Source organism: Neovison vison, chromosome 13 (genome assembly GCF_020171115.1).
Source record: "Neovison vison isolate M4711 chromosome 13, ASM_NN_V1, whole genome shotgun sequence".
NCBI classification, from domain to species: Eukaryota; Metazoa; Chordata; class Mammalia; order Carnivora; family Mustelidae; genus Neogale; species Neogale vison.
Genome location: NC_058103.1, coordinates 122,652,315 through 122,724,403, shown reverse-complemented (window position 1 = coordinate 122,724,403; position 72,089 = coordinate 122,652,315).

Sequence of the window (72,089 nt, the reverse complement as noted above, 5' to 3'; positions counted from 1 at the left end):
TTGAGCAGAGGTAGACTCTGTGGACTATCAAGGGTGTTGCCCGTCTAGTATGTGTCTGAGAGGCGCAAGAGCATTACCCTGCCCTTCCCTCATAGTATGCAACCTGCCCTCTGTCCATCCTTTTTCTATCTGCTTTCCTCCACTGGAAAGACACTGTCAGATATGAGGATCCGCCTGATGCAGTTTGCCTGAAACAGAAGGTCCTAGAGTCAAGGCGATGGACGTCTGATACTAGAGCCCTATAAGCGACTATTCCTGTTTCCCACAATGCAGTCCCAGCAGCTTCTTTCTTGGACAGACTGAACACTGCCACGAATCCCTCCTCAAGCACACTTGTCTCCCAATGTGTGAAGCTTTTTTGACAAGAAAGACAGTACGGATGACAACCGGTCGTGAACATCCTTATGTGTTTGGGATGCCTACTCACCATAGGCTGCACTTCACTCACAGTACCCAAAGAGCCCATAGTCCGTCTCTGTTCTATCTTCATTCCTCCAAGGAGAAGACACTGTTATGAATGAGTATCCACCTGAAGTCGTTTTCCCAAACAGATATTTTCCTATGAATCACCTGTAAGGGCCCTGTGTGCAACACTTAATCATTTCAACACAGACAGTTCCCAGAGCTACCCACTTTCCAGAGATTCGTCCCTGTCATGAGTACGTCCTAGAACGCCGTTCCTCGTGACATTAGAAGTGTTTTGAGCAGAGGTGGACACTGGGGAATCGACACAGAAACAGAGTGTGGATGACCATATGTCGTGCACATTCCTTATTGGTTTTGGATGCCTACACGCTATAGCCTGCACTTCATTCACAGTATCTGAAGTGCCCATAGTCCGTCCTTGTTCTACCTTCATTCCTTCATGGAGAAGACACTGTTATGAGTGAGTATCCAACTGAACTAGTTTCCCTGAATAGCACTTTACTATGAACACAGGTAAGAGCCCTATATGGAACACAGCATGATCTCACCACAGACACGTAGCACAGTTTCCAGCTTTGCACAGACGCATCCCTGTAATGAGTACGTCCCATGGCACTGTTTTCTCAGAACATTTGAAGTGTTTTGAGCAGAGCTAGACTCTGCGGAATATCAAGGGTGCTGCACGTCGAGTATGTGTCTGTGAGGCCAAGTGCATTACCCTGCCCTTCACTCACAGTATGCAACCTGCCCTCTCTCCGTCCTTTTTCTATCTGCTTTCCTCCACTGGAAAGACACTGTCAGAAAGGAGAATGCGCCTCAAGGAGTTTGCCTCAAACAGAATGTCCTATGCTCGAGGGGATGGCCATCTGACACTAGAGCCGTATACGCGCCTATTCCTGTTTAGCACACAGGCAGTCCTAACAGCTTCTTTCATGAAACATTCAACAAGGCCTCGAAACCCACCTAAAACAGACTTCCCTCCAAAGGTTTGAAGCCTTTTCCACAGAGAAACAGAGTGAGGATAACCACAGGTATTGAACATCCACTATGTGTTTGGGATGCCTAAGCGCCTTAGGCTGCACTTCACTCAGTGTACCTGCGGTGCCCATAGTCCGTCCCTGTTCTACCTTATTTCGTAAAAGGAGAACACACTGGTTGGATTGAGTATCCACCAGGACTCGTTTCTCTGCATAGGTACCTTCCTCGGAACACAGGTAAGTGCCTTGTAGGGAACACATCATGATTTCAACAAAGACAGGTACCACTGTATTCAGTTTTGCACAGAGGCTTCCTTGTCATGAGTACGTGCCATATCACAGTTGTCTCGCAAAATTGAAGTGTTTGGAGCAGAGGTAGACTCTGTGAACTCTCAAGGGTTCAATACACTGCCAGTATGTGTCTTAGAGGCCTAAGTGCATTTCCCTGCCCTTCACACACAGTATGCAACCTGCCCTCTGTCCGGCCTTGTTCTATCATCTTTCCTCCACTGGAAAGAGACTGTCAGATATGAGGATCCGCCTGAAGCAGTTTGCCTGAAACAGAATGTCCTAGGGTCAAGGGGATGGACGTCTGATACTAGAGCCCTATTCGCGACTATTCCTGTTTGCCACAATGCAGTCCCAGCAGCTTCTTTCTTGGACAGACTGAACACTGCCACGAATCCCTCCTCAAGCACACTTGTCTCCCAATGTGTGAAGCTTTCTTGACACGAAAGACAGTACGGATGACAACTGGTCGTGAACATCCATTATGTGTTTGGGATGCCTACGCACCATAGGCTGCACTTCACTCACAGTACCCAAAGTGCCCATAGTCCGTCTCTGTTCTATCTTCATTCCTCCAAGGAGAAGACACTGTTATGAATGAGTATCCACCTGAAGTCGTTTCCCCAAACAGATATTTTCCTATGAATCACCTGTCAGGGCCCTGTGTGCAACACTTAATCATTTCAACACAGACAGGTCCCAGAGCTACGCACTTTCCACAGATTCGTCCCTGTGATGAGTACGTCCTAGAACGCCGTTCGTCGTGACATTAGAAGTGTTTTGAGCAGAGGTAGACACTGGGGAATCGACACGGAAACACAGTGCGGATGACCACATGTCGTGCACATTCCTTATTGGTTTTGGATGCCTACACGTTATAGCCTGCACTTCATTCACAGTATCTGAAGTGCCCACAGTCCGTCCTTGTTCTACCTTCATTCCTTAAAGGAGAAGACACTGTTATGAGTGAGTATCCAACTGAACTAGCTTCCCTGAATAGACACTTTACTATGTACACAGGTAAGCGCCCTGTATGGAACACATCATGACCTCACCACAGACAGGTACCACAGTTTCCAGCTTTACACAGACGCATCCCTGTCATGAGTACGTCCCATGGCACAGTTATCTCAGGACATTTGAAGTGTTTTGAGCAGAGGTAGACTCTGTGGACTATCAAGGGTGTTGCCCGTCTAGTATGTGTCTGAGAGGCGCAAGAGCATTACCCTGCCCTTCCCTCATAGTATGCAACCTGCCCTCTGTCCGTCCTTTTTCTATCTGCTTTCCTCCACTGGAAAGACACTGTCAGATATGAGGATCCGCCTGATGCAGTTTGCCTGAAACAGAAGGTCCTAGAGTCAAGGCGATGGACGTCTGATACTAGAGCCCTATAAGCGACTATTCCTGTTTCCCACAATGCAGTCCCAGCAGCTTCTTTCTTGGACAGACTGAACACTGCCACGAATCCCTCCTCAAGCACACTTGTCTCCCAATGTGTGAAGCTTTTTTGACAAGAAAGACAGTACGGATGACAACCGGTCGTGAACATCCATATGTGTTTGGGATGCCTACTCACCATAGGCTGCACTTCACTCACAGTACCCAAAGTGCCCATAGTCCGTCTCTGTTCTATCTTCATTCCTCCAAGGAGAAGACACTGTTATGAATGAGTATCCACCTGAAGTCGTTTTCCCAAACAGATATTTTCCTATGAATCACCTGTAAGGGCCCTGTGTGCAACACTTAATCATTTCAACACAGACAGTTCCCAGAGCTACCCACTTTCCAGAGATTCGTCCCTGTCATGAGTACGTCCTAGAACGCCGTTCCTCGTGACATTAGAAGTGTTTTGAGCAGAGGTGGACACTGGGGAATCGACACAGAAACAGAGTGTGGATGACCATATGTCGTGCACATTCCTTATTGGTTTTGGATGCCTACACGCTATAGCCTGCACTTCATTCACAGTATCTGAAGTGCCCATAGTCCGTCCTTGTTCTACCTTCATTCCTTCATGGAGAAGACACTGTTATGAGTGAGTATCCAACTGAACTAGTTTCCCTGAATAGCACTTTACTATGAACACAGGTAAGAGCCCTATATGGAACACATCATGATCTCACCACAGACACGTACCACAGTTTCCAGCTTTGCACAGACGCATCCCTGTAATGAGTACGTCCCATGGCACTGTTTTCTCAGAACATTTGAAGTGTTTTGAGCAGAGCTAGACTCTGCGGAATATCAAGGGTGCTGCACGTCGAGTATGTGTCTGTGAGGCCAAGTGCATTACCCTGCCCTTCACTCACAGTATGCAACCTGCCCTCTCTCCGTCCTTTTTCTATCTGCTTTCCTCCACTGGAAAGACACTGTCAGAAAGGAGAATGCGCCTCAAGGAGTTTGCCTCAAACAGAATGTCCTATGCTCGAGGGGATGGCCATCTGACACTAGAGCCCTATACGCGCCTATTCCTGTTTAGCACACAGGCAGTCCTAACAGCTTCTTTCATGAAACATTCAACAAGGCCTCGAAACCCACCTAAAACAGACTTCCCTCCAAAGGTTTGAAGCCTTTTCGACAGAGAAACAGAGTGAGGATAAGCACAGGTATTGAACATCCACTATGTGTTTGGGATGCCTAAGCGCCTTAGGCTGCACTTCACTCAGTGTACCTGCGGTGCCCATAGTCCGTCCCTGTTCTACCTTATTTCGTAAAAGGAGAACACACTGGTTGGATTGAGTATCCACCAGGACTCGTTTCTCTGCATAGGTACCTTCCTCGGAACACAGGTAAGTGCCTTGTAGGGAACACATCATGATTTCAACAAAGACAGGTACCACTGTATTCAGTTTTGCACAGAGGCTTCCTTGTCATGAGTACGTGCCATATCACAGTTGTCTCGCAAAATTGAAGTGTTTGGAGCAGAGGTAGACTCTGTGAACTCTCAAGGGTTCAATACACTGCCAGTATGTGTCTTAGAGGCCTAAGTGCATTTCCCTGCCCTTCACACACAGTATGCAACCTGCCCTCTGTCCGGCCTTGTTCTATCATCTTTCCTCCACTGGAAAGAGACTGTCAGATATGAGGATCCGCCTGAAGCAGTTTGCCTGAAACAGAATGTCCTAGGGTCAAGGGGATGGACGTCTGATACTAGAGCCCTATTCGCGACTATTCCTGTTTGCCACAATGCAGTCCCAGCAGCTTCTTTCTTGGACAGACTGAACACTGCCACGAATCCCTCCTCAAGCACACTTGTCTCCCAATGTGTGAAGCTTTCTTGACACGAAAGACAGTACGGATGACAACTGGTCGTGAACATCCATTATGTGTTTGGGATGCCTACGCACCATAGGCTGCACTTCACTCACAGTACCCAAAGTGCCCATAGTCCGTCTCTGTTCTATCTTCATTCCTCCAAGGAGAAGACACTGTTATGAATGAGTATCCACCTGAAGTCGTTTCCCCAAACAGATATTTTCCTATGAATCACCTGTCAGGGCCCTGTGTGCAACACTTAATCATTTCAACACAGACAGGTCCCAGAGCTACGCACTTTCCACAGATTCGTCCCTGTGATGAGTACGTCCTAGAACGCCGTTCGTCGTGACATTAGAAGTGTTTTGAGCAGAGGTAGACACTGGGGAATCGACACGGAAACAGAGTGCGGATGACCACATGTCGTGCACATTCCTTATTGGTTTTGGATGCCTACACGTTATAGCCTGCACTTCATTCACAGTATCTGAAGTGCCCACAGTCCGTCCTTGTTCTACCTTCATTCCTTAAAGGAGAAGACACTGTTATGAGTGAGTATCCAACTGAACTAGCTTCCCTGAATAGACACTTTACTATGTACACAGGTAAGCGCCCTGTATGGAAAACATCATGACCTCACCACAGACAGGTACCACAGTTTCCAGCTTTACACAGACGCATCCCTGTCATGAGTACGTCCCATGGCACAGTTATCTCAGGACATTTGAAGTGTTTTGAGCAGAGGTAGACTCTGTGGACTATCAAGGGTGTTGCCCGTCTAGTATGTGTCTGAGAGGCGCAAGAGCATTACCCTGCCCTTCCCTCATAGTATGCAACCTGCCCTCTGTCCGTCCTTTTTCTATCTGCTTTCCTCCACTGGAAAGACACTGTCAGATATGAGGATCCGCCTGATGCAGTTTGCCTGAAACAGAAGGTCCTAGAGTCAAGGCGATGGACGTCTGATACTAGAGCCCTATAAGCGACTATTCCTGTTTCCCACAATGCAGTCCCAGCAGCTTCTTTCTTGGACAGACTGAACACTGCCACGAATCCCTCCTCAAGCACACTTGTCTCCCAATGTGTGAAGCTTTTTTGACAAGAAAGACAGTACGGATGACAACCGGTCGTGAACATCCATATGTGTTTGGGATGCCTACTCACCATAGGCTGCACTTCACTCACAGTACCCAAAGTGCCCATAGTCCGTCTCTGTTCTATCTTCATTCCTCCAAGGAGAAGACACTGTTATGAATGAGTATCCACCTGAAGTCGTTTTCCCAAACAGATATTTTCCTATGAATCACCTGTAAGGGCCCTGTGTGCAACACTTAATCATTTCAACACAGACAGTTCCCAGAGCTACCCACTTTCCAGAGATTCGTCCCTGTCATGAGTACGTCCTAGAACGCCGTTCCTCGTGACATTAGAAGTGTTTTGAGCAGAGGTGGACACTGGGGAATCGACACAGAAACAGAGTGTGGATGACCATATGTCGTGCACATTCCTTATTGGTTTTGGATGCCTACACGCTATAGCCTGCACTTCATTCACAGTATCTGAAGTGCCCATAGTCCGTCCTTGTTCTACCTTCATTCCTTCATGGAGAAGACACTGTTATGAGTGAGTATCCAACTGAACTAGTTTCCCTGAATAGCACTTTACTATGAACACAGGTAAGAGCCCTATATGGAACACATCATGATCTCACCACAGACACGTACCACAGTTTCCAGCTTTGCACAGACGCATCCCTGTAATGAGTACGTCCCATGGCACTGTTTTCTCAGAACATTTGAAGTGTTTTGAGCAGAGCTAGACTCTGCGGAATATCAAGGGTGCTGCACGTCGAGTATGTGTCTGTGAGCTCAAGTGCATTACCCTGCCCTTCACTCACAGTATGCAACCTGCCCTCTCTCCGTCCTTTTTCTATCTGCTTTCCTCCACTGGAAAGACACTGTCAGAAAGGAGAATGCGCCTCAAGGAGTTTGCCTCAAACAGAATGTCCTATGCTCGAGGGGATGGCCATCTGACACTAGAGCCCTATACGCGCCTATTCCTGTTTAGCACACAGGCAGTCCTAACAGCTTCTTTCATGAAACATTCAACAAGGCCTCGAAACCCACCTAAAACAGACTTCCCTCCAAAGGTTTGAAGCCTTTTCGACAGAGAAACAGAGTGAGGATAACCACAGGTATTGAACATCCACTATGTGTTTGGGATGCCTAAGCGCCTTAGGCTGCACTTCACTCAGTGTACCTGCGGTGCCCATAGTCCGTCCCTGTTCTACCTTATTTCGTAAAAGGAGAACACACTGGTTGGATTGAGTATCCACCAGGACTCGTTTCTCTGCATAGGTACCTTCCTCGGAACACAGGTAAGTGCCTTGTAGGGAACACATCATGATTTCAACAAAGACAGGTACCACTGTATTCAGTTTTGCACAGAGGCTTCCTTGTCATGAGTACGTGCCATATCACAGTTGTCTCGCAAAATTGAAGTGTTTGGAGCAGAGGTAGACTCTGTGAACTCTCAAGGGTTCAATACATTGCCAGTATGTGTCTTAGAGGCCTAAGTGCATTTCCCTGCCCTTCACACACAGTATGCAACCTGCCCTCTGTCCGGCCTTGTTCTATCATCTTTCCTCCACTGGAAAGAGACTGTCAGATATGAGGATCCGCCTGAAGCAGTTTGCCTGAAACAGAATGTCCTAGGGTCAAGGGGATGGACGTCTGATACTAGAGCCCTATTCGCGACTATTCCTGTTTGCCACAATGCAGTCCCAGCAGCTTCTTTCTTGGACAGACTGAACACTGCCACGAATCCCTCCTCAAGCACACTTGTCTCCCAATGTGTGAAGCTTTCTAGACACGAAAGACAGTACGGATGACAACTGGTCGTGAACATCCATTATGTGTTTGGGATGCCTACGCACCATAGGCTGCACTTCACTCACAGTACCCAAAGTGCCCATAGTCCGTCTCTGTTCTATCTTCATTCCTCCAAGGAGAAGACACTGTTATGAATGAGTATCCACCTGAAGTCGTTTCCCCAAACAGATATTTTCCTATGAATCACCTGTCAGGGCCCTGTGTGCAACACTTAATCATTTCAACACAGACAGGTCCCAGAGCTACGCACTTTCCACAGATTCGTCCCTGTGATGAGTACGTCCTAGAACGCCGTTCGTCGTGACATTAGAAGTGTTTTGAGCAGAGGTAGACACTGGGGAATCGACACGGAAACAGAGTGCGGATGACCACATGTCGTGCACATTCCTTATTGGTTTTGGATGCCTACACGTTATAGCCTGCACTTCATTCACAGTATCTGAAGTGCCCACAGTCCGTCCTTGTTCTACCTTCATTCCTTAAAGGAGAAGACACTGTTATGAGTGAGTATCCAACTGAACTAGCTTCCCTGAATAGACACTTTACTATGTACACAGGTAAGCGCCCTGTATGGAAAACATCATGACCTCACCACAGACAGGTACCACAGTTTCCAGCTTTACACAGACGCATCCCTGTCATGAGTACGTCCCATGGCACAGTTATCTCAGGACATTTGAAGTGTTTTGAGCAGAGGTAGACTCTGTGGACTATCAAGGGTGTTGCCCGTCTAGTATGTGTCTGAGAGGCGCAAGAGCATTACCCTGCCCTTCCCTCATAGTATGCAACCTGCCCTCTGTCCGTCCTTTTTCTATCTGCTTTCCTCCACTGGAAAGACACTGTCAGATATGAGGATCCGCCTGATGCAGTTTGCCTGAAACAGAAGGTCCTAGAGTCAAGGCGATGGACGTCTGATACTAGAGCCCTATAAGCGACTATTCCTGTTTCCCACAATGCAGTCCCAGCAGCTTCTTTCTTGGACAGACTGAACACTGCCACGAATCCCTCCTCAAGCACACTTGTCTCCCAATGTGTGAAGCGTTTTTGACAAGAAAGACAGTACGGATGACAACCGGTCGTGAACATCCATATGTGTTTGGGATGCCTACTCACCATAGGCTGCACTTCACTCACAGTACCCAAAGTGCCCATAGTCCGTCTCTGTTCTATCTTCATTCCTCCAAGGAGAAGACACTGTTATGAATGAGTATCCACCTGAAGTCGTTTTCCCAAACAGATATTTTCCTATGAATCACCTGTAAGGGCCCTGTGTGCAACACTTAATCATTTCAACACAGACAGTTCCCAGAGCTACCCACTTTCCAGAGATTCGTCCCTGTCATGAGTACGTCCTAGAACGCCGTTCCTCGTGACATTAGAAGTGTTTTGAGCAGAGGTGGACACTGGGGAATCGACACAGAAACAGAGTGTGGATGACCATATGTCGTGCACATTCCTTATTGGTTTTGGATGCCTACACGCTATAGCCTGCACTTCATTCACAGTATCTGAAGTGCCCATAGTCCGTCCTTGTTCTACCTTCATTCCTTCATGGAGAAGACACTGTTATGAGTGAGTATCCAACTGAACTAGTTTCCCTGAATAGCACTTTACTATGAACACAGGTAAGAGCCCTATATGGAACACATCATGATCTCACCACAGACACGTACCACAGTTTCCAGCTTTGCACAGACGCATCCCTGTAATGAGTACGTCCCATGGCACTGTTTTCTCAGAACATTTGAAGTGTTTTGAGCAGAGCTAGACTCTGCGGAATATCAAGGGTGCTGCACGTCAAGTATGTGTCTGTGAGCTCAAGTGCATTACCCTGCCCTTCACTCACAGTATGCAACCTGCCCTCTCTCCGTCCTTTTTCTATCTGCTTTCCTCCACTGGAAAGACACTGTCAGAAAGGAGAATGCGCCTCAAGGAGTTTGCCTCAAACAGAATGTCCTATGCTCGAGGGGATGGCCATCTGACACTAGAGCCGTATACGCGCCTATTCCTGTTTAGCACACAGGCAGTCCTAACAGCTTCTTTCATGAAACATTCAACAAGGCCTGAAACCCACCTAAAACAGACTTCCCTCCAAAGGTTTGAAGCCTTTACGACAGAGAAACAGAGTGAGGATAACCACAGGTATTGAACATCCACTATGTGTTTGGGATGCCTAAGCGCCTTAGGCTGCACTTCACTCAGTGTACCTGCGGTGCCCATAGTCCGTCCCTGTTCTACCTTATTTCGTAAAAGGAGAACACACTGGTTGGATTGAGTATCCACCAGGACTCGTTTCTCTGCATAGGTACCTTCCTCGGAACACAGGTAAGTGCCTTGTAGGGAACACATCATGATTTCAACAAAGACAGGTACCACTGTATTCAGTTTTGCACAGAGGCTTCCTTGTCATGAGTACGTGCCATATCACAGTTGTCTCGCAAAATTGAAGTGTTTGGAGCAGAGGTAGACTCTGTGAACTCTCAAGGGTTTTCCACTGCCAGTATGTGTCTTAGAGGCCTAAGTGCATTTCCCTGCCCTTCACACACAGTATGCAACCTGCCTTCTGTCCGGCCTTGTTCTATCATCTTTCCTCCACTGGAAAGAGACTGTCAGATATGAGGATCCGCCTGGAGCAGTTTGCCTGAAACAGAATGTCCTAGGGTCAAGGGGATGGACGTCTGATACTAGAGCCCTATTCGCGACTATTCCTGTTTGCCACAATGCAGTCCCAGCAGCTTCTTTCTTGGACAGACTGAACACTGCCACGAATCCCTCCTCAAGCACACTTGTCTCCCAATGTGTGAAGCTTTCTTGACACGAAAGACAGTACGGATGACAACTGGTCGTGAACATCCATTATGTGTTTGGGATGCCTACGCACCATAGGCTGCACTTCACTCACAGTACCCAAAGTGCCCATAGTCCGTCTCTGTTCTATCTTCATTCCTCCAAGGAGAAGACACTGTTATGAATGAGTATCCACCTGAAGTCGTTTCCCCAAACAGATATTTTCCTATGAATCACCTGTCAGGGCCCTGTGTGCAACACTTAATCATTTCAACACAGACAGGTCCCAGAGCTACGCACTTTCCACAGATTCGTCCCTGTGATGAGTACGTCCTAGAACGCCGTTCGTCGTGACATTAGAAGTGTTTTGAGCAGAGGTAGACACTGGGGAATCGACACGGAAACAGAGTGCGGATGACCACATGTCGTGCACATTCCTTATTGGTTTTGGATGCCTACACGTTATAGCCTGCACTTCATTCACAGTATCTGAAGTGCCCACAGTCCGTCCTTGTTCTACCTTCATTCCTTAAAGGAGAAGACACTGTTATGAGTGAGTATCCAACTGAACTAGCTTCCCTGAATAGACACTTTACTATGTACACAGGTAAGCGCCCTGTATGGAACACATCATGACCTCACCACAGACAGGTACCACAGTTTCCAGCTTTACACAGACGCATCCCTGTCATGAGTACGTCCCATGGCACAGTTATCTCAGGACATTTGAAGTGTTTTGAGCAGAGGTAGACTCTGTGGACTATCAAGGGTGTTGCCCGTCTAGTATGTGTCTGAGAGGCGCAAGAGCATTACCCTGCCCTTCCCTCATAGTATGCAACCTGCCCTCTGTCCGTCCTTTTTCTATCTGCTTTCCTCCACTGGAAAGACACTGTCAGATATGAGGATCCGCCTGATGCAGTTTGCCTGTAACAGAAGGTCCTAGAGTCAAGGCGATGGACGTCTGGTACTAGAGCCCTATAAGCGACTATTCCTGTTTCCCACAATGCAGTCCCAGCAGTTTCTTTCTTGGACAGACTGAACACTGCCACGAATCCCTCCTCAAGCACACTTGTCTCCCAATGTGTGAAGCTTTTTTGACAAGAAAGACAGTACGGATGACAACCGGTCGTGAACATCCATATGTGTTTGGGATGCCTACTCACCATAGGCTGCACTTCACTCACAGTACCCAAAGTGCCCATAGTCCGTCTCTGTTCTATCTTCATTCCTCCAAGGAGAAGACACTGTTATGAATGAGTATCCACCTGAAGTCGTTTTCCCAAACAGATATTTTCCTATGAATCACCTGTAAGGGCCCTGTGTGCAACACTTAATCATTTCAACACAGACAGTTCCCAGAGCTACCCACTTCCCAGAGATTCGTCCCTGTCATGAGTACGTCCTAGAACGCCGTTCCTCGTGACATTAGAAGTGTTTTGAGCAGAGGTGGACACTGGGGAATCGACACAGAAACAGAGTGTGGATGACCATATGTCGTGCACATTCCTTATTGGTTTTGGATGCCTACACGCTATAGCCTGCACTTCATTCACAGTATCTGAAGTGCCCATATGCCGTCCTTGTTCTACCTTCATTCCTTAATGGAGAAGACACTGTTATGAGTGAGTATCCAACTGAACTAGTTTCCCTGAATAGCACTTTACTATGAACACAGGTAAGAGCCCTATATGGAACACATCATGATCTCACCACAGACACGTACCACAGTTTCCAGCTTTGCACAGACGCATCCCTGTAATGAGTACGTCCCATGGCACTGTTTTCTCAGAACATTTGAAGTGTTTTGAGCAGAGCTAGACTCTGCGGAATATCAAGGGTGCTGCACGTCGAGTATGTGTCTGTGAGCTCAAGTGCATTACCCTGCCCTTCACTCACAGTATGCAACCTGCCCTCTCTCCGTCCTTTTTCTATCTGCTTTCCTCCACTGGAAAGACACTGTCAGAAAGGAGAATGCGCCTCAAGGAGTTTGCCTCAAACAGAATGTCCTATGCTCGAGGGGATGGCCATCTGACACTAGAGCCCTATACGCGCCTATTCCTGTTTAGCACACAGGCAGTCCTAACAGCTTCTTTCATGAAACATTCAACAAGGCCTCGAAACCCACCTAAAACAGACTTCCCTCCAAAGGTTTGAAGCCTTTTCCACAGAGAAACAGAGTGAGGATAACCACAGGTATTGAACATCCACTATGTGTTTGGGATGCCTAAGCGCCTTAGGCTGCACTTCACTCAGTGTACCTGCGGTGCCCATAGTCCGTCCCTGTTCTACCTTATTTCGTAAAAGGAGAACACACTGGTTGGATTGAGTATCCACCAGGACTCGTTTCTCTGCATAGGTACCTTCCTCGGAACACAGGTAAGTGCCTTGTAGGGAACACATCATGATTTCAACAAAGACAGGTACCACTGTATTCAGTTTTGCACAGAGGCTTCCTTGTCATGAGTACGTGCCATATCACAGTTGTCTCGCAAAATTGAAGTGTTTGGAGCAGAGGTAGACTCTGTGAACTCTCAAGGGTTTTCCACTGCCAGTATGTGTCTTAGAGGCCTAAGTGCATTTCCCTGCCCTTCACACACAGTATGCAACCTGCCCTCTGTCCGGCCTTGTTCTATCATCTTTCCTCCACTGGAAAGAGACTGTCAGATATGAGGATCCGCCTGAAGCAGTTTGCCTGAAACAGAATGTCCTAGGGTCAAGGGGATGGACGTCTGATACTAGAGCCCTATTCGCGACTATTCCTGTTTGCCACAATGCAGTCCCAGCAGCTTCTTTCTTGGACAGACTGAACACTGCCACGAATCCCTCCTCAAGCACACTTGTCTCCCAATGTGTGAAGCTTTCTTGACACGAAAGACAGTACGGATGACAACTGGTCGTGAACATCCATTATGTGTTTGGGATGCCTACGCACCATAGGCTGCACTTCACTCACAGTACCCAAAGTGCCCATAGTCCGTCTCTGTTCTATCTTCATTCCTCCAAGGAGAAGACACTGTTATGAATGAGTATCCACCTGAAGTCGTTTCCCCAAACAGATATTTTCCTATGAATCACCTGTCAGGGCCCTGTGTGCAACACTTAATCATTTCAACACAGACAGGTCCCAGAGCTACGCACTTTCCACAGATTCGTCCCTGTGATGAGTACGTCCTAGAACGCCGTTCGTCGTGACATTAGAAGTGTTTTGAGCAGAGGTAGACACTGGGGAATCGACACGGAAACAGAGTGCGGATGACCACATGTCGTGCACATTCCTTATTGGTTTTGGATGCCTACACGTTATAGCCTGCACTTCATTCACAGTATCTGAAGTGCCCACAGTCCGTCCTTGTTCTACCTTCATTCCTTAAAGGAGAAGACACTGTTATGAGTGAGTATCCAACTGAACTAGCTTCCCTGAATAGACACTTTACTATGTACACAGGTAAGCGCCCTGTATGGAAAACATCATGACCTCACCACAGACAGGTACCACAGTTTCCAGCTTTACACAGACGCATCCCTGTCATGAGTACGTCCCATGGCACAGTTATCTCAGGACATTTGAAGTGTTTTGAGCAGAGGTAGACTCTGTGGACTATCAAGGGTGTTGCCCGTCTAGTATGTGTCTGAGAGGCGCAAGAGCATTACCCTGCCCTTCCCTCATAGTATGCAACCTGCCCTCTGTCCGTCCTTTTTCTATCTGCTTTCCTCCACTGGAAAGACACTGTCAGATATGAGGATCCGCCTGATGCAGTTTGCCTGAAACAGAAGGTCCTAGAGTCAAGGCGATGGACGTCTGATACTAGAGCCCTATAAGCGACTATTCCTGTTTCCCACAATGCAGTCCCAGCAGCTTCTTTCTTGGACAGACTGAACACTGCCACGAATCCCTCCTCAAGCACACTTGTCTCCCAATGTGTGAAGCGTTTTTGACAAGAAAGACAGTACGGATGACAACCGGTCGTGAACATCCATATGTGTTTGGGATGCCTACTCACCATAGGCTGCACTTCACTCACAGTACCCAAAGTGCCCATAGTCCGTCTCTGTTCTATCTTCATTCCTCCAAGGAGAAGACACTGTTATGAATGAGTATCCACCTGAAGTCGTTTTCCCAAACAGATATTTTCCTATGAATCACCTGTAAGGGCCCTGTGTGCAACACTTAATCATTTCAACACAGACAGTTCCCAGAGCTACCCACTTTCCAGAGATTCGTCCCTGTCATGAGTACGTCCTAGAACGCCGTTCCTCGTGACATTAGAAGTGTTTTGAGCAGAGGTGGACACTGGGGAATCGACACAGAAACAGAGTGTGGATGACCATATGTCGTGCACATTCCTTATTGGTTTTGGATGCCTACACGCTATAGCCTGCACTTCATTCACAGTATCTGAAGTGCCCATAGTCCGTCCTTGTTCTACCTTCATTCCTTCATGGAGAAGACACTGTTATGAGTGAGTATCCAACTGAACTAGTTTCCCTGAATAGCACTTTACTATGAACACAGGTAAGAGCCCTATATGGAACACATCATGATCTCACCACAGACACGTACCACAGTTTCCAGCTTTGCACAGACGCATCCCTGTAATGAGTACGTCCCATGGCACTGTTTTCTCAGAACATTTGAAGTGTTTTGAGCAGAGCTAGACTCTGCGGAATATCAAGGGTGCTGCACGTCAAGTATGTGTCTGTGAGCTCAAGTGCATTACCCTGCCCTTCACTCACAGTATGCAACCTGCCCTCTCTCCGTCCTTTTTCTATCTGCTTTCCTCCACTGGAAAGACACTGTCAGAAAGGAGAATGCGCCTCAAGGAGTTTGCCTCAAACAGAATGTCCTATGCTCGAGGGGATGGCCATCTGACACTAGAGCCGTATACGCGCCTATTCCTGTTTAGCACACAGGCAGTCCTAACAGCTTCTTTCATGAAACATTCAACAAGGCCTGAAACCCACCTAAAACAGACTTCCCTCCAAAGGTTTGAAGCCTTTACGACAGAGAAACAGAGTGAGGATAACCACAGGTATTGAACATCCACTATGTGTTTGGGATGCCTAAGCGCCTTAGGCTGCACTTCACTCAGTGTACCTGCGGTGCCCATAGTCCGTCCCTGTTCTACCTTATTTCGTAAAAGGAGAACACACTGGTTGGATTGAGTATCCACCAGGACTCGTTTCTCTGCATAGGTACCTTCCTCGGAACACAGGTAAGTGCCTTGTAGGGAACACATCATGATTTCAACAAAGACAGGTACCACTGTATTCAGTTTTGCACAGAGGCTTCCTTGTCATGAGTACGTGCCATATCACAGTTGTCTCGCAAAATTGAAGTGTTTGGAGCAGAGGTAGACTCTGTGAACTCTCAAGGGTTTTCCACTGCCAGTATGTGTCTTAGAGGCCTAAGTGCATTTCCCTGCCCTTCACACACAGTATGCAACCTGCCTTCTGTCCGGCCTTGTTCTATCATCTTTCCTCCACTGGAAAGAGACTGTCAGATATGAGGATCCGCCTGGAGCAGTTTGCCTGAAACAGAATGTCCTAGGGTCAAGGGGATGGACGTCTGATACTAGAGCCCTATTCGCGACTATTCCTGTTTGCCACAATGCAGTCCCAGCAGCTTCTTTCTTGGACAGACTGAACACTGCCACGAATCCCTCCTCAAGCACACTTGTCTCCCAATGTGTGAAGCTTTCTTGACACGAAAGACAGTACGGATGACAACTGGTCGTGAACATCCATTATGTGTTTGGGATGCCTACGCACCATAGGCTGCACTTCACTCACAGTACCCAAAGTGCCCATAGTCCGTCTCTGTTCTATCTTCATTCCTCCAAGGAGAAGACACTGTTATGAATGAGTATCCACCTGAAGTCGTTTCCCCAAACAGATATTTTCCTATGAATCACCTGTCAGGGCCCTGTGTGCAACACTTAATCATTTCAACACAGACAGGTCCCAGAGCTACGCACTTTCCACAGATTCGTCCCTGTGATGAGTACGTCCTAGAACGCCGTTCGTCGTGACATTAGAAGTGTTTTGAGCAGAGGTAGACACTGGGGAATCGACACGGAAACAGAGTGCGGATGACCACATGTCGTGCACATTCCTTATTGGTTTTGGATGCCTACACGTTATAGCCTGCACTTCATTCACAGTATCTGAAGTGCCCACAGTCCGTCCTTGTTCTACCTTCATTCCTTAAAGGAGAAGACACTGTTATGAGTGAGTATCCAACTGAACTAGCTTCCCTGAATAGACACTTTACTATGTACACAGGTAAGCGCCCTGTATGGAACACATCATGACCTCACCACAGACAGGTACCACAGTTTCCAGCTTTACACAGACGCATCCCTGTCATGAGTACGTCCCATGGCACAGTTATCTCAGGACATTTGAAGTGTTTTGAGCAGAGGTAGACTCTGTGGACTATCAAGGGTGTTGCCCGTCTAGTATGTGTCTGAGAGGCGCAAGAGCATTACCCTGCCCTTCCCTCATAGTATGCAACCTGCCCTCTGTCCGTCCTTTTTCTATCTGCTTTCCTCCACTGGAAAGACACTGTCAGATATGAGGATCCGCCTGATGCAGTTTGCCTGAAACAGAAGGTCCTAGAGTCAAGGCGATGGACGTCTGATACTAGAGCCCTATAAGCGACTATTCCTGTTTCCCACAATGCAGTCCCAGCAGTTTCTTTCTTGGACAGACTGAACACTGCCACGAATCCCTCCTCAAGCACACTTGTCTCCCAATGTGTGAAGCTTTTTTGACAAGAAAGACAGTACGGATGACAACCGGTCGTGAACATCCATATGTGTTTGGGATGCCTACTCACCATAGGCTGCACTTCACTCACAGTACCCAAAGTGCCCATAGTCCGTCTCTGTTCTATCTTCATTCCTCCAAGGAGAAGACACTGTTATGAATGAGTATCCACCTGAAGTCGTTTTCCCAAACAGATATTTTCCTATGAATCACCTGTAAGGGCCCTGTGTGCAACACTTAATCATTTCAACACAGACAGTTCCCAGAGCTACCCACTTCCCAGAGATTCGTCCCTGTCATGAGTACGTCCTAGAACGCCGTTCCTCGTGACATTAGAAGTGTTTTGAGCAGAGGTGGACACTGGGGAATCGACACAGAAACAGAGTGTGGATGACCATATGTCGTGCACATTCCTTATTGGTTTTGGATGCCTACACGCTATAGCCTGCACTTCATTCACAGTATCTGAAGTGCCCATAGTCCGTCCTTGTTCTACCTTCATTCCTTAATGGAGAAGACACTGTTATGAGTGAGTATCCAACTGAACTAGTTTCCCTGAATAGCACTTTACTATGAACACAGGTAAGAGCCCTATATGGAACACATCATGATCTCACCACAGACACGTACCACAGTTTCCAGCTTTGCACAGACGCATCCCTGTAATGAGTACGTCCCATGGCACTGTTTTCTCAGAACATTTGAAGTGTTTTGAGCAGAGCTAGACTCTGCGGAATATCAAGGGTGCTGCACGTCGAGTATGTGTCTGTGAGCTCAAGTGCATTACCCTGCCCTTCACTCACAGTATGCAACCTGCCCTCTCTCCGTCCTTTTTCTATCTGCTTTCCTCCACTGGAAAGACACTGTCAGAAAGGAGAATGCGCCTCAAGGAGTTTGCCTCAAACAGAATGTCCTATGCTCGAGGGGATGGCCATCTGACACTAGAGCCCTATACGCGCCTATTCCTGTTTAGCACACAGGCAGTCCTAACAGCTTCTTTCATGAAACATTCAACAAGGCCTCGAAACCCACCTAAAACAGACTTCCCTCCAAAGGTTTGAAGCCTTTTCCACAGAGAAACAGAGTGAGGATAACCACAGGTATTGAACATCCACTATGTGTTTGGGATGCCTAAGCGCCTTAGGCTGCACTTCACTCAGTGTACCTGCGGTGCCCATAGTCCGTCCCTGTTCTACCTTATTTCGTAAAAGGAGAACACACTGGTTGGATTGAGTATCCACCAGGACTCGTTTCTCTGCATAGGTACCTTCCTCGGAACACAGGTAAGTGCCTTGTAGGGAACACATCATGATTTCAACAAAGACAGGTACCACTGTATTCAGTTTTGCACAGAGGCTTCCTTGTCATGAGTACGTGCCATATCACAGTTGTCTCGCAAAATTGAAGTGTTTGGAGCAGAGGTAGACTCTGTGAACTCTCAAGGGTTCAATACACTGCCAGTATGTGTCTTAGAGGCCTAAGTGCATTTCCCTGCCCTTCACACACAGTATGCAACCTGCCCTCTGTCCGGCCTTGTTCTATCATCTTTCCTCCACTGGAAAGAGACTGTCAGATATGAGGATCCGCCTGAAGCAGTTTGCCTGAAACAGAATGTCCTAGGGTCAAGGGGATGGACGTCTGATACTAGAGCCCTATTCGCGACTATTCCTGTTTGCCACAATGCAGTCCCAGCAGCTTCTTTCTTGGACAGACTGAACACTGCCACGAATCCCTCCTCAAGCACACTTGTCTCCCAATGTGTGAAGCTTTCTTGACACGAAAGACAGTACGGATGACAACTGGTCGTGAACATCCATTATGTGTTTGGGATGCCTACGCACCATAGGCTGCACTTCACTCACAGTACCCAAAGTGCCCATAGTCCGTCTCTGTTCTATCTTCATTCCTCCAAGGAGAAGACACTGTTATGAATGAGTATCCACCTGAAGTCGTTTCCCCAAACAGATATTTTCCTATGAATCACCTGTCAGGGCCCTGTGTGCAACACTTAATCATTTCAACACAGACAGGTCCCAGAGCTACGCACTTTCCACAGATTCGTCCCTGTGATGAGTACGTCCTAGAACGCCGTTCGTCGTGACATTAGAAGTGTTTTGAGCAGAGGTAGACACTGGGGAATCGACACGGAAACAGAGTGCGGATGACCACATGTCGTGCACATTCCTTATTGGTTTTGGATGCCTACACGTTATAGCCTGCACTTCATTCACAGTATCTGAAGTGCCCACAGTCCGTCCTTGTTCTACCTTCATTCCTTAAAGGAGAAGACACTGTTATGAGTGAGTATCCAACTGAACTAGCTTCCCTGAATAGACACTTTACTATGTACACAGGTAAGCGCCCTGTATGGAACACATCATGACCTCACCACAGACAGGTACCACAGTTTCCAGCTTTACACAGACGCATCCCTGTCATGTGTACGTCCCATGGCACAGTTATCTCAGGACATTTGAAGTGTTTTGAGCAGAGGTAGACTCTGTGGACTATCAAGGGTGTTGCCCGTCTAGTATGTGTCTGAGAGGCGCAAGAGCATTACCCTGCCCTTCTCTCATAGTATGCAACCTGCCCTCTGTCCGTCCTTTTTCTATCTGCTTTCCTCCACTGGAAAGACACTGTCAGATATGAGGATCCGCCTGATGCAGTTTGCCTGAAACAGAAGGTCCTAGAGTCAAGGCGATGGACGTCTGATACTAGAGCCCTATAAGCGACTATTCCTGTTTCCCACAATGCAGTCCCAGCAGCTTCTTTCTTGGACAGACTGAACACTGCCACGAATCCCTCCTCAAGCACACTTGTCTCCCAATGTGTGAAGCTTTTTTGACAAGAAAGACAGTACGGATGACAACCGGTCGTGAACATCCATATGTGTTTGGGATGCCTACTCACCATAGGCTGCACTTCACTCACAGTACCCAAAGTGCCCATAGTCCGTCTCTGTTCTATCTTCATTCCTCCAAGGAGAAGACACTGTTATGAATGAGTATCCACCTGAAGTCGTTTTCCCAAACAGATATTTTCCTATGAATCACCTGTAAGGGCCCTGTGTGCAACACTTAATCATTTCAACACAGACAGTTCCCAGAGCTACCCACTTTCCAGAGATTCGTCCCTGTCATGAGTACGTCCTAGAACGCCGTTCCTCGTGACATTAGAAGTGTTTTGAGCAGAGGTGGACACTGGGGAATCGACACAGAAACAGAGTGTGGATGACCATATGTCGTGCACATTCCTTATTGGTTTTGGATGCCTACACGCTATAGCCTGCACTTCATTCACAGTATCTGAAGTGCCCATATGCCGTCCTTGTTCTACCTTCATTCCTTAATGGAGAAGACACTGTTATGAGTGAGTATCCAACTGAACTAGTTTCCCTGAATAGCACTTTACTATGAACACAGGTAAGAGCCCTATATGGAACACATCATGATCTCACCACAGACACGTACCACAGATTCCAGCTTTGCACAGACGCATCCCTGTAATGAGTACGTCCCATGGCACTGTTTTCTCAGAACATTTGAAGTGTTTTGAGCAGAGCTAGACTCTGCGGAATATCAAGGGTGCTGCACGTCGAGTATGTGTCTGTGAGGCCAAGTGCATTACCCTGCCCTTCACTCACAGTATGCAACCTGCCCTCTCTCCGTCCTTTTTCTATCTGCTTTCCTCCACTGGAAAGACACTGTCAGAAAGGAGAATGCGCCTCAAGGAGTTTGCCTCAAACAGAATGTCCTATGCTCGAGGGGATGGCCATCTGACACTAGAGCCCTATACGCGCCTATTCCTGTTTAGCACACAGGCAGTCCTAACAGCTTCTTTCATGAAACAATTCAACAAGGCCTCGAAACCCACCTAAAACAGACTTCCCTCCAAAGGTTTGAAGTCTTTTCCACAGAGAAACAGAGTGAGGATAACCACAGGTATTGAACATCCACTATGTGTTTGGGATGCCTAAGCGCCTTAGGCTGCACTTCACTCAGTGTACCTGCGGTGCCCATAGTCCGTCCCTGTTCTAACCTTATTTCGTAAAAGGAGAACACACTGGTTGGATTGAGTATCCACCAGACTCGTTTCTCTGCATAGGTACCTTCCTCGGAACACAGGTAAGTGCCTTGTAGGGAAACACATCATGATTTCAACAAAGACAGGTACCACTGTATTCAGTTTTGCACAGAGGCTTCCTTGTCATGAGTACGTGCCATATCACAGTTGTCTCGCAAAATTGAAGTGTTTGGAGCAGAGGTAGACTCTGTGAACTCTCAAGGGTTCAATACACTGCCAGTATGTGTCTTAGGGGGCCTAAGTGCATTTCCCTGCCCTTCACACACAGTATGCAACCTGCCCTCTGTCCGGCCTGTTCTATTCATCTTTCCTCCACTGGAAAGAGACTGTCAGATATGAGGATCCGCCTGAAGCAGTTTGCCTGAAACAGAATGTCCTAGGTTCAAGGGGATGGACGTCTGATACTAGAGCCCTATTCGCGGACTATTCCTGTTTGCCACAATGCAGTCCCCAGCAGATTCTTTCTTGGACAGACTGAACACTGCCACGAATCCCTCCTCAAGCACACTTGTCTCCCAATGTGTGAAGCTTTCTTGACACGAAAGACAGTACGGATGACAACTGGTCGTGAACATCCATTATGTGTTTGGGATGCCTACGCACCATAGGCTGCACTTCACTCACAGTACCCAAAGTGCCCATAGTCCGTCTCTGTTCTATCTTCATTCCTCCAAGGAGAAGACACTGTTATGAATGAGTATCCACCTGAAGTCGTTTCCCCAAACAGATATTTTCCTATGAATCACCTGTCAGGGCCCTGTGTGCAACACTTAATCATTTCAACACAGACAGGTCCCAGAGCTACGCACTTTCCACAGATTCGTCCCTGTGATGAGTACGTCCTAGAACGCCGTTCGTCGTGACATTAGAAGTGTTTTGAGCAGAGGTAGACACTGGGGAATCGACACGGAAACAGAGTGCGGATGACCACATGTCGTGCACATTCCTTATTGGTTTTGGATGCCTACACGTTATAGCCTGCACTTCATTCACAGTATCTGAAGTGCCCACAGTCCGTCCTTGTTCTACCTCATTCCTTAAAGGAGAAGACACTGTTATGAGTGAGTATCCAACTGAACTAGCTTCCCTGAATAGACACTTTACTATGTACACAGGTAAGCGCCTGTATGGAACACATCATGACCTCACCACAGACAGGTACCACAGTTTCCAGCTTTACACAGACGCATCCCTGTCATGAGTACGTCCCATGGCACAGTTATCTCAGGACATTTGAAGTGTTTTGAGCAGAGGTAGACTCTGTGGACTATCAAGGGTGTTTGCCCGTCTAGTATGTGTCTGAGAGGCGCAAGAGCATTACCCTGCCTTCCCTCATAGTATGCAACCTGCCCTCTGTCCGTCCTTTTTCTAACTGCTTTCCTCCACTGGAAAGACACTGTCAGATATGAGGATCCGCCTGATGCAGTTTGCCTGAAACAGAAGGTCCTAGAGTCAAGGCGATGGACGTCTGATACTAGAGCCCTATAAGCGACTATTCCTGTTTCCCCACAATGCAGTCCCAGGCAGCTTCTTTCTTGGACAGACTGAACACTGCCACGAATCCCTCCTCAAGCCACACTTGTCTCCCAATGTGTGAAGCTTTTTTGACAAGAAAGACAGTACGGATGACAACCGAGTCGTGAACATCCATATGTGTTTGGGATGCCTACTCACCATAGGCTGCACTTCACTCACAGTACCCAAAGTGCCCATAGTCCGTCTCTGTTCTATCTTCATTCCTCCAAGGAGAAGACACTGTTATGAATGAGTATCCACCTGAAGTCGTTTTCCCAAACAGATATTTTCCTATGAATCACCTGTAAGGGCCCTGTGTGCAACACTTAATCATTTCAACACAGACAGTTCCCAGAGCTACCCACTTCCCAGAGATTCGTCCCTGTCATGAGTACGTCCTAGAACGCCGTTCCTCGTGACATTAGAAGTGTTTTGAGCAGAGGTGGGACACTGGGGAATCGACACAGAAACAGAGTGTGGATGACCATATGTCGTGCACATTCCTTATTGGTTTTGGATGCCTACACGCTATAGCCTGCACTTCATTCACAGTATCTGAAGTGCCCATAGTCCGTCCCTTGTTCTACCTTCATTCCTTAATGGAGAAGACACTGTTATGAGTGAGTATCCAACTGAACTAGTTTCCCTGAATAGCACTTTACTATGAACACAGGTAAGAGCCCTATATGGAACACATCATGATCTCACCACAGACACGTAGCACAGTTTCCAGCTTTGCACAGACGCATCCCTGTAATGAGTACGTCCCATGGCACTGTTTTCTCAGAACATTTGAAGTGTTTTGAGCAGAGCTAGACTCTGCGGAATATCAAGGGTGCTGCACGTCGAGTATGTGTCTGTGAGGCCAAGTGCATTACCCTGCCCTTCACTCACAGTATGCAACCTGCCCTCTCTCCGTCCTTTTTCTATCTGCTTTCCTCCACTGGAAAGACACTGTCAGAAAGGAGAATGCGCCTCAAGGAGTTTGCCTCAAACAGAATGTCCTATGCTCGAGGGGATGGCCATCTGACACTAGAGCCCTAATACGCGCCTATTCCTGTTTAGCACACAGGCAGTCCTAACAGCTTCTTTCATGAAAACATTCAACAAGGCCTCGAAACCCACCTAAAACAGACTTCCCTCCAAAGGTTTGAAGTCTTTTCCACAGAGAAACAGAGTGAGGATAACCACAGGTATTGAACATCCACTATGTGTTTGGGATGCCTAAGCGCCTTAGGCTGCACTTCACTCAGTGTACCTGCGGTGCCCATAGTCCGTCCCTGTTTACCCTTATTTCGTAAAAGGAGAACACACTGGTTGGATTGAGTATCCACCAGGACTCGTTTCTCTGCATAGGTACCTTCCTCGGAACACAGGTAAGTGCCTTGTAGGGAACACATCATGATTTCAACAAAGACAGGTACCACTGTATTCAGTTTTGCACAGAGGCTTCCTTGTCATGAGTACGTGCCATATCACAGTTGTCTCGCAAAATTGAAGTGTTTGGAGCAGAGGTAGACTCTGTGAACTCTCAAGGGTTCAATACACTGCCAGTATGTGTCTTAGAGGCCTAAGTGCATTTCCCTGCCCTTCACACACAGTATGCAACCTGCCCTCTGTCCGGCCTTGTTCTATCATCTTTCCTCCACTGGAAAGAGGCTGTCAGATATGAGGATCCGCCTGAAGCAGTTTGCCTGAAACAGAATGTCCTAGGTTCAAGGGGATGGACGTCTGATACTAGAGCCCTATTCGCGACTATTCCTGTTTGCCACAATGCAGTCCCAGCAGATTCTTTCTGGACAGACTGAACACTGCCACGAATCCCTCCTCAAGCACACTTGTCTCCCAATGTGTGAAGCTTTCTTGACACGAAAGACAGTACGGATGACAACTGGTCGTGAACATCCATTATGTGTTTGGGATGCCTACGCACCATAGGCTGCACTTCACTCACAGTACCCAAAGTGCCATAGTCCGTCTCTGTTCTATCTTCATTCCTCCAAGGAGAAGACACTGTTATGATGAGTATCCACCTGAAGTCGTTTCCCCAAACAGATATTTTCCTATGAATCACCTGTCAGGGCCCTGTGTGCAACACTTAATCATTTCAACACAGACAGGTCCCAGAGCTACGCACTTTCCACAGATTCGTCCCTGTGATGAGTACGTCCTAGAAACGCCGTTCGTCGTGACATTAGAAGTGTTTTGAGCAGAGGTAGACACTGGGGAATCGACACGGAAACAGAGTGCGGATGACCCACATGTCGTGCACATTCCTTATTGGTTTTGGATGCCTACACGTTATAGCCTGCACTCATTCACAGTATCTGAAGTGCCCACAGTCCGTCCTTTTTCTACCTTCATTCCTTAAAGGGAGGAAGACACTGTTATGAGTGAGTATCCAACTGAACTAGCTTCCCTGAATAGACACTTTTACTATGTACACAGGTAAGCGCCCTGTATGGAACACATCATGACCTCACCACAGACAGGTACCACAGTTTCCAGCTTTACACAGACGCATCCCTGTCATGAGTACGTCCCATGGCACAGTTATCTCAGGACATTTGAAGTGTTTTGAGCAGAGGTAGACTCTGTGGACTATCAAGGGTGTTGCCCGTCTAGTATGTGTCTGAGAGGCGCAAGAGCATTACCCTGCCCTTCCCTCATAGTATGCAACCTGCCCTCTGTCCGTCCTTTTTCTATCTGCTTTCCTCCACTGGAAGGACACTGTCAGATATGAGGATCCGCCTGATGCAGTTTGCCTGAAACAGAAGGTCCTAGAGTCAAGGCGATGGACGTCTGATACTAGAGCCCTATAAAGCGACTATTCCTGTTTCCCACAATGCAGTCCCAGCAGCTTCTTTCTTGGACAGGACTGAACACTGCCACGAAATCCCTCCTCAAGCACACTTGTCCTCCCAATGTGTGAAGCTTTTTTGACAAGAAAGACAGTACGGATGACAACCGGTCGTGAACATCCATATGTGTTTTGGGATGCCTACTCACCATAGGCTGCACTTCACTCACAGTACCCAAAGTGCCCATAGTCCGTCTCTGTTCTATCTTCATTCCTCCAAGGAGAAGACACTGTTATGAATGAGTATCCACCTGAAGTCGTTTTTCCCAAACAGATATTTTCCTATGAATCACCTGTCAGGGCCCCTGTGTGCAACACTTAATCATTTCAACACAGACAGTTCCCAGAGCTACCCACTTTCCAGAGATTCGTCCCTGTCATGAGTACGTCCTAGAACGCCGTTCTCTCGTGACATTAGAAGTGTTTTGAGCAGAGGTGGACACTGGGGAATCGACACAGAAACAGAGTGTGGATGACCATATGTCGTGCACAATTCCTTATTGGTTTTGGATGCCTACACGCTATAGCCTGCACTTCATTCACAGTATCTGAGGTGCCCTAGTCCGTCCTTGTTCTACCTTCATTCCTAATGGAGAAGACACTGTTATGAGTGAGTATCCAACTGAACTAGTTTCCCTGAATAGCACTTTACTATGAACACAGGTAAGAGCCCTATATGGAACACATCATGATCTCACCACAGACACGTAGCACAGTTTCCAGCTTTGCACAGACGCATCCCTGTAATGAGTACGTCCCATGGCACTGTTTTCTCAGAACATTTGAAGTGTTTTGAGCAGAGCTAGACTCTGCGGAATATCAAGGGTGCTGCACGTCGAGTATGTGTCTGTGAGGCCAAGTGCATTACCCTGCCCTTCACGCACAGTATGCCAACCTGCCCTCTCTCCGTCCTTTTTCTATCTGCTTTCCTCCACTGGAAAGACACTGTCAGAAAGGAGAATGCGCCTCAAGGAGTTTGCCTCAAACAGAATGTCCTATGCTCGAGGGGATGGCCATCTGACACTAGAGCCCTATACGCGCCTATTCCTGTTTAGCACACAGGCAGTCCTAACAGCTTCTTTCATGAAACATTCAACAAGGCCTCGAAACCCACCTAAAACAGACTTCCCTCCAAAGGTTTGAAGCCTTTTCGACAGAGAAACAGAGTGAGGATAACCACAGGTATTGAACATCCACTATGTGTTTGGGATGCCTAAGCGCCTTAGGCTGCACTTCACTCAGTGTACCTGCGGTGCCCATAGTCCGTCCCTGTTCTACCTTATTTCGTAAAAGGAGAACACACTGGTTGGATTGAGTATCCACCAGGACTCGTTTCTCTGCATAGGTACCTTCCTCGAAACACAGGTAAGTGCCTTGTAGGGAACACATCATGATTTCAACAAAGACAGGTACCACTGTATTCAGTTTTGCACAGAGGATTCCTTGTCATGAGTACGTGCCATATCACAGTTGTCTCGCAAAATTGAAGTGTTTGGAGCAGAGGTAGACTCTGTGAACTCTCAAGGGTTCAATACACTGCCAGTATGTGTCTTAGAGGCCTAAGTGCATTTCCCTGCCCTTCACACACAGTATGCAACCTGCCCTCTGTCCGGCCTTGTTCTATCTTCTTTCCTCCACTGGAAAGAGACTGTCAGATATGAGGATCCGCCTGAAGCAGTTTGCCTGAAACAGAATGTGCTAGGGTCAAGGGGATGGACGTCTGATACTAGAGCCCTATAAGCGACTATTCCTGTTTGCCACAATGCAGTCCCAGCAGCTTCTTTCTTGGACAGACTGAACACTGCCACGAATCCCTCCTCAAGCACACTTGTCTCCCAATGTGTGAAGCTTTCTTGACACGAAAGACAGTACGGATGACAACTGGTCGTGAACATCCATTATGTGTTTGGGATGCCTACGCACCATAGGCTGCACTTCACTCACAGTACCCAAAGTGCCCATAGTCCGTCTCTGTTCTATCTTCATTCCTCCAAGGAGAAGACACTGTTATGAATGAGTATCCACCTGAAGTCGTTTCCCCAAACAGATATTTTCCTATGAATCACCTGTCAGGGCCCTGTGTGCAACACTTAATCATTTCAACACAGACAGGTCCCAGAGCTACGCACTTTCCACAGATTCGTCCCTGTGATGAGTACGTCCTAGAACGCCGTTCGTCGTGACATTAGAAGTGTTTTGAGCAGAGGTAGACACTGGGGAATCGACACGGAAACAGAGTGCGGATGACCGCATGTCGTGCACATTCCTTATTGGTTTTGGATGCCTACACGTTATAGCCTGCACTTCATTCACAGTATCTGAAGTGCCCACAGTCCGTCCTTGTTCTACCTTCATTCCTTAAAGGAGAAGACACTGTTATGAGTGAGTATCCAACTGAACTAGCTTCCCTGAATAGACACTTTACTATGTACACAGGTAAGCGCCCTGTATGGAACACATCATGACCTCACCACAGACAGGTACCACAGTTTCCAGCTTTACACAGACGCATCCCTGTCATGAGTACGTCCCATGGCACAGTTATCTCAGGACATTTGAAGTGTTTTGAGCAGAGGTAGACTCTGTGGACTATCAAGGGTGTTGCCCGTCTAGTATGTGTCTGAGAGGCGCAAGAGCATTACCCTGCCCTTCCCTCATAGTATGCAACCTGCCCTCTGTCCGTCCTTTTTCTATCTGCTTTCCTCCACTGGAAAGACACTGTCAGATATGAGGATGCGCCTGATGCAGTTTGCCTGAAACAGAAGGTCCTAGAGTCAAGGCGATGGACGTCTGATACTAGAGCCCTATAAGCGACTATTCCTGTTTCCCACAATGCAGTCCCAGCAGCTTCTTTCTTGGACAGACTGAACACTGCCACGAATCCCTCTCCCAATGTGTGAAGCTTTTTTGACAAGAAAGACAGTACGGATGACAACCGGTCGTGAACATCCATATGTGTTTGGGATGCCTACTCACCATAGGCTGCACTTCACTCACAGTACCCAAAGTGCCCATAGTCCGTCTCTGTTCTATCTTCATTCCTCCAAGGAGAAGACACTGTTATGAATGAGTATCCACCTGAAGTCGTTTTCCCAAACAGATATTTTCCTATGAATCACCTGTCAGGGCCCTGTGTGCAACACTTAATCATTTCAACACAGACAGATCCCAGAGCTACCCACTTCCCAGAGATTCGTCCCTGTCATGAGTACGTCCTAGAACGCCGTTCCTCGTGACATTAGAAGTGTTTTGAGCAGAGGTGGACACTGGGGAATCGACACAGAAACAGAGTGTGGATGACCATATGTCGTGCACATTCCTTATTGGTTTTGGATGCCTACACGATATAGCCTGCACTTCATTCACAGTATCTGAAGTGCCCATAGTCCGTCCTTGTTCTACCTTCATTCCTTCATGGAGAAGACACTGTTATGAGTGAGTATCCAACTGAACTAGTTTCCCTGAATAGCACTTTACTATGAACACAGGTAAGAGCCCTATATGGAACACATCATGATCTCACCACAGACACGTAGCACAGTTTCCAGCTTTGCACAGACGCATCCCTGTAATGAGTACGTCCCATGGCACTGTTTTCTCAGAACATTTGAAGTGTTTTGAGCAGAGCTAGACTATGCGGAATATCAAGGGTGCTGCACGTCGAGTATGTGTCTGTGAGGCCAAGTGCATTACCCTGCCCTTCACTCACAGTATGCAACCTGCCCTCTCTCCGTCCTTTTTCTATCTGCTTTCCTCCACTGGAAAGACACTGTCAGAAAGGAGAATGCGCCTCAAGGAGTTTGCCTCAAACAGAATGTCCTATGCTCGAGGGGATGGCCATCTGACACTAGAGCCCTATACGCGCCTATTCCTGTTTAGCACACAGGCAGTCCTAACAGCTTCTTTCATGAAACATTCAACAAGGCCTCGAAACCCACCTAAAACAGACTTCCCTCCAAAGGTTTGAAGTCTTTTCCACAGAGAAACAGAGTGAGGATAACCACAGGTATTGAACATCCACTATGTGTTTGGGATGCCTAAGCGCCTTAGGCTGCACTTCACTCAGTGTACCTGCGGTGCCCATAGTCCGTCCCTGTTCTACCTTATTTCGTAAAAGGAGAACACACTGGTTGGATTGAGTATCCACCAGGACTCGTTTCTCTGCATAGGTACCTTCCTCGGAACACAGGTAAGTGCCTTGTAGGGAACACATCATGATTTCAACAAAGACAGGTACCACTGTATTCAGTTTTGCACAGAGGCTTCCTTGTCATGAGTACGTGCCATATCACAGTTGTCTCGCAAAATTGAAGTGTTTGGAGCAGAGGTAGACTCTGTGAACTCTCAAGGGTTTTCCACTGCCAGTATGTGTCTTAGAGGCCTAAGTGCATTTCCCTGCCCTTCACACACAGTATGCAACCTGCCCTCTGTCCGGCCTTGTTCTATCATCTTTCCTCCACTGGAAAGAGACTGTCAGATATGAGGATCCGCCTGAAGCAGTTTGCCTGAAACAGAATGTGCTAGGGTCAAGGGGATGGACGTCTGATACTAGAGCCCTATAAGCGACTATTCCTGTTTCCCACAATGCAGTCCCAGCAGCTTCTTTCTTGGACAGACTGAACACTGCCACGAATCCCTCCTCAAGCACACTTGTCTCCCAATGTGTGAAGCTTTCTTGACACGAAAGACAGTACGGATGACAACTGGTCGTGAACATCCATTATGTGTTTGGGATGCCTACGCACCATAGGCTGCACTTCACTCACAGTACCCAAAGTGCCCATAGTCCGTCTCTGTTCTATCTTCATTCCTCCAAGGAGAAGACACTGTTATGAATGAGTATCCACCTGAAGTCGTTTCCCCAAACAGATATTTTCCTATGAATCACCTGTCAGGGCCCTGTGTGCAACACTTAATCATTTCAACACAGACAGGTCCCAGAGCTACGCACTTTCCACAGATTCGTCCCTGTGATGAGTACGTCCTAGAACGCCGTTCGTCGTGACATTAGAAGTGTTTTGAGCAGAGGTAGACACTGGGGAATCGACACGGAAACAGAGTGCGGATGACCACATGTCGTGCACATTCCTTATTGGTTTTGGATGCCTACACGTTATAGCCTGCACTTCATTCACAGTATCTGAAGTGCCCACAGTCCGTCCTTGTTCTACCTTCATTCCTTAAAGGAGAAGACACTGTTATGAGTGAGTATCCAACTGAACTAGCTTCCCTGAATAGACACTTTACTATGTACACAGGTAAGCGCCCTGTATGGAAAACATCATGACCTCACCACAGACAGGAACCACAGTTTCCAGCTTTACACAGACGCATCCCTGTCATGGGTACGTCCCATGGCACAGTTATCTCAGGACATTTGAAGTGTTTTGAGCAGAGGTAGACTCTGTGGACTATCAAGGGTGTTGCCCGTCTAGTATGTGTCTGAGAGGCGCAAGAGCATTACCCTGCCCTTCCCTCATAGTATGCAACTTGCCCTCTGTCCGTCCTTTTTCTATCTGCTTTCCTCCACTGGAAAGACACTGTCAGATATGAGGATGCGCCTGATGCAGTTTGCCTGAAACAGAAGGTCCTAGAGTCAAGGCGATGGACGTCTGATACTAGAGCCCTATAAGCGACTATTCCTGTTTCCCACAATGCAGTCCCAGCAGCTTCTTTCTTGGACAGACTGAACACTGCCACGAATCCCTCCTCAAGCACACTTGTCTCCCAATGTGTGAAGCTTTTTTGACAAGAAAGACAGTACGGATGACAACCGGTCGTGAACATCCATATGTGTTTGGGATGCCTACTCACCATAGGCTGCACTTCACTCACAGTACCCAAAGTGCCCATAGTCCGTCTCTGTTCTATCTTCATTCCTCCAAGGAGAAGACACTGTTATGAATGAGTATCCACCTGAAGTCGTTTTCCCAAACAGATATTTTCCTATGAATCACCTGTAAGGGCCCTGTGTGCAACACTTAATCATTTCAACACAGACAGTTCCCAGAGCTACCCACTTTCCAGAGATTCGTCCCTGTCATGAGTACGTCCTAGAACGCCGTTCCTCGTGACATTAGAAGTGTTTTGAGCAGAGGTGGACACTGGGGAATCGACACAGAAACAGAGTGTGGATGACCATATGTCGTGCACATTCCTTATTGGTTTTGGATGCCTACACGCTATAGCCTGCACTTCATTCACAGTATCTGAAGTGCCCATAGTCCGTCCTTGTTCTACCTTCATTCCTTCATGGAGAAGACACTGTTATGAGTGAGTATCCAACTGAACTAGTTTCCCTGAATAGCACTTTACTATGAACACAGGTAAGAGCCCTATATGGAACACATCATGATCTCACCACAGACACGTACCACAGTTTCCAGCTTTGCACAGACGCATCCCTGTAATGAGTACGTCCCATGGCACTGTTTTCTCAGAACATTTGAAGTGTTTTGAGCAGAGCTAGACTCTGCGGAATATCAAGGGTGCTGCACGTCGAGTATGTGTCTGTGAGGCCAAGTGCATTACCCTGCCCTTCACTCACAGTATGCAACCTGCCCTCTCTCCGTCCTTTTTCTATCTGCTTTCCTCCACTGGAAAGACACTGTCAGAAAGGAGAATGCGCCTCAAGGAGTTTGCCTCAAACAGAATGTCCTATGCTCGAGGGGATGGCCATCTGACACTAGAGCCCTATACGCGCCTATTCCTGTTTAGCACACAGGCAGTCCTAACAGCTTCTTTCATGAAACATTCAACAAGGCCTCGAAACCCACCTAAAACAGACTTCCCTCCAAAGGTTTGAAGCCTTTTCGACAGAGAAACAGAGTGAGGATAACCACAGGTATTGAACATCCACTATGTGTTTGGGATGCCTAAGCGCCTTAGGCTGCACTTCACTCAGTGTACCTGCGGTGCCCATAGTCCGTCCCTGTTCTACCTTATTTCGTAAAAGGAGAACACACTGGTTGGATTGAGTATCCACCAGGACTCGTTTCTCTGCATAGGTACCTTCCTCGGAACACAGGTAAGTGCCTTGTAGGGAACACATCATGATTTCAACAAAGACAGGTACCACTGTATTCAGTTTTGCACAGAGGCTTCCTTGTCATGAGTACGTGCCATATCACAGTTGTCTCGCAAAATTGAAGTGTTTGGAGCAGAGGTAGACTCTGTGAACTCTCAAGGGTTTTCCACTGCCAGTATGTGTCTTAGAGGCCTAAGTGCATTTCCCTGCCCTTCACACACAGTATGCAACCTGCCCTCTGTCCGGCCTTGTTCTATCATCTTTCCTCCACTGGAAAGAGACTGTCAGATATGAGGATCCGCCTGAAGCAGTTTGCCTGAAACAGAATGTCCTAGGGTCAAGGGGATGGACGTCTGATACTAGAGCCCTATTCGCGACTATTCCTGTTTGCCACAATGCAGTCCCAGCAGCTTCTTTCTTGGACAGACTGAACACTGCCACGAATCCCTCCTCAAGCACACTTGTCTCCCAATGTGTGAAGCTTTCTTGACACGAAAGACAGTACGGATGACAACTGGTCGTGAACATCCATTATGTGTTTGGGATGCCTACGCACCATAGGCTGCACTTCACTCACAGTACCCAAAGTGCCCATAGTCCGTCTCTGTTCTATCTTCATTCCTCCAAGGAGAAGACACTGTTATGAATGAGTATCCACCTGAAGTCGTTTCCCCAAACAGATATTTTCCTATGAATCACCTGTCAGGGCCCTGTGTGCAACACTTAATCATTTCAACACAGACAGGTCCCAGAGCTACGCACTTTCCACAGATTCGTCCCTGTGATGAGTACGTCCTAGAACGCCGTTCGTCGTGACATTAGAAGTGTTTTGAGCAGAGGTAGACACTGGGGAATCGACACGGAAACAGAGTGCGGATGACCACATGTCGTGCACATTCCTTATTGGTTTTGGATGCCTACACGTTATAGCCTGCACTTCATTCACAGTATCTGAAGTGCCCACAGTCCGTCCTTGTTCTACCTTCATTCCTTAAAGGAGAAGACACTGTTATGAGTGAGTATCCAACTGAACTAGCTTCCCTGAATAGACACTTTACTATGTACACAGGTAAGCGCCCTGTATGGAAAACATCATGACCTCACCACAGACAGGTACCACAGTTTCCAGCTTTACACAGACGCATCCCTGTCATGAGTACGTCCCATGGCACAGTTATCTCAGGACATTTGAAGTGTTTTGAGCAGAGGTAGACTCTGTGGACTATCAAGGGTGTTGCCCGTCTAGTATGTGTCTGAGAGGCGCAAGAGCATTACCCTGCCCTTCCCTCATAGTATGCAACCTGCCCTCTGTCCGTCCTTTTTCTATCTGCTTTCCTCCACTGGAAAGACACTGTCAGATATGAGGATCCGCCTGATGCAGTTTGCCTGAAACAGAAGGTCCTAGAGTCAAGGCGATGGACGTCTGATACTAGAGCCCTATAAGCGACTATTCCTGTTTCCCACAATGCAGTCCCAGCAGCTTCTTTCTTGGACAGACTGAACACTGCCACGAATCCCTCCTCAAGCACACTTGTCTCCCAATGTGTGAAGCTTTTTTGACAAGAAAGACAGTACGGATGACAACCGGTCGTGAACATCCATATGTGTTTGGGATGCCTACTCACCATAGGCTGCACTTCACTCACAGTACCCAAAGTGCCCATAGTCCGTCTCTGTTCTATCTTCATTCCTCCAAGGAGAAGACACTGTTATGAATGAGTATCCACCTGAAGTCGTTTTCCCAAACAGATATTTTCCTATGAATCACCTGTAAGGGCCCTGTGTGCAACACTTAATCATTTCAACACAGACAGTTCCCAGAGCTACCCACTTTCCAGAGATTCGTCCCTGTCATGAGTACGTCCTAGAACGCCGTTCCTCGTGACATTAGAAGTGTTTTGAGCAGAGGTGGACACTGGGGAATCGACACAGAAACAGAGTGTGGATGACCATATGTCGTGCACATTCCTTATTGGTTTTGGATGCCTACACGCTATAGCCTGCACTTCATTCACAGTATCTGAAGTGCCCATAGTCCGTCCTTGTTCTACCTTCATTCCTTCATGGAGAAGACACTGTTATGAGTGAGTATCCAACTGAACTAGTTTCCCTGAATAGCACTTTACTATGAACACAGGTAAGAGCCCTATATGGAACACATCATGATCTCACCACAGACACGTACCACAGTTTCCAGCTTTGCACAGACGCATCCCTGTAATGAGTACGTCCCATGGCACTGTTTTCTCAGAACATTTGAAGTGTTTTGAGCAGAGCTAGACTCTGCGGAATATCAAGGGTGCTGCACGTCGAGTATGTGTCTGTGAGGCCAAGTGCATTACCCTGCCCTTCACTCACAGTATGCAACCTGCCCTCTATCCGTCCTTTTTCTATCTGCTTTCCTCCACTGGAAAGACACTGTCAGAAAGGAGAATGCGCCTCAAGGAGTTTGCCTCAAACAGAATGTCCTATGCTCGAGGGGATGGCCATCTGACACTAGAGCCCTATACGCGCCTATTCCTGTTTAGCACACAGGCAGTCCTAACAGCTTCTTTCATGAAACATTCAACAAGGCCTCGAAACCCACCTAAAACAGACTTCCCTCCAAAGGTTTGAAGCCTTTTCGACAGAGAAACAGAGTGAGGATAACCACAGGTATTGAACATCCACTATGTGTTTGGGATGCCTAAGCGCCTTAGGCTGCACTTCACTCAGTGTACCTGCGGTGCCCATAGTCCGTCCCTGTTCTACCTTATTTCGTAAAAGGAGAACACACTGGTTGGATTGAGTATCCACCAGGAATCGTTTCTCTGCATAGGTACCTTCCTCGGAACACAGGTAAGTGCCTTGTAGGGAACACATCATGATTTCAACAAAGACAGGTACCACTGTATTCAGTTTTGCACAGAGGCTTCCTTGTCATGAGTACGTGCCATATCACAGTTGTCTCGCAAAATTGAAGTGTTTGGAGCAGAGGTAGACTCTGTGAACTCTCAAGGGTTCAATACACTGCCAGTATGTGTCTTAGAGGCCTAAGTGCATTTCCCTGCCCTTCACACACAGTATGCAACCTGCCCTCTGTCCGGCCTTGTTCTATCATCTTTCCTCCACTGGAAAGAGACTGTCAGATATGAGGATCCGCCTGAAGCAGTTTGCCTGAAACAGAATGTCCTAGGGTCAAGGGGATGGACGTCTGATACTAGAGCCCTATTCGCGACTATTCCTGTTTGCCACAATGCAGTCCCAGCAGCTTCTTTCTTGGACAGACTGAACACTGCCACGAATCCCTCCTCAAGCACACTTGTCTCCCAATGTGTGAAGCTTTCTTGACACGAAAGACAGTACGGATGACAACTGGTCGTGAACATCCATTATGTGTTTGGGATGCCTACGCACCATAGGCTGCACTTCACTCACAGTACCCAAAGTGCCCATAGTCCGTCTCTGTTCTATCTTCATTCCTCCAAGGAGAAGACACTGTTATGAATGAGTATCCACCTGAAGTCGTTTCCCCAAACAGATATTTTCCTATGAATCACCTGTCAGGGCCCTGTGTGCAACACTTAATCATTTCAACACAGACAGGTCCCAGAGCTACGCACTTTCCACAGATTCGTCCCTGTGATGAGTACGTCCTAGAACGCCGTTCGTCGTGACATTAGAAGTGTTTTGAGCAGAGGTAGACACTGGGGAATCGACACGGAAACAGAGTGCGGATGACCACATGTCGTGCACATTCCTTATTGGTTTTGGATGCCTACACGTTATAGCCTGCACTTCATTCACAGTATCTGAAGTGCCCACAGTCCGTCCTTGTTCTACCTTCATTCCTTAAAGGAGAAGACACTGTTATGAGTGAGTATCCAACTGAACTAGCTTCCCTGAATAGACACTTTACTATGTACACAGGTAAGCGCCCTGTATGGAACACATCATGACCTCACCACAGACAGGTACCACAGTTTCCAGCTTTACACAGACGCATCCCTGTCATGAGTACGTCCCATGGCACAGTTATCTCAGGACATTTGAAGTGTTTTGAGCAGAGGTAGACTCTGTGGACTATCAAGGGTGTTGCCCGTCTAGTATGTGTCTGAGAGGCGCAAGAGCATTACCCTGCCCTTCCCTCATAGTATGCAACCTGCCCTCTGTCCGTCCTTTTTCTATCTGCTTTCCTCCACTGGAAAGACACTGTCAGATATGAGGATCCGCCTGATGCAGTTTGCCTGAAACAGAAGGTCCTAGAGTCAAGGCGATGGACGTCTGATACTAGAGCCCTATAAGCGACTATTCCTGTTTCCCACAATGCAGTCCCAGCAGCTTCTTTCTTGGACAGACTGAACACTGCCACGAATCCCTCCTCAAGCACACTTGTCTCCCAATGTGTGAAGCTTTTTTGACAAGAAAGACAGTACGGATGACAACCGGTCGTGAACATCCATATGTGTTTGGGATGCCTACTCACCATAGGCTGCACTTCACTCACAGTACCCAAAGTGCCCATAGTCCGTCTCTGTTCTATCTTCATTCCTCCAAGGAGAAGACACTGTTATGAATGAGTATCCACCTGAAGTCGTTTTCCCAAACAGATATTTTCCTATGAATCACCTGTAAGGGCCCTGTGTGCAACACTTAATCATTTCAACACAGACAGTTCCCAGAGCTACCCACTTTCCAGAGATTCGTCCCTGTCATGAGTACGTCCTAGAACGCCGTTCCTCGTGACATTAGAAGTGTTTTGAGCAGAGGTGGACACTGGGGAATCGACACAGAAACAGAGTGTGGATGACCATATGTCGTGCACATTCCTTATTGGTTTTGGATGCCTACACGCTATAGCCTGCACTTCATTCACAGTATCTGAAGTGCCCATAGTCCGTCCTTGTTCTACCTTCATTCCTTCATGGAGAAGACACTGTTATGAGTGAGTATCCAACTGAACTAGTTTCCCTGAATAGCACTTTACTATGAACACAGGTAAGAGCCCTATATGGAACACATCATGATCTCACCACAGACACGTACCACAGTTTCCAGCTTTGCACAGACGCATCCCTGTAATGAGTACGTCCCATGGCACTGTTTTCTCAGAACATTTGAAGTGTTTTGAGCAGAGCTAGACTCTGCGGAATATCAAGGGTGCTGCACGTCGAGTATGTGTCTGTGAGCTCAAGTGCATTACCCTGCCCTTCACTCACAGTATGCAACCTGCCCTCTCTCCGTCCTTTTTCTATCTGCTTTCCTCCACTGGAAAGACACTGTCAGAAAGGAGAATGCGCCTCAAGGAGTTTGCCTCAAACAGAATGTCCTATGCTCGAGGGGATGGCCATCTGACACTAGAGCCCTATACGCGCCTATTCCTGTTTAGCACACAGGCAGTCCTAACAGCTTCTTTCATGAAACATTCAACAAGGCCTCGAAACCCACCTAAAACAGACTTCCCTCCAAAGGTTTGAAGCCTTTTCGACAGAGAAACAGAGTGAGGATAAGCACAGGTATTGAACATCCACTATGTGTTTGGGATGCCTAAGCGCCTTAGGCTGCACTTCACTCAGTGTACCTGCGGTGCCCATAGTCCGTCCCTGTTCTACCTTATTTCGTAAAAGGAGAACACACTGGTTGGATTGAGTATCCACCAGGACTCGTTTCTCTGCATAGGTACCTTCCTCGGAACACAGGTAAGTGCCTTGTAGGGAACACATCATGATTTCAACAAAGACAGGTACCACTGTATTCAGTTTTGCACAGAGGCTTCCTTGTCATGAGTACGTGCCATATCACAGTTGTCTCGCAAAATTGAAGTGTTTGGAGCAGAGGTAGACTCTGTGAACTCTCAAGGGTTTTCCACTGCCAGTATGTGTCTTAGAGGCCTAAGTGCATTTCCCTGCCCTTCACACACAGTATGCAACCTGCCCTCTGTCCGGCCTTGTTCTATCATCTTTCCTCCACTGGAAAGAGACTGTCAGATATGAGGATCCGCCTGAAGCAGTTTGCCTGAAACAGAATGTCCTAGGGTCAAGGGGATGGACGTCTGATACTAGAGCCCTATTCGCGACTATTCCTGTTTGCCACAATGCAGTCCCAGCAGCTTCTTTCTTGGACAGACTGAACACTGCCACGAATCCCTCCTCAAGCACACTTGTCTCCCAATGTGTGAAGCTTTCTTGACACGAAAGACAGTACGGATGACAACTGGTCGTGAACATCCATTATGTGTTTGGGATGCCTACGCACCATAGGCTGCACTTCACTCACAGTACCCAAAGTGCCCATAGTCCGTCTCTGTTCTATCTTCATTCCTCCAAGGAGAAGACACTGTTATGAATGAGTATCCACCTGAAGTCGTTTCCCCAAACAGATATTTTCCTATGAATCACCTGTCAGGGCCCTGTGTGCAACACTTAATCATTTCAACACAGACAGGTCCCAGAGCTACGCACTTTCCACAGATTCGTCCCTGTGATGAGTACGTCCTAGAACGCCGTTCCTCGTGACATTAGAAGTGTTTTGAGCAGAGGTAGACACTGGGGAATCGACACGGAAACAGAGTGCGGATGACCACATGTCGTGCACATTCCTTATTGGTTTTGGATGCCTACACGTTATAGCCTGCACTTCATTCACAGTATCTGAAGTGCCCACAGTCCGTCCTTGTTCTACCTTCATTCCTTAAAGGAGAAGACACTGTTATGAGTGAGTATCCAACTGAACTAGCTTCCCTGAATAGACACTTTACTATGTACACAGGTAAGCGCCCTGTATGGAACACATCATGACCTCACCACAGACAGGTACCACAGTTTCCAGCTTTACACAGACGCATCCCTGTCATGAGTACGTCCCATGGCACAGTTATCTCAGGACATTTGAAGTGTTTTGAGCAGAGGTAGACTCTGTGGACTATCAAGGGTGTTGCCCGTCTAGTATGTGTCTGAGAGGCGCAAGAGCATTACCCTGCCCTTCCCTCATAGTATGCAACCTGCCCTCTGTCCGTCCTTTTTCTATCTGCTTTCCTCCACTGGAAAGACACTGTCAGATATGAGGATCCGCCTGATGCAGTTTGCCTGAAACAGAAGGTCCTAGAGTCAAGGCGATGGACGTCTGATACTAGAGCCCTATAAGCGACTATTCCTGTTTCCCACAATGCAGTCCCAGCAGCTTCTTTCTTGGACAGACTGAACACTGCCACGAATCCCTCCTCAAGCACACTTGTCTCCCAATGTGTGAAGCTTTTTTGACAAGAAAGACAGTACGGATGACAACCGGTCGTGAACATCCATATGTGTTTGGGATGCCTACTCACCATAGGCTGCACTTCACTCACAGTACCCAAAGTGCCCATAGTCCGTCTCTGTTCTATCTTCATTCCTCCAAGGAGAAGACACTGTTATGAATGAGTATCCACCTGAAGTCGTTTTCCCAAACAGATATTTTCCTATGAATCACCTGTAAGGGCCCTGTGTGCAACACTTAATCATTTCAACACAGACAGTTCCCAGAGCTACCCACTTTCCAGAGATTCGTCCCTGTCATGAGTACGTCCTAGAACGCCGTTCCTCGTGACATTAGAAGTGTTTTGAGCAGAGGTGGACACTGGGGAATCGACACAGAAACAGAGTGTGGATGACCATATGTCGTGCACATTCCTTATTGGTTTTGGATGCCTACACGCTATAGCCTGCACTTCATTCACAGTATCTGAAGTGCCCATAGTCCGTCCTTGTTCTACCTTCATTCCTTCATGGAGAAGACACTGTTATGAGTGAGTATCCAACTGAACTAGTTTCCCTGAATAGCACTTTACTATGAACACAGGTAAGAGCCCTATATGGAACACATCATGATCTCACCACAGACACGTACCACAGTTTCCAGCTTTGCACAGACGCATCCCTGTAATGAGTACGTCCCATGGCACTGTTTTCTCAGAACATCTGAAGTGTTTTGAGCAGAGCTAGACTCTGCGGAATATCAAGGGTGCTGCACGTCGAGTATGTGTCTGTGAGCTCAAGTGCATTACCCTGCCCTTCACTCACAGTATGCAACCTGCCCTCTCTCCGTCCTTTTTCTATCTGCTTTCCTCCACTGGAAAGACACTGTCAGAAAGGAGAATGCGCCTCAAGGAGTTTGCCTCAAACAGAATGTCCTATGCTCGAGGGGATGGCCATCTGACACTAGAGCCCTATACGCGCCTATTCCTGTTTAGCACACAGGCAGTCCTAACAGCTTCTTTCATGAAACATTCAACAAGGCCTCCAAACCCACCTAAAACAGACTTCCCTCCAAAGGTTTGAAGCCTTTTCCACAGAGAAACAGAGTGAGGATAAGCACAGGTATTGAACATCCACTATGTGTTTGGGATGCCTAAGCGCCTTAGGCTGCACTTCACTCAGTGTACCTGCGGTGCCCATAGTCCGTCCCTGTTCTACCTTATTTCGTAAAAGGAGAACACACTGGTTGGATTGAGTATCCACCAGGACTCGTTTCTCTGCATAGGTACCTTCCTCGGAACACAGGTAAGTGCCTTGTAGGGAACACATCATGATTTCAACAAAGACAGGTACCACTGTATTCAGTTTTGCACAGAGGCTTCCTTGTCATGAGTACGTGCCATATCACAGTTGTCTCGCAAAATTGAAGTGTTTGGAGCAGAGGTAGACTCTGTGAACTCTCAAGGGTTTTCCACTGCCAGTATGTGTCTTAGAGGCCTAAGTGCATTTCCCTGCCCTTCACACACAGTATGCAACCTGCCCTCTGTCCGGCCTTGTTCTATCATCTTTCCTCCACTGGAAAGAGACTGTCAGATATGAGGATCCGCCTGAAGCAGTTTGCCTGAAACAGAATGTCCTAGGGTCAAGGGGATGGACGTCTGATACTAGAGCCCTATTCGCGACTATTCCTGTTTGCCACAATGCAGTCCCAGCAGCTTCTTTCTTGGACAGACTGAACACTGCCACGAATCCCTCCTCAAGCACACTTGTCTCCCAATGTGTGAAGCTTTCTTGACACGAAAGACAGTACGGATGACAACTGGTCGTGAACATCCATTATGTGTTTGGGATGCCTACGCACCATAGGCTGCACTTCACTCACAGTACCCAAAGTGCCCATAGTCCGTCTCTGTTCTATCTTCATTCCTCCAAGGAGAAGACACTGTTATGAATGAGTATCCACCTGAAGTCGTTTCCCCAAACAGATATTTTCCTATGAATCACCTGTCAGGGCCCTGTGTGCAACACTTAATCATTTCAACACAGACAGGTCCCAGAGCTACGCACTTTCCACAGATTCGTCCCTGTGATGAGTACGTCCTAGAACGCCGTTCGTCGTGACATTAGAAGTGTTTTGAGCAGAGGTAGACACTGGGGAATCGACACGGAAACAGAGTGCGGATGACCACATGTCGTGCACATTCCTTATTGGTTTTGGATGCCTACACGTTATAGCCTGCACTTCATTCACAGTATCTGAAGTGCCCACAGTCCGTCCTTGTTCTACCTTCATTCCTTAAAGGAGAAGACACTGTTATGAGTGAGTATCCAACTGAACTAGCTTCCCTGAATAGACACTTTACTATGTACACAGGTAAGCGCCCTGTATGGAAAACATCATGACCTCACCACAGACAGGTACCACAGTTTCCAGCTTTACACAGACGCATCCCTGTCATGAGTACGTCCCATGGCACAGTTATCTCAGGACATTTGAAGTGTTTTGAGCAGAGGTAGACTCTGTGGACTATCAAGGGTGTTGCCCGTCTAGTATGTGTCTGAGAGGCGCAAGAGCATTACCCTGCCCTTCCCTCATAGTATGCAACCTGCCCTCTGTCCGTCCTTTTTCTATCTGCTTTCCTCCACTGGAAAGACACTGTCAGATATGAGGATCCGCCTGATGCAGTTTGCCTGAAACAGAAGGTCCTAGAGTCAAGGCGATGGACGTCTGATACTAGAGCCCTATAAGCGACTATTCCTGTTTCCCACAATGCAGTCCCAGCAGCTTCTTTCTTGGACAGACTGAACACTGCCACGAATCCCTCCTCAAGCACACTTGTCTCCCAATGTGTGAAGCTTTTTTGACAAGAAAGACAGTACGGATGACAACCGGTCGTGAACATCCATATGTGTTTGGGATGCCTACTCACCATAGGCTGCACTTCACTCACAGTACCCAAAGTGCCCATAGTCCGTCTCTGTTCTATCTTCATTCCTCCAAGGAGAAGACACTGTTATGAATGAGTATCCACCTGAAGTCGTTTTCCCAAACAGATATTTTCCTATGAATCACCTGTAAGGGCCCTGTGTGCAACACTTAATCATTTCAACACAGACAGTTCCCAGAGCTACCCACTTTCCAGAGATTCGTCCCTGTCATGAGTACGTCCTAGAACGCCGTTCCTCGTGACATTAGAAGTGTTTTGAGCAGAGGTGGACACTGGGGAATCGACACAGAAACAGAGTGTGGATGACCATATGTCGTGCACATTCCTTATTGGTTTTGGATGCCTACACGCTATAGCCTGCACTTCATTCACAGTATCTGAAGTGCCCATAGTCCGTCCTTGTTCTACCTTCATTCCTTCATGGAGAAGACACTGTTATGAGTGAGTATCCAACTGAACTAGTTTCCCTGAATAGCACTTTACTATGAACACAGGTAAGAGCCCTATATGGAACACATCATGATCTCACCACAGACACGTACCACAGTTTCCAGCTTTGCACAGACGCATCCCTGTAATGAGTACGTCCCATGGCACTGTTTTCTCAGAACATTTGAAGTGTTTTGAGCAGAGCTAGACTCTGCGGAATATCAAGGGTGCTGCACGTCGAGTATGTGTCTGTGAGCTCAAGTGCATTACCCTGCCCTTCACTCACAGTATGCAACCTGCCCTCTCTCCGTCCTTTTTCTATCTGCTTTCCTCCACTGGAAAGACACTGTCAGAAAGGAGAATGCGCCTCAAGGAGTTTGCCTCAAACAGAATGTCCTATGCTCGAGGGGATGGCCATCTGACACTAGAGCCCTATACGCGCCTATTCCTGTTTAGCACACAGGCAGTCCTAACAGCTTCTTTCATGAAACATTCAACAAGGCCTCGAAACCCACCTAAAACAGACTTCCCTCCAAAGGTTTGAAGCCTTTTCGACAGAGAAACAGAGTGAGGATAACCACAGGTATTGAACATCCACTATGTGTTTGGGATGCCTAAGCGCCTTAGGCTGCACTTCACTCAGTGTACCTGCGGTGCCCATAGTCCGTCCCTGTTCTACCTTATTTCGTAAAAGGAGAACACACTGGTTGGATTGAGTATCCACCAGGACTCGTTTCTCTGCATAGGTACCTTCCTCGGAACACAGGTAAGTGCCTTGTAGGGAACACATCATGATTTCAACAAAGACAGGTACCACTGTATTCAGTTTTGCACAGAGGCTTCCTTGTCATGAGTACGTGCCATATCACAGTTGTCTCGCAAAATTGAAGTGTTTGGAGCAGAGGTAGACTCTGTGAACTCTCAAGGGTTCAATACATTGCCAGTATGTGTCTTAGAGGCCTAAGTGCATTTCCCTGCCCTTCACACACAGTATGCAACCTGCCCTCTGTCCGGCCTTGTTCTATCATCTTTCCTCCACTGGAAAGAGACTGTCAGATATGAGGATCCGCCTGAAGCAGTTTGCCTGAAACAGAATGTCCTAGGGTCAAGGGGATGGACGTCTGATACTAGAGCCCTATTCGCGACTATTCCTGTTTGCCACAATGCAGTCCCAGCAGCTTCTTTCTTGGACAGACTGAACACTGCCACGAATCCCTCCTCAAGCACACTTGTCTCCCAATGTGTGAAGCTTTCTAGACACGAAAGACAGTACGGATGACAACTGGTCGTGAACATCCATTATGTGTTTGGGATGCCTACGCACCATAGGCTGCACTTCACTCACAGTACCCAAAGTGCCCATAGTCCGTCTCTGTTCTATCTTCATTCCTCCAAGGAGAAGACACTGTTATGAATGAGTATCCACCTGAAGTCGTTTCCCCAAACAGATATTTTCCTATGAATCACCTGTCAGGGCCCTGTGTGCAACACTTAATCATTTCAACACAGACAGGTCCCAGAGCTACGCACTTTCCACAGATTCGTCCCTGTGATGAGTACGTCCTAGAACGCCGTTCGTCGTGACATTAGAAGTGTTTTGAGCAGAGGTAGACACTGGGGAATCGACACGGAAACAGAGTGCGGATGACCACATGTCGTGCACATTCCTTATTGGTTTTGGATGCCTACACGTTATAGCCTGCACTTCATTCACAGTATCTGAAGTGCCCACAGTCCGTCCTTGTTCTACCTTCATTCCTTAAAGGAGAAGACACTGTTATGAGTGAGTATCCAACTGAACTAGCTTCCCTGAATAGACACTTTACTATGTACACAGGTAAGCGCCCTGTATGGAAAACATCATGACCTCACCACAGACAGGTACCACAGTTTCCAGCTTTACACAGACGCATCCCTGTCATGAGTACGTCCCATGGCACAGTTATCTCAGGACATTTGAAGTGTTTTGAGCAGAGGTAGACTCTGTGGACTATCAAGGGTGTTGCCCGTCTAGTATGTGTCTGAGAGGCGCAAGAGCATTACCCTGCCCTTCCCTCATAGTATGCAACCTGCCCTCTGTCCGTCCTTTTTCTATCTGCTTTCCTCCACTGGAAAGACACTGTCAGATATGAGGATCCGCCTGATGCAGTTTGCCTGAAACAGAAGGTCCTAGAGTCAAGGCGATGGACGTCTGATACTAGAGCCCTATAAGCGACTATTCCTGTTTCCCACAATGCAGTCCCAGCAGCTTCTTTCTTGGACAGACTGAACACTGCCACGAATCCCTCCTCAAGCACACTTGTCTCCCAATGTGTGAAGCGTTTTTGACAAGAAAGACAGTACGGATGACAACCGGTCGTGAACATCCATATGTGTTTGGGATGCCTACTCACCATAGGCTGCACTTCACTCACAGTACCCAAAGTGCCCATAGTCCGTCTCTGTTCTATCTTCATTCCTCCAAGGAGAAGACACTGTTATGAATGAGTATCCACCTGAAGTCGTTTTCCCAAACAGATATTTTCCTATGAATCACCTGTAAGGGCCCTGTGTGCAACACTTAATCATTTCAACACAGACAGTTCCCAGAGCTACCCACTTTCCAGAGATTCGTCCCTGTCATGAGTACGTCCTAGAACGCCGTTCCTCGTGACATTAGAAGTGTTTTGAGCAGAGGTGGACACTGGGGAATCGACACAGAAACAGAGTGTGGATGACCATATGTCGTGCACATTCCTTATTGGTTTTGGATGCCTACACGCTATAGCCTGCACTTCATTCACAGTATCTGAAGTGCCCATAGTCCGTCCTTGTTCTACCTTCATTCCTTCATGGAGAAGACACTGTTATGAGTGAGTATCCAACTGAACTAGTTTCCCTGAATAGCACTTTACTATGAACACAGGTAAGAGCCCTATATGGAACACATCATGATCTCACCACAGACACGTACCACAGTTTCCAGCTTTGCACAGACGCATCCCTGTAATGAGTACGTCCCATGGCACTGTTTTCTCAGAACATTTGAAGTGTTTTGAGCAGAGCTAGACTCTGCGGAATATCAAGGGTGCTGCACGTCAAGTATGTGTCTGTGAGCTCAAGTGCATTACCCTGCCCTTCACTCACAGTATGCAACCTGCCCTCTCTCCGTCCTTTTTCTATCTGCTTTCCTCCACTGGAAAGACACTGTCAGAAAGGAGAATGCGCCTCAAGGAGTTTGCCTCAAACAGAATGTCCTATGCTCGAGGGGATGGCCATCTGACACTAGAGCCGTATACGCGCCTATTCCTGTTTAGCACACAGGCAGTCCTAACAGCTTCTTTCATGAAACATTCAACAAGGCCTGAAACCCACCTAAAACAGACTTCCCTCCAAAGGTTTGAAGCCTTTACGACAGAGAAACAGAGTGAGGATAACCACAGGTATTGAACATCCACTATGTGTTTGGGATGCCTAAGCGCCTTAGGCTGCACTTCACTCAGTGTACCTGCGGTGCCCATAGTCCGTCCCTGTTCTACCTTATTTCGTAAAAGGAGAACACACTGGTTGGATTGAGTATCCACCAGGACTCGTTTCTCTGCATAGGTACCTTCCTCGGAACACAGGTAAGTGCCTTGTAGGGAACACATCATGATTTCAACAAAGACAGGTACCACTGTATTCAGTTTTGCACAGAGGCTTCCTTGTCATGAGTACGTGCCATATCACAGTTGTCTCGCAAAATTGAAGTGTTTGGAGCAGAGGTAGACTCTGTGAACTCTCAAGGGTTTTCCACTGCCAGTATGTGTCTTAGAGGCCTAAGTGCATTTCCCTGCCCTTCACACACAGTATGCAACCTGCCTTCTGTCCGGCCTTGTTCTATCATCTTTCCTCCACTGGAAAGAGACTGTCAGATATGAGGATCCGCCTGGAGCAGTTTGCCTGAAACAGAATGTCCTAGGGTCAAGGGGATGGACGTCTGATACTAGAGCCCTATTCGCGACTATTCCTGTTTGCCACAATGCAGTCCCAGCAGCTTCTTTCTTGGACAGACTGAACACTGCCACGAATCCCTCCTCAAGCACACTTGTCTCCCAATGTGTGAAGCTTTCTTGACACGAAAGACAGTACGGATGACAACTGGTCGTGAACATCCATTATGTGTTTGGGATGCCTACGCACCATAGGCTGCACTTCACTCACAGTACCCAAAGTGCCCATAGTCCGTCTCTGTTCTATCTTCATTCCTCCAAGGAGAAGACACTGTTATGAATGAGTATCCACCTGAAGTCGTTTCCCCAAACAGATATTTTCCTATGAATCACCTGTCAGGGCCCTGTGTGCAACACTTAATCATTTCAACACAGACAGGTCCCAGAGCTACGCACTTTCCACAGATTCGTCCCTGTGATGAGTACGTCCTAGAACGCCGTTCGTCGTGACATTAGAAGTGTTTTGAGCAGAGGTAGACACTGGGGAATCGACACGGAAACAGAGTGCGGATGACCACATGTCGTGCACATTCCTTATTGGTTTTGGATGCCTACACGTTATAGCCTGCACTTCATTCACAGTATCTGAAGTGCCCACAGTCCGTCCTTGTTCTACCTTCATTCCTTAAAGGAGAAGACACTGTTATGAGTGAGTATCCAACTGAACTAGCTTCCCTGAATAGACACTTTACTATGTACACAGGTAAGCGCCCTGTATGGAACACATCATGACCTCACCACAGACAGGTACCACAGTTTCCAGCTTTACACAGACGCATCCCTGTCATGAGTACGTCCCATGGCACAGTTATCTCAGGACATTTGAAGTGTTTTGAGCAGAGGTAGACTCTGTGGACTATCAAGGGTGTTGCCCGTCTAGTATGTGTCTGAGAGGCGCAAGAGCATTACCCTGCCCTTCCCTCATAGTATGCAACCTGCCCTCTGTCCGTCCTTTTTCTATCTGCTTTCCTCCACTGGAAAGACACTGTCAGATATGAGGATCCGCCTGATGCAGTTTGCCTGAAACAGAAGGTCCTAGAGTCAAGGCGATGGACGTCTGATACTAGAGCCCTATAAGCGACTATTCCTGTTTCCCACAATGCAGTCCCAGCAGTTTCTTTCTTGGACAGACTGAACACTGCCACGAATCCCTCCTCAAGCACACTTGTCTCCCAATGTGTGAAGCTTTTTTGACAAGAAAGACAGTACGGATGACAACCGGTCGTGAACATCCATATGTGTTTGGGATGCCTACTCACCATAGGCTGCACTTCACTCACAGTACCCAAAGTGCCCATAGTCCGTCTCTGTTCTATCTTCATTCCTCCAAGGAGAAGACACTGTTATGAATGAGTATCCACCTGAAGTCGTTTTCCCAAACAGATATTTTCCTATGAATCACCTGTAAGGGCCCTGTGTGCAACACTTAATCATTTCAACACAGACAGTTCCCAGAGCTACCCACTCCCAGAGATTCGTCCCTGTCATGAGTACGTCCTAGAACGCCGTTCCTCGTGACATTAGAAGTGTTTGAGCAGAGGTGGACACTGGGGAATCGACACAGAAACAGAGTGTGGATGACCATATGTCGTGCACATTCCTTATTGGTTTTGGATGCCTACACGCTATAGCCTGCACTTCATTCACAGTATCTGAAGTGCCCATATGCCGTCCTTGTTCTACCTTCATTCCTTAATGGAGAAGACACTGTTATGAGTGAGTATCCAACTGAACTAGTTTCCCTGAATAGCACTTTACTATGAACACAGGTAAGAGCCCTATATGGAACACATCATGATCTCACCACAGACACGTACCACAGTTTCCAGCTTTGCACAGACGCATCCCTGTAATGAGTACGTCCCATGGCACTGTTTTCTCAGAACATTTGAAGTGTTTTGAGCAGAGCTAGACTCTGCGGAATATCAAGGGTGCTGCACGTCGAGTATGTGTCTGTGAGGCCAAGTGCATTACCCTGCCCTTCACTCACAGTATGCAACCTGCCCTCTCTCCGTCCTTTTTCTATCTGCTTTCCTCCACTGGAAAGACACTGTCAGAAAGGAGAATGCGCCTCAAGGAGTTTGCCTCAAACAGAATGTCCTATGCTCGAGGGGATGGCCATCTGACACTAGAGCCCTATACGCGCCTATTCCTGTTTAGCACACAGGCAGTCCTAACAGCTTCTTTCATGAAACATTCAACAAGGCCTCGAAACCCACCTAAAACAGACTTCCCTCCAAAGGTTTGAAGCCTTTTCCACAGAGAAACAGAGTGAGGATAACCACAGGTATTGAACATCCACTATGTGTTTGGGATGCCTAAGCGCCTTAGGCTGCACTTCACTCAGTGTACCTGCGGTGCCCATAGTCCGTCCCTGTTCTACCTTATTTCGTAAAAGGAGAACACACTGGTTGGATTGAGTATCCACCAGGACTCGTTTCTCTGCATAGGTACCTTCCTCGGAACACAGGTAAGTGCCTTGTAGGGAACACATCATGATTTCAACAAAGACAGGTACCACTGTATTCAGTTTTGCACAGAGGCTTCCTTGTCATGAGTACGTGCCATATCACAGTTGTCTCGCAAAATTGAAGTGTTTGGAGCAGAGGTAGACTCTGTGAACTCTCAAGGGTTCAATACACTGCCAGTATGTGTCTTAGAGGCCTAAGTGCATTTCCCTGCCCTTCACACACAGTATGCAACCTGCCCTCTGTCCGGCCTTGTTCTATCATCTTTCCTCCACTGGAAAGAGACTGTCAGATATGAGGATCCGCCTGAAGCAGTTTGCCTGAAACAGAATGTCCTAGGGTCAAGGGGATGGACGTCTGATACTAGAGCCCTATTCGCGACTATTCCTGTTTGCCACAATGCAGTCCCAGCAGCTTCTTTCTTGGACAGACTGAACACTGCCACGAATCCCTCCTCAAGCACACTTGTCTCCCAATGTGTGAAGCTTTCTTGACACGAAAGACAGTACGGATGACAACTGGTCGTGAACATCCATTATGTGTTTGGGATGCCTACGCACCATAGGCTGCACTTCACTCACAGTACCCAAAGTGCCCATAGTCCGTCTCTGTTCTATCTTCATTCCTCCAAGGAGAAGACACTGTTATGAATGAGTATCCACCTGAAGTCGTTTCCCCAAACAGATATTTTCCTATGAATCACCTGTCAGGGCCCTGTGTGCAACACTTAATCATTTCAACACAGACAGGTCCCAGAGCTACGCACTTTCCACAGATTCGTCCCTGTGATGAGTACGTCCTAGAACGCCGTTCGTCGTGACATTAGAAGTGTTTTGAGCAGAGGTAGACACTGGGGAATCGACACGGAAACAGAGTGCGGATGACCACATGTCGTGCACAATCCTTATTGGTTTTGGATGCCTACACGTTATAGCCTGCACTTCATTCACAGTATCTGAAGTGCCCACAGTCCGTCCTTGTTCTACCTTCATTCCTTAAAGGAGAAGACACTGTTATGAGTGAGTATCCAACTGAACTAGCTTCCCTGAATAGACACTTTACTATGTACACAGGTAAGCGCCCTGTATGGAAAACATCATGACCTCACCACAGACAGGTACCACAGTTTCCAGCTTTACACAGACGCATCCCTGTCATGAGTACGTCCCATGGCACAGTTATCTCAGGACATTTGAAGTGTTTTGAGCAGAGGTAGACTCTGTGGACTATCAAGGGTGTTGCCCGTCTAGTATGTGTCTGAGAGGCGCAAGAGCATTACCCTGCCCTTCTCTCATAGTATGCAACCTGCCCTCTGTCCGTCCTTTTTCTATCTGCTTTCCTCCACTGGAAAGACACTGTCAGATATGAGGATCCGCCTGATGCAGTTTGCCTGAAACAGAAGGTCCTAGAGTCAAGGCGATGGACGTCTGATACTAGAGCCCTATAAGCGACTATTCCTGTTTCCCACAATGCAGTCCCAGCAGCTTCTTTCTTGGACAGACTGAACACTGCCACGAATCCCTCCTCAAGCACACTTGTCTCCCAATGTGTGAAGCTTTTTTGACAAGAAAGACAGTACGGATGACAACCGGTCGTGAACATCCATATGTGTTTGGGATGCCTACTCACCATAGGCTGCACTTCACTCACAGTACCCAAAGTGCCCATAGTCCGTCTCTGTTCTATCTTCATTCCTCCAAGGAGAAGACACTGTTATGAATGAGTATCCACCTGAAGTCGTTTTCCCAAACAGATATTTTCCTATGAATCACCTGTAAGGGCCCTGTGTGCAACACTTAATCATTTCAACACAGACAGTTCCCAGAGCTACCCACTTTCCAGAGATTCGTCCCTGTCATGAGTACGTCCTAGAACGCCGTTCCTCGTGACATTAGAAGTGTTTTGAGCAGAGGTGGACACTGGGGAATCGACACAGAAACAGAGTGTGGATGACCATATGTCGTGCACATTCCTTATTGGTTTTGGATGCCTACACGCTATAGCCTGCACTTCATTCACAGTATCTGAAGTGCCCATAGTCCGTCCTTGTTCTACCTTCATTCCTTAATGGAGAAGACACTGTTATGAGTGAGTATCCAACTGAACTAGTTTCCCTGAATAGCACTTTACTATGAACACAGGTAAGAGCCCTATATGGAACACATCATGATCTCACCACAGACACGTAGCACAGTTTCCAGCTTTGCACAGACGCATCCCTGTAATGAGTACGTCCCATGGCACTGTTTTCTCAGAACATTTGAAGTGTTTTGAGCAGAGCTAGACTCTGCGGAATATCAAGGGTGCTGCACGTCGAGTATGTGTCTGTGAGGCCAAGTGCATTACCCTGCCCTTCACTCACAGTATGCAACCTGCCCTCTCTCCGTCCTTTTTCTATCTGCTTTCCTCCACTGGAAAGACACTGTCAGAAAGGAGAATGCGCCTCAAGGAGTTTGCCTCAAACAGAATGTCCTATGCTCGAGGGGATGGCCATCTGACACTAGAGCCCTATACGCGCCTATTCCTGTTTAGCACACAGGCAGTCCTAACAGCTTCTTTCATGAAACATTCAACAAGGCCTCGAAACCCACCTAAAACAGACTTCCCTCCAAAGGTTTGAAGTCTTTTCCACAGAGAAACAGAGTGAGGATAACCACAGGTATTGAACATCCACTATGTGTTTGGGATGCCTAAGCGCCTTAGGCTGCACTTCACTCAGTGTACCTGCGGTGCCCATAGTCCGTCCCTGTTCTACCTTATTTCGTAAAAGGAGAACACACTGGTTGGATTGAGTATCCACCAGGACTCGTTTCTCTGCATAGGTACCTTCCTCGGAACACAGGTAAGTGCCTTGTAGGGAACACATCATGATTTCAACAAAGACAGGTACCACTGTATTCAGTTTTGCACAGAGGCTTCCTTGTCATGAGAACGTGCCATATCACAGTTGTCTCGCAAAATTGAAGTGTTTGGAGCAGAGGTAGACTCTGTGAACTCTCAAGGGTTCAATACACTGCCAGTATGTGTCTTAGAGGCCTAAGTGCATTTCCCTGCCCTTCACACACAGTATGCAACCTGCCCTCTGTCCGGCCTTGTTCTATCATCTTTCCTCCACTGGAAAGAGACTGTCAGATATGAGGATCCGCCTGAAGCAGTTTGCCTGAAACAGAATGTGCTAGGGTCAAGGGGATGGACGTCTGATACTAGAGCCCTATAAGCGACTATTCCTGTTTGCCACAATGCAGTCCCAGCAGCTTCTTTCTTGGACAGACTGAACACTGCCACGAATCCCTCCTCAAGCACACTTGTCTCCCAATGTGTGAAGCTTTCTTGACACGAAAGACAGTACGGATGACAACTGGTCGTGAACATCCATTATGTGTTTGGGATGCCTACGCACCATAGGCTGCACTTCACTCACAGTACCCAAAGTGCCCATAGTCCGTCTCTGTTCTATCTTCATTCCTCCAAGGAGAAGACACTGTTATGAATGAGTATCCACCTGAAGTCGTTTCCCCAAACAGATATTTTCCTATGAATCACCTGTCAGGGCCCTGTGTGCAACACTTAATCATTTCAACACAGACAGGTCCCAGAGCTACGCACTTTCCACAGATTCGTCCCTGTGATGAGTACGTCCTAGAACGCCGTTCGTCGTGACATTAGAAGTGTTTTGAGCAGAGGTAGACACTGGGGAATCGACACGGAAACAGAGTGCGGATGACCGCATGTCGTGCACATTCCTTATTGGTTTTGGATGCCTACACGTTATAGCCTGCACTTCATTCACAGTATCTGAAGTGCCCACAGTCCGTCCTTGTTCTACCTTCATTCCTTAAAGGAGAAGACACTGTTATGAGTGAGTATCCAACTGAACTAGCTTCCCTGAATAGACACTTTACTATGTACACAGGTAAGCGCCCTGTATGGAACACATCATGACCTCACCACAGACAGGTACCACAGTTTCCAGCTTTACACAGACGCATCCCTGTCATGAGTACGTCCCATGGCACAGTTATCTCAGGACATTTGAAGTGTTTTGAGCAGAGGTAGACTCTGTGGACTATCAAGGGTGTTGCCCGTCTAGTATGTGTCTGAGAGGCGCAAGAGCATTACCCTGCCCTTCCCTCATAGTACGCAACCTGCCCTCTGTCCGTCCTTTTTCTATCTGCTTTCCTCCACTGGAAAGACACTGTCAGATATGAGGATGCGCCTGATGCAGTTTGCCTGAAACAGAAGGTCCTAGAGTCAAGGCGATGGACGTCTGATACTAGAGCCCTATAAGCGACTATTCCTGTTTCCCACAATGCAGTCCCAGCAGCTTCTTTCTTGGACAGACTGAACACTGCCACGAATCCCTCCTCAAGCACACTTGTCTCCCAATGTGTGAAGCTTTTTTGACAAGAAAGACAGTACGGATGACAACCGGTCGTGAACATCCATATGTGTTTGGGATGCCTACTCACCATAGGCTGCACTTCACTCACAGTACCCAAAGTGCCCATAGTCCGTCTCTGTTCTATCTTCATTCCTCCAAGGAGAAGACACTGTTATGAATGAGTATCCACCTGAAGTCGTTTTCCCAAACAGATATTTTCCTATGAATCACCTGTCAGGGCCCTGTGTGCAACACTTAATCATTTCAACACAGACAGTTCCCAGAGCTACCCACTTCCCAGAGATTCGTCCCTGTCATGAGTACGTCCTAGAACGCCGTTCCTCGTGACATTAGAAGTGTTTTGAGCAGAGGTGGACACTGGGGAATCGACACAGAAACAGAGTGTGGATGACCATATGTCGTGCACATTCCTTATTGGTTTTGGATGCCTACACGATATAGCCTGCACTTCATTCACAGTATCTGAAGTGCCCATAGTCCGTCCTTGTTCTACCTTCATTCCTTCATGGAGAAGACACTGTTATGAGTGAGTATCCAACTGAACTAGTTTCCCTGAATAGCACTTTACTATGAACACAGGTAAGAGCCCTATATGGAACACATCATGATCTCACCACAGACACGTAGCACAGTTTCCAGCTTTGCACAGACGCATCCCTGTAATGAGTACGTCCCATGGCACTGTTTTCTCAGAACATTTGAAGTGTTTTGAGCAGAGCTAGACTCTGCGGAATATCAAGGGTGCTGCACGTCGAGTATGTGTCTGTGAGGCCAAGTGCATTACCCTGCCCTTCACTCACAGTATGCAACCTGCCCTCTCTCCGTCCTTTTTCTATCTGCCTTCCTCCACTGGAAAGACACTGTCAGAAAGGAGAATGCGCCTCAAGGAGTTTGCCTCAAACAGAATGTCCTATGCTCGAGGGGATGGCCATCTGACACTAGAGCCCTATACGCGCCTATTCCTGTTTAGCACACAGGCAGTCCTAACAGCTTCTTTCATGAAACATTCAACAAGGCCTCGAAACCCACCTAAAACAGACTTCCCTCCAAAGGTTTGAAGTCTTTTCCACAGAGAAACAGAGTGAGGATAACCACAGGTATTGAACATCCACTATGTGTTTGGGATGCCTAAGCGCCTTAGGCTGCACTTCACTCAGTGTACCTGCGGTGCCCATAGTCCGTCCCTGTTCTACCTTATTTCGTAAAAGGAGAACACACTGGTTGGATTGAGTATCCACCAGGACTCGTTTCTCTGCATAGGTACCTTCCTCGGAACACAGGTAAGTGCCTTGTAGGGAACACATCATGATTTCAACAAAGACAGGTACCACTGTATTCAGTTTTGCACAGAGGCTTCCTTGTCATGAGTACGTGCCATATCACAGTTGTCTCGCAAAATTGAAGTGTTTGGAGCAGAGGTAGACTCTGTGAACTCTCAAGGGTTCAATACACTGCCAGTATGTGTCTTAGAGGCCTAAGTGCATTTCCCTGCCCTTCACACACAGTATGCAACCTGCCCTCTGTCCGGCCTTGTTCTATCATCTTTCCTCCACTGGAAAGAGACTGTCAGATATGAGGATCCGCCTGAAGCAGTTTGCCTGAAACAGAATGTCCTAGGGTCAAGGGGATGGACGTCTGATACTAGAGCCCTATTCGCGACTATTCCTGTTTGCCACAATGCAGTCCCAGCAGCTTCTTTCTTGGACAGACTGAACACTGCCACGAATCCCTCCTCAAGCACACTTGTCTCCCAATGTGTGAAGCTTTCTTGACACGAAAGACAGTACGGATGACAACTGGTCGTGAACATCCATTATGTGTTTGGGATGCCTACGCACCATAGGCTGCACTTCACTCACAGTACCCAAAGTGCCCATAGTCCGTCTCTGTTCTATCTTCATTCCTCCAAGGAGAAGACACTGTTATGAATGAGTATCCACCTGAAGTCGTTTCCCCAAACAGATATTTTCCTATGAATCACCTGTCAGGGCCCTGTGTGCAACACTTAATCATTTCAACACAGACAGGTCCCAGAGCTACGCACTTTCCACAGATTCGTCCCTGTGATGAGTACGTCCTAGAACGCCGTTCGTCGTGACATTAGAAGTGTTTTGAGCAGAGGTAGACACTGGGGAATCGACACGGAAACAGAGTGCGGATGACCGCATGTCGTGCACATTCCTTATTGGTTTTGGATGCCTACACGTTATAGCCTGCACTTCATTCACAGTATCTGAAGTGCCCACAGTCCGTCCTTGTTCTACCTTCATTCCTTAAAGGAGAAGACACTGTTATGAGTGAGTATCCAACTGAACTAGCTTCCCTGAATAGACACTTTACTATGTACACAGGTAAGCGCCCTGTATGGAACACATCATGACCTCACCACAGACAGGTACCACAGTTTCCAGCTTTACACAGACGCATCCCTGTCATGAGTACGTCCCATGGCACAGTTATCTCAGGACATTTGAAGTGTTTTGAGCAGAGGTAGACTCTGTGGACTATCAAGGGTGTTGCCCGTCTAGTATGTGTCTGAGAGGCGCAAGAGCATTACCCTGCCCTTCCCTCATAGTATGCAACCTGCCCTCTGTCCGTCCTTTTTCTATCTGCTTTCCTCCACTGGAAAGACACTGTCAGATATGAGGATGCGCCTGATGCAGTTTGCCTGAAACAGAAGGTCCTAGAGTCAAGGCGATGGACGTCTGATACTAGAGCCCTATAAGCGACTATTCCTGTTTCCCACAATGCAGTCCCAGCAGCTTCTTTCTTGGACAGACTGAACACTGCCACGAATCCCTCCTCAAGCACACTTGTCTCCCAATGTGTGAAGCTTTTTTGACAAGAAAGACAGTACGGATGACAACCGGTCGTGAACATCCATATGTGTTTGGGATGCCTACTCACCATAGGCTGCACTTCACTCACAGTACCCAAAGTGCCCATAGTCCGTCTCTGTTCTATCTTCATTCCTCCAAGGAGAAGACACTGTTATGAATGAGTATCCACCTGAAGTCGTTTTCCCAAACAGATATTTTCCTATGAATCACCTGTCAGGGCCCTGTGTGCAACACTTAATCATTTCAACACAGACAGTTCCCAGAGCTACCCACTTCCCAGAGATTCGTCCCTGTCATGAGTACGTCCTAGAACGCCGTTCCTCGTGACATTAGAAGTGTTTTGAGCAGAGGTGGACACTGGGGAATCGACACAGAAACAGAGTGTGGATGACCATATGTCGTGCACATTCCTTATTGGTTTTGGATGCCTACACGATATAGCCTGCACTTCATTCACAGTATCTGAAGTGCCCATAGTCCGTCCTTGTTCTACCTTCATTCCTTCATGGAGAAGACACTGTTATGAGTGAGTATCCAACTGAACTAGTTTCCCTGAATAGCACTTTACTATGAACACAGGTAAGAGCCCTATATGGAACACATCATGATCTCACCACAGACACGTAGCACAGTTTCCAGCTTTGCACAGACGCATCCCTGTAATGAGTACGTCCCATGGCACTGTTTTCTCAGAACATTTGAAGTGTTTTGAGCAGAGCTAGACTCTGCGGAATATCAAGGGTGCTGCACGTCGAGTATGTGTCTGTGAGGCCAAGTGCATTACCCTGCCCTTCACTCACAGTATGCAACCTGCCCTCTCTCCGTCCTTTTTCTATCTGCTTTCCTCCACTGGAAAGACACTGTCAGAAAGGAGAATGCGCCTCAAGGAGTTTGCCTCAAACAGAATGTCCTATGCTCGAGGGGATGGCCATCTGACACTAGAGCCCTATACGCGCCTATTCCTGTTTAGCACACAGGCAGTCCTAACAGCTTCTTTCATGAAACATTCAACAAGGCCTCGAAACCCACCTAAAACAGACTTCCCTCCAAAGGTTTGAAGTCTTTTCCACAGAGAAACAGAGTGAGGATAACCACAGGTATTGAACATCCACTATGTGTTTGGGATGCCTAAGCGCCTTAGGCTGCACTTCACTCAGTGTACCTGCGGTGCCCATAGTCCGTCCCTGTTCTACCTTATTTCGTAAAAGGAGAACACACTGGTTGGATTGAGTATCCACCAGGACTCGTTTCTCTGCATAGGTACCTTCCTCGGAACACAGGTAAGTGCCTTGTAGGGAACACATCATGATTTCAACAAAGACAGGTACCACTGTATTCAGTTTTGCACAGAGGCTTCCTTGTCATGAGTACGTGCCATATCACAGTTGTCTCGCAAAATTGAAGTGTTTGGAGCAGAGGTAGACTCTGTGAACTCTCAAGGGTTCAATACACTGCCAGTATGTGTCTTAGAGGCCTAAGTGCATTTCCCTGCCCTTCACACACAGTATGCAACCTGCCCTCTGTCCGGCCTTGTTCTATCATCTTTCCTCCACTGGAAAGAGACTGTCAGATATGAGGATCCGCCTGAAGCAGTTTGCCTGAAACAGAATGTGCTAGGGTCAAGGGGATGGACGTCTGATACTAGAGCCCTATAAGCGACTATTCCTGTTTCCCACAATGCAGTCCCAGCAGCTTCTTTCTTGGACAGACTGAACACTGCCACGAATCCCTCCTCAAGCACACTTGTCTCCCAATGTGTGAAGCTTTCTTGACACGAAAGACAGTACGGATGACAACTGGTCGTGAACATCCATTATGTGTTTGGGATGCCTACGCACCATAGGCTGCACTTCACTCACAGTACCCAAAGTGCCCATAGTCCGTCTCTGTTCTATCTTCATTCCTCCAAGGAGAAGACACTGTTATGAATGAGTATCCACCTGAAGTCGTTTCCCCAAACAGATATTTTCCTATGAATCACCTGTCAGGGCCCTGTGTGCAACACTTAATCATTTCAACACAGACAGGTCCCAGAGCTACGCACTTTCCACAGATTCGTCCCTGTGATGAGTACGTCCTAGAACGCCGTTCGTCGTGACATTAGAAGTGTTTTGAGCAGAGGTAGACACTGGGGAATCGACACGGAAACAGAGTGCGGATGACCGCATGTCGTGCACATTCCTTATTGGTTTTGGATGCCTACACGTTATAGCCTGCACTTCATTCACAGTATCTGAAGTGCCCACAGTCCGTCCTTGTTCTACCTTCATTCCTTAAAGGAGAAGACACTGTTATGAGTGAGTATCCAACTGAACTAGCTTCCCTGAATAGACACTTTACTATGTACACAGGTAAGCGCCCTGTATGGAACACATCATGACCTCACCACAGACAGGTACCACAGTTTCCAGCTTTACACAGACGCATCCCTGTCATGAGTACGTCCCATGGCACAGTTATCTCAGGACATTTGAAGTGTTTTGAGCAGAGGTAGACTCTGTGGACTATCAAGGGTGTTGCCCGTCTAGTATGTGTCTGAGAGGCGCAAGAGCATTACCCTGCCCTTCCCTCATAGTATGCAACCTGCCCTCTGTCCGTCCTTTTTCTATCTGCTTTCCTCCACTGGAAAGACACTGTCAGATATGAGGATGCGCCTGATGCAGTTTGCCTGAAACAGAAGGTCCTAGAGTCAAGGCGATGGACGTCTGATACTAGAGCCCTATAAGCGACTATTCCTGTTTCCCACAATGCAGTCCCAGCAGCTTCTTTCTTGGACAGACTGAACACTGCCACGAATCCCTCCTCAAGCACACTTGTCTCCCAATGTGTGAAGCTTTTTTGACAAGAAAGACAGTACGGATGACAACCGGTCGTGAACATCCATATGTGTTTGGGATGCCTACTCACCATAGGCTGCACTTCACTCACAGTACCCAAAGTGCCCATAGTCCGTCTCTGTTCTATCTTCATTCCTCCAAGGAGAAGACACTGTTATGAATGAGTATCCACCTGAAGTCGTTTTCCCAAACAGATATTTTCCTATGAATCACCTGTCAGGGCCCTGTGTGCAACACTTAATCATTTCAACACAGACAGTTCCCAGAGCTACCCACTTCCCAGAGATTCGTCCCTGTCATGAGTACGTCCTAGAACGCCGTTCCTCGTGACATTAGAAGTGTTTTGAGCAGAGGTGGACACTGGGGAATCGACACAGAAACAGAGTGTGGATGACCATATGTCGTGCACATTCCTTATTGGTTTTGGATGCCTACACGATATAGCCTGCACTTCATTCACAGTATCTGAAGTGCCCATAGTCCGTCCTTGTTCTACCTTCATTCCTTCATGGAGAAGACACTGTTATGAGTGAGTATCCAACTGAACTAGTTTCCCTGAATAGCACTTTACTATGAACACAGGTAAGAGCCCTATATGGAACACATCATGATCTCACCACAGACACGTAGCACAGTTTCCAGCTTTGCACAGACGCATCCCTGTAATGAGTACGTCCCATGGCACTGTTTTCTCAGAACATTTGAAGTGTTTTGAGCAGAGCTAGACTATGCGGAATATCAAGGGTGCTGCACGTCGAGTATGTGTCTGTGAGGCCAAGTGCATTACCCTGCCCTTCACTCACAGTATGCAACCTGCCCTCTCTCCGTCCTTTTTCTATCTGCTTTCCTCCACTGGAAAGACACTGTCAGAAAGGAGAATGCGCCTCAAGGAGTTTGCCTCAAACAGAATGTCCTATGCTCGAGGGGATGGCCATCTGACACTAGAGCCCTATACGCGCCTATTCCTGTTTAGCACACAGGCAGTCCTAACAGCTTCTTTCATGAAACATTCAACAAGGCCTCGAAACCCACCTAAAACAGACTTCCCTCCAAAGGTTTGAAGTCTTTTCCACAGAGAAACAGAGTGAGGATAACCACAGGTATTGAACATCCACTATGTGTTTGGGATGCCTAAGCGCCTTAGGCTGCACTTCACTCAGTGTACCTGCGGTGCCCATAGTCCGTCCCTGTTCTACCTTATTTCGTAAAAGGAGAACACACTGGTTGGATTGAGTATCCACCAGGACTCGTTTCTCTGCATAGGTACCTTCCTCGGAACACAGGTAAGTGCCTTGTAGGGAACACATCATGATTTCAACAAAGACAGGTACCACTGTATTCAGTTTTGCACAGAGGCTTCCTTGTCATGAGTACGTGCCATATCACAGTTGTCTCGCAAAATTGAAGTGTTTGGAGCAGAGGTAGACTCTGTGAACTCTCAAGGGTTCAATACACTGCCAGTATGTGTCTTAGAGGCCTAAGTGCATTTCCCTGCCCTTCACACACAGTATGCAACCTGCCCTCTGTCCGGCCTTGTTCTATCATCTTTCCTCCACTGGAAAGAGACTGTCAGATATGAGGATCCGCCTGAAGCAGTTTGCCTGAAACAGAATGTGCTAGGGTCAAGGGGATGGACGTCTGATACTAGAGCCCTATAAGCGACTATTCCTGTTTCCCACAATGCAGTCCCAGCAGCTTCTTTCTTGGACAGACTGAACACTGCCACGAATCCCTCCTCAAGCACACTTGTCTCCCAATGTGTGAAGCTTTCTTGACACGAAAGACAGTACGGATGACAACTGGTCGTGAACATCCATTATGTGTTTGGGATGCCTACGCACCATAGGCTGCACTTCACTCACAGTACCCAAAGTGCCCATAGTCCGTCTCTGTTCTATCTTCATTCCTCCAAGGAGAAGACACTGTTATGAATGAGTATCCACCTGAAGTCGTTTCCCCAAACAGATATTTTCCTATGAATCACCTGTCAGGGCCCTGTGTGCAACACTTAATCATTTCAACACAGACAGGTCCCAGAGCTACGCACTTTCCACAGATTCGTCCCTGTGATGAGTACGTCCTAGAACGCCGTTCGTCGTGACATTAGAAGTGTTTTGAGCAGAGGTAGACACTGGGGAATCGACACGGAAACAGAGTGCGGATGACCACATGTCGTGCACATTCCTTATTGGTTTTGGATGCCTACACGTTATAGCCTGCACTTCATTCACAGTATCTGAAGTGCCCACAGTCCGTCCTTGTTCTACCTTCATTCCTTAAAGGAGAAGACACTGTTATGAGTGAGTATCCAACTGAACTAGCTTCCCTGAATAGACACTTTACTATGTACACAGGTAAGCGCCCTGTATGGAAAACATCATGACCTCACCACAGACAGGTACCACAGTTTCCAGCTTTACACAGACGCATCCCTGTCATGGGTACGTCCCATGGCACAGTTATCTCAGGACATTTGAAGTGTTTTGAGCAGAGGTAGACTCTGTGGACTATCAAGGGTGTTGCCCGTCTAGTATGTGTCTGAGAGGCGCAAGAGCATTACCCTGCCCTTCCCTCATAGTATGCAACTTGCCCTCTGTCCGTCCTTTTTCTATCTGCTTTCCTCCACTGGAAAGACACTGTCAGATATGAGGATGCGCCTGATGCAGTTTGCCTGAAACAGAAGGTCCTAGAGTCAAGGCGATGGACGTCTGATACTAGAGCCCTATAAGCGACTATTCCTGTTTCCCACAATGCAGTCCCAGCAGCTTCTTTCTTGGACAGACTGAACACTGCCACGAATCCCTCCTCAAGCACACTTGTCTCCCAATGTGTGAAGCTTTTTTGACAAGAAAGACAGTACGGATGACAACCGGTCGTGAACATCCATATGTGTTTGGGATGCCTACTCACCATAGGCTGCACTTCACTCACAGTACCCAAAGTGCCCATAGTCCGTCTCTGTTCTATCTTCATTCCTCCAAGGAGAAGACACTGTTATGAATGAGTATCCACCTGAAGTCGTTTTCCCAAACAGATATTTTCCTATGAATCACCTGTAAGGGCCCTGTGTGCAACACTTAATCATTTCAACACAGACAGTTCCCAGAGCTACCCACTTTCCAGAGATTCGTCCCTGTCATGAGTACGTCCTAGAACGCCGTTCCTCGTGACATTAGAAGTGTTTTGAGCAGAGGTGGACACTGGGGAATCGACACAGAAACAGAGTGTGGATGACCATATGTCGTGCACATTCCTTATTGGTTTTGGATGCCTACACGATATAGCCTGCACTTCATTCACAGTATCTGAAGTGCCCATAGTCCGTCCTTGTTCTACCTTCATTCCTTCATGGAGAAGACACTGTTATGAGTGAGTATCCAACTGAACTAGTTTCCCTGAATAGCACTTTACTATGAACACAGGTAAGAGCCCTATATGGAACACATCATGATCTCACCACAGACACGTACCACAGTTTCCAGCTTTGCACAGACGCATCCCTGTAATGAGTACGTCCCATGGCACTGTTTTCTCAGAACATTTGAAGTGTTTTGAGCAGAGCTAGACTCTGCGGAATATCAAGGGTGCTGCACGTCGAGTATGTGTCTGTGAGGCCAAGTGCATTACCCTGCCCTTCACTCACAGTATGCAACCTGCCCTCTCTCCGTCCTTTTTCTATCTGCTTTCCTCCACTGGAAAGACACTGTCAGAAAGGAGAATGCGCCTCAAGGAGTTTGCCTCAAACAGAATGTCCGATGCTCGAGGGGATGGCCATCTGACACTAGAGCCCTATACGCGCCTATTCCTGTTTAGCACACAGGCAGTCCTAACAGCTTCTTTCATGAAACATTCAACAAGGCCTCGAAACCCACCTAAAACAGACTTCCCTCCAAAGGTTTGAAGCCTTTTCCACAGAGAAACAGAGTGAGGATAACCACAGGTATTGAACATCCACTATGTGTTTGGGATGCCTAAGCGCCTTAGGCTGCACTTCACTCAGTGTACCTGCGGTGCCCATAGTCCGTCCCTGTTCTACCTTATTTCGTAAAAGGAGAACACACTGGTTGGATTGAGTATCCACCAGGACTCGTTTCTCTGCATAGGTACCTTCCTCGGAACACAGGTAAGTGCCTTGTAGGGAACACATCATGATTTCAACAAAGACAGGTACCACTGTATTCAGTTTTGCACAGAGGCTTCCTTGTCATGAGTACGTGCCATATCACAGTTGTCTCGCAAAATTGAAGTGTTTGGAGCAGAGGTAGACTCTGTGAACTCTCAAGGGTTCAATACACTGCCAGTATGTGTCTTAGAGGCCTAAGTGCATTTCCCTGCCCTTCACACACAGTATGCAACCTGCCCTCTGTCCGGCCTTGTTCTATCATCTTTCCTCCACTGGAAAGAGACTGTCAGATATGAGGATCCGCCTGAAGCAGTTTGCCTGAAACAGAATGTCCTAGGGTCAAGGGGATGGACGTCTGATACTAGAGCCCTATTCGCGACTATTCCTGTTTGCCACAATGCAGTCCCAGCAGCTTCTTTCTTGGACAGACTGAACACTGCCACGAATCCCTCCTCAAGCACACTTGTCTCCCAATGTGTGAAGCTTTCTTGACACGAAAGACAGTACGGATGACAACTGGTCGTGAACATCCATTATGTGTTTGGGATGCCTACGCACCATAGGCTGCACTTCACTCACAGTACCCAAAGTGCCCATAGTCCGTCTCTGTTCTATCTTCATTCCTCCAAGGAGAAGACACTGTTATGAATGAGTATCCACCTGAAGTCGTTTCCCCAAACAGATATTTTCCTATGAATCACCTCTAAGGGCCCTGTGTGCAACACTTAATCATTTCAACACAGACAGGTCCCAGAGCTACGCACTTTCCACAGATTCGTCCCTGTGATGAGTACGTCCTAGAACGCCGTTCGTCGTGACATTAGAAGTGTTTTGAGCAGAGGTAGACACTGGGGAATCGACACGGAAACAGAGTGCGGATGACCACATGTCGTGCACATTCCTTATTGGTTTTGGATGCCTACACGTTATAGCCTGCACTTCATTCACAGTATCTGAAGTGCCCACAGTCCGTCCTTGTTCTACCTTCATTCCTTAAAGGAGAAGACACTGTTATGAGTGAGTATCCAACTGAACTAGCTTCCCTGAATAGACACTTTACTATGTACACAGGTAAGCGCCCTGTATGGAACACATCATGACCTCACCACAGACAGGTACCACAGTTTCCAGCTTTACACAGACGCATCCCTGTCATGAGTACGTCCCATGGCACAGTTATCTCAGGACATTTGAAGTGTTTTGAGCAGAGGTAGACTCTGTGGACTATCAAGGGTGTTGCCCGTCTAGTATGTGTCTGAGAGGCGCAAGAGCATTACCCTGCCCTTCCCTCATAGTATGCAACCTGCCCTCTGTCCGTCCTTTTTCTATCTGCTTTCCTCCACTGGAAAGACACTGTCAGATATGAGGATCCGCCTGATGCAGTTTGCCTGAAACAGAAGGTCCTAGAGTCAAGGCGATGGACGTCTGATACTAGAGCCCTATAAGCGACTATTCCTGTTTCCCACAATGCAGTCCCAGCAGCTTCTTTCTTGGACAGACTGAACACTGCCACGAATCCCTCCTCAAGCACACTTGTCTCCCAATGTGTGAAGCTTTTTTGACAAGAAAGACAGTACGGATGACAACCGGTCGTGAACATCCATATGTGTTTGGGATGCCTACTCACCATAGGCTGCACTTCACTCACAGTACCCAAAGTGCCCATAGTCCGTCTCTGTTCTATCTTCATTCCTCCAAGGAGAAGACACTGTTATGAATGAGTATCCACCTGAAGTCGTTTTCCCAAACAGATATTTTCCTATGAATCACCTGTAAGGGCCCTGTGTGCAACACTTAATCATTTCAACACAGACAGTTCCCAGAGCTACCCACTTTCCAGAGATTCGTCCCTGTCATGAGTACGTCCTAGAACGCCGTTCCTCGTGACATTAGAAGTGTTTTGAGCAGAGGTGGACACTGGGGAATCGACACAGAAACAGAGTGTGGATGACCATATGTCGTGCACATTCCTTATTGGTTTTGGATGCCTACACGCTATAGCCTGCACTTCATTCACAGTATCTGAAGTGCCCATAGTCCGTCCTTGTTCTACCTTCATTCCTTCATGGAGAAGACACTGTTATGAGTGAGTATCCAACTGAACTAGTTTCCCTGAATAGCACTTTACTATGAACACAGGTAAGAGCCCTATATGGAACACATCATGATCTCACCACAGACACGTACCACAGTTTCCAGCTTTGCACAGACGCATCCCTGTAATGAGTACGTCCCATGGCACTGTTTTCTCAGAACATTTGAAGTGTTTTGAGCAGAGCTAGACTCTGCGGAATATCAAGGGTGCTGCACGTCGAGTATGTGTCTGTGAGGCCAAGTGCATTACCCTGCCCTTCACTCACAGTATGCAACCTGCCCTCTCTCCGTCCTTTTTCTATCTGCTTTCCTCCACTGGAAAGACACTGTCAGAAAGGAGAATGCGCCTCAAGGAGTTTGCCTCAAACAGAATGTCCTATGCTCGAGGGGATGGCCATCTGACACTAGAGCCCTATACGCGCCTATTCCTGTTTAGCACACAGGCAGTCCTAACAGCTTCTTTCATGAAACATTCAACAAGGCCTCGAAACCCACCTAAAACAGACTTCCCTCCAAAGGTTTGAAGCCTTTTCCACAGAGAAACAGAGTGAGGATAACCACAGGTATTGAACATCCACTATGTGTTTGGGATGCCTAAGCGCCTTAGGCTGCACTTCACTCAGTGTACCTGCGGTGCCCATAGTCCGTCCCTGTTCTACCTTATTTCGTAAAAGGAGAACACACTGGTTGGATTGAGTATCCACCAGGACTCGTTTCTCTGCATAGGTACCTTCCTCGGAACACAGGTAAGTGCCTTGTAGGGAACACATCATGATTTCAACAAAGACAGGTACCACTGTATTCAGTTTTGCACAGAGGCTTCCTTGTCATGAGTACGTGCCATATCACAGTTGTCTCGCAAAATTGAAGTGTTTGGAGCAGAGGTAGACTCTGTGAACTCTCAAGGGTTCAATACACTGCCAGTATGTGTCTTAGAGGCCTAAGTGCATTTCCCTGCCCTTCACACACAGTATGCAACCTGCCCTCTGTCCGGCCTTGTTCTATCATCTTTCCTCCACTGGAAAGAGACTGTCAGATATGAGGATCCGCCTGAAGCAGTTTGCCTGAAACAGAATGTGCTAGGGTCAAGGGGATGGACGTCTGATACTAGAGCCCTATTCGCGACTATTCCTGTTTGCCACAATGCAGTCCCAGCAGCTTCTTTCTTGGACAGACTGAACACTGCCACGAATCCCTCCTCAAGCACACTTGTCTCCCAATGTGTGAAGCTTTCTTGACACGAAAGACAGTACGGATGACAACTGGTCGTGAACATCCATTATGTGTTTGGGATGCCTACGCACCATAGGCTGCACTTCACTCACAGTACCCAAAGTGCCCATAGTCCGTCTCTGTTCTATCTTCATTCCTCCAAGGAGAAGACACTGTTATGAATGAGTATCCACCTGAAGTCGTTTCCCCAAACAGATATTTTCCTATGAATCACCTGTCAGGGCCCTGTGTGCAACACTTAATCATTTCAACACAGACAGGTCCCAGAGCTACGCACTTTCCACAGATTCGTCCCTGTGATGAGTACGTCCTAGAACGCCGTTCGTCGTGACATTAGAAGTGTTTTGAGCAGAGGTAGACACTGGGGAATCGACACGGAAACAGAGTGCGGATGACCACATGTCGTGCACATTCCTTATTGGTTTTGGATGCCTACACGTTATAGCCTGCACTTCATTCACAGTATCTGAAGTGCCCACAGTCCGTCCTTGTTCTACCTTCATTCCTTAAAGGAGAAGACACTGTTATGAGTGAGTATCCAACTGAACTAGCTTCCCTGAATAGACACTTTACTATGTACACAGGTAAGCGCCCTGTATGGAAAACATCATGACCTCACCAAAGACAGGTACCACAGTTTCCAGCTTTACACAGACGCATCCCTGTCATGAGTACGTCCCATGGCACAGTTATCTCAGGACATTTGAAGTGTTTTGAGCAGAGGTAGACTCTGTGGACTATCAAGGGTGTTGCCCGTCTAGTATGTGTCTGAGAGGCGCAAGAGCATTACCCTGCCCTTCCCTCATAGTATGCAACCTGCCCTCTGTCCGTCCTTTTTCTATCTGCTTTCCTCCACTGGAAAGACACTGTCAGATATGAGGATCCGCCTGATGCAGTTTGCCTGAAACAGAAGGTCCTAGAGTCAAGGCGATGGACGTCTGATACTAGAGCCCTATAAGCGACTATTCCTGTTTCCCACAATGCAGTCCCAGCAGCTTCTTTCTTGGACAGACTGAACACTGCCACGAATCCCTCCTCAAGCACACTTGTCTCCCAATGTGTGAAGCTTTTTTGACAAGAAAGACAGTACGGATGACAACCGGTCGTGAACATCCATATGTGTTTGGGATGCCTACTCACCATAGGCTGCACTTCACTCACAGTACCCAAAGTGCCCATAGTCCGTCTCTGTTCTATCTTCATTCCTCCAAGGAGAAGACACTGTTATGAATGAGTATCCACCTGAAGTCGTTTTCCCAAACAGATATTTTCCTATGAATCACCTGTAAGGGCCCTGTGTGCAACACTTAATCATTTCAACACAGACAGTTCCCAGAGCTACCCACTTTCCAGAGATTCGTCCCTGTCATGAGTACGTCCTAGAACGCCGTTCCTCGTGACATTAGAAGTGTTTTGAGCAGAGGTGGACACTGGGGAATCGACACAGAAACAGAGTGTGGATGACCATATGTCGTGCACATTCCTTATTGGTTTTGGATGCCTACACGCTATAGCCTGCACTTCATTCACAGTATCTGAAGTGCCCATAGTCCGTCCTTGTTCTACCTTCATTCCTTCATGGAGAAGACACTGTTATGAGTGAGTATCCAACTGAACTAGTTTCCCTGAATAGCACTTTACTATGAACACAGGTAAGAGCCCTATATGGAACACATCATGATCTCACCACAGACACGTACCACAGTTTCCAGCTTTGCACAGACGCATCCCTGTAATGAGTACGTCCCATGGCACTGTTTTCTCAGAACATTTGAAGTGTTTTGAGCAGAGCTAGACTCTGCGGAATATCAAGGGTGCTGCACGTCGAGTATGTGTCTGTGAGGCCAAGTGCATTACCCTGCCCTTCACTCACAGTATGCAACCTGCCCTCTCTCCGTCCTTTTTCTATCTGCTTTCCTCCACTGGAAAGACACTGTCAGAAAGGAGAATGCGCCTCAAGGAGTTTGCCTCAAACAGAATGTCCTATGCTCGAGGGGATGGCCATCTGACACTAGAGCCCTATACGCGCCTATTCCTGTTTAGCACACAGGCAGTCCTAACAGCTTCTTTCATGAAACATTCAACAAGGCCTCGAAACCCACCTAAAACAGACTTCCCTCCAAAGGTTTGAAGCCTTTTCCACAGAGAAACAGAGTGAGGATAACCACAGGTATTGAACATCCACTATGTGTTTGGGATGCCTAAGCGCCTTAGGCTGCACTTCACTCAGTGTACCTGCGGTGCCCATAGTCCGTCCCTGTTCTACCTTATTTCGTAAAAGGAGAACACACTGGTTGGATTGAGTATCCACCAGGACTCGTTTCTCTGCATAGGTACCTTCCTCGGAACACAGGTAAGTGCCTTGTAGGGAACACATCATGATTTCAACAAAGACAGGTACCACTGTATTCAGTTTTGCACAGAGGCTTCCTTGTCATGAGTACGTGCCATATCACAGTTGTCTCGCAAAATTGAAGTGTTTGGAGCAGAGGTAGACTCTGTGAACTCTCAAGGGTTCAATACACTGCCAGTATGTGTCTTAGAGGCCTAAGTGCATTTCCCTGCCCTTCACACACAGTATGCAACCTGCCCTCTGTCCGGCCTTGTTCTATCATCTTTCCTCCACTGGAAAGAGACTGTCAGATATGAGGATCCGCCTGAAGCAGTTTGCCTGAAACAGAATGTGCTAGGGTCAAGGGGATGGACGTCTGATACTAGAGCCCTATTCGCGACTATTCCTGTTTGCCACAATGCAGTCCCAGCAGCTTCTTTCTTGGACAGACTGAACACTGCCACGAATCCCTCCTCAAGCACACTTGTCTCCCAATGTGTGAAGCTTTCTTGACACGAAAGACAGTACGGATGACAACTGGTCGTGAACATCCATTATGTGTTTGGGATGCCTACGCACCATAGGCTGCACTTCACTCACAGTACCCAAAGTGCCCATAGTCCGTCTCTGTTCTATCTTCATTCCTCCAAGGAGAAGACACTGTTATGAATGAGTATCCACCTGAAGTCGTTTCCCCAAACAGATATTTTCCTATGAATCACCTGTCAGGGCCCTGTGTGCAACACTTAATCATTTCAACACAGACAGGTCCCAGAGCTACGCACTTTCCACAGATTCGTCCCTGTGATGAGTACGTCCTAGAACGCCGTTCGTCGTGACATTAGAAGTGTTTTGAGCAGAGGTAGACACTGGGGAATCGACACGGAAACAGAGTGCGGATGACCACATGTCGTGCACATTCCTTATTGGTTTTGGATGCCTACACGTTATAGCCTGCACTTCATTCACAGTATCTGAAGTGCCCACAGTCCGTCCTTGTTCTACCTTCATTCCTTAAAGGAGAAGACACTGTTATGAGTGAGTATCCAACTGAACTAGCTTCCCTGAATAGACACTTTACTATGTACACAGGTAAGCGCCCTGTATGGAAAACATCATGACCTCACCACAGACAGGTACCACAGTTTCCAGCTTTACACAGACGCATCCCTGTCATGAGTACGTCCCATGGCACAGTTATCTCAGGACATTTGAAGTGTTTTGAGCAGAGGTAGACTCTGTGGACTATCAAGGGTGTTGCCCGTCTAGTATGTGTCTGAGAGGCGCAAGAGCATTACCCTGCCCTTCCCTCATAGTATGCAACCTGCCCTCTGTCCGTCCTTTTTCTATCTGCTTTCCTCCACTGGAAAGACACTGTCAGATATGAGGATCCGCCTGATGCAGTTTGCCTGAAACAGAAGGTCCTAGAGTCAAGGCGATGGACGTCTGATACTAGAGCCCTATAAGCGACTATTCCTGTTTCCCACAATGCAGTCCCAGCAGCTTCTTTCTTGGACAGACTGAACACTGTCACGAATCCCTCCTCAAGCACACTTGTCTCCCAATGTGTGAAGCTTTTTTGACAAGAAAGACAGTACGGATGACAACCGGTCGTGAACATCCATTATGTGTTTGGGATGCCTACGCACCATAGGCTGCACTTCACTCACAGTACCCAAAGTGCCCATAGTCCGTCTCTGTTCTATCTTCATTCCTCCAAGGAGAAGACACTGTTATGAATGAGTATCCACCTGAAGTCGTTTTCCCAAACAGATATTTTCCTATGAATCACCTGTAAGGGCCCTGTGTGCAACACTTAATCATTTCAACACAGACAGTTCCCAGAGCTACCCACTTTCCAGAGATTCGTCCCTGTCATGAGTACGTCCTAGAACGCCGTTCCTCGTGACATTAGAAGTGTTTTGAGCAGAGGTGGACACTGGGGAATCGACACAGAAACAGAGTGTGGATGACCATATGTCGTGCACATTCCTTATTGGTTTTGGATGCCTACACGCTATAGCCTGCACTTCATTCACAGTATCTGAAGTGCCCATAGTCCGTCCTTGTTCTACCTTCATTCCTTAATGGAGAAGACACTGTTATGAGTGAGTATCCAACTGAACTAGTTTCCCTGAATAGCACTTTACTATGAACACAGGTAAGAGCCCTATATGGAACACATCATGATCTCACCACAGACACGTACCACAGTTTCCAGCTTTGCACAGACGCATCCCTGTAATGAGTACGTCCCATGGCACTGTTTTCTCAGAACATTTGAAGTGTTTTGAGCAGAGCTAGACTCTGCGGAATATCAAGGGTGC